Source organism: Hibiscus syriacus, unplaced genomic scaffold (assembly GCF_006381635.1).
Source record: "Hibiscus syriacus cultivar Baekdansim isolate YM2019G1 unplaced genomic scaffold, ASM638163v2 tig00116995_pilon, whole genome shotgun sequence".
Taxonomy (NCBI): Eukaryota; Viridiplantae; Streptophyta; class Magnoliopsida; order Malvales; family Malvaceae; genus Hibiscus; species Hibiscus syriacus.
Genome location: NW_024063511.1, coordinates 724,039 through 777,332, shown reverse-complemented (window position 1 = coordinate 777,332; position 53,294 = coordinate 724,039). Strand labels below are relative to the sequence as shown.

At 33.3% G+C, this 53,294-nt stretch overlaps 2 protein-coding genes, 1 long non-coding RNA gene and 4 pseudogenes across 5 annotated transcripts; 1 reads left to right on the top strand and 6 right to left on the bottom strand.

Annotated features, from left to right (window-relative positions):
* Nucleotides 1-5,642: 5,642 nt before the first annotated feature.
* LOC120193429 lies at nt 5,643-7,260 on the top strand (annotated as a pseudogene).
* Nucleotides 7,261-10,497: 3,237 nt separating this feature from the next.
* On the bottom strand, nt 10,498-16,200 carry LOC120193402 (annotated as a pseudogene).
* A 256-nt stretch (nt 16,201-16,456) lies between these two features.
* Nucleotides 16,457-20,447, bottom strand: LOC120193428 (annotated as a pseudogene).
* A 6,435-nt stretch (nt 20,448-26,882) lies between these two features.
* Nucleotides 26,883-28,020, bottom strand: LOC120193354. Its single transcript, XR_005522857.1, has 3 exons — nt 27,438-28,020; nt 27,235-27,316; nt 26,883-27,071 (listed from the first exon to the last, which is right to left on the bottom strand). It is a non-coding gene; the product is annotated as an uncharacterized LOC120193354 (long non-coding RNA).
* Nucleotides 28,021-28,289: 269 nt separating this feature from the next.
* On the bottom strand, nt 28,290-31,086 carry LOC120193351 (annotated as a pseudogene).
* A 6,731-nt stretch (nt 31,087-37,817) lies between these two features.
* Nucleotides 37,818-38,891, bottom strand: LOC120193353 (ACD11 homolog protein-like). The gene is made up of 4 exons (XM_039195864.1): nt 38,590-38,891; nt 38,314-38,486; nt 38,091-38,236; nt 37,818-38,004 (listed from the first exon to the last, which is right to left on the bottom strand). Exons 1-4 carry the CDS (start codon nt 38,809-38,811, stop codon nt 37,898-37,900), a joined length of 648 nt encoding a protein of 215 aa, XP_039051795.1. The 5' UTR covers nt 38,812-38,891; the 3' UTR covers nt 37,818-37,897.
* Nucleotides 38,892-39,739: 848 nt separating this feature from the next.
* LOC120193352 (ubiquitin receptor RAD23c-like) lies at nt 39,740-45,015 on the bottom strand. Of its 3 annotated transcripts, XM_039195861.1 has the most exons (13): nt 44,878-45,015; nt 43,822-43,983; nt 43,368-43,421; nt 42,191-42,309; nt 42,071-42,118; nt 41,865-41,894; nt 41,523-41,700; nt 40,789-40,941; nt 40,634-40,705; nt 40,509-40,556; nt 40,298-40,407; nt 40,132-40,210; nt 39,740-40,045 (listed from the first exon to the last, which is right to left on the bottom strand). In XM_039195861.1, the coding sequence occupies exons 1-13, from the start codon at nt 44,941-44,943 to the stop codon at nt 39,929-39,931; spliced, it is 1,236 nt and encodes a 411-aa protein (XP_039051792.1). In that variant the 5' UTR covers nt 44,944-45,015; the 3' UTR covers nt 39,740-39,928. The 3 variants fall into 3 exon arrangements, with proteins under 3 accessions (XP_039051792.1, XP_039051793.1, XP_039051794.1); XM_039195862.1 differs by lacking the exon at nt 41,865-41,894; XM_039195863.1 differs by lacking the exon at nt 42,071-42,118.
* Nucleotides 45,016-53,294: the final 8,279 nt, after the last annotated feature.

Here is a 53,294-nt window from a genome sequence, read left to right as displayed (position 1 = left end):
CCCTCAACTTCGTCCAGTTTTTCGACCCGAATATCCATCCGAATAACACGACCCCTGTGGCATGGTGAAGGAGGCTGGCCGATCTGCATGCTGCTCATGCAACTTATAATAAGAGAAATCATCCTACATTAGATTTATTGCATCAACAATTACAAAACTTGATCAATAAAACAAAGAGTTTGCTTATCTATTTCTCCTCTATTGATAACCTCGGAATTTTGTCCTATGGTGATGCAAGGACATACACAGGTAAAAAAACCTTCAACAAAACACCACATCAAATCAAGAACATAAATCGAAACAATGGGTAAATAAATTTTATGGAATTTTTCTGTGATTACAATTATAAACATCTTCGTAACACTCGCAAATACCGGTTGTCCACAATCCTTCCGGCAAGGGATTCATGTATGCTCGAGATGGCGATGTTTCTGGGTCTGATCTAAAATCTGGAATTGCAGCTTCGGTTCTATGAAGAAACTTTACAGCTTCCTGCTCCAAACAACAAAATAATCGAAGCCAAAATGGGGATTCTCAAAGCATTATTGCAATGTTTTCTTCCCTTTCGGAATCTGGGTTTTTTGTTTCCGAGTTTTCAATCAAGTAATTGAATAATTGATTGTTCCATTGAAACGATGATGCAACTGCAGATATGTGCAACCAATTAATATGTAAACTGCAAACAGAAACATGATTTAACAAGAAGCTAAATTAATATGTGCAACCAATTAGCAGAAAGAGAAAAACATGGACCATGATATTCACCGTTTGAGATGCTTGACACCCTGGTTTTGTTCCTTCTCATCTGATTAAAACTGATCTAATCTGATCTTGAAGTTTCAAATTCTCAAGCGATGTACTGAATTGATTAATTAATCGTACCCTATTGTGGAAAGCTTCATTGATTACTAGATTTTTGTGATGAATTTTGAGGGACTTGGGGTTTGTGATAGATGAGCAAATATGATGGGATTTTAACTAGGCTATAAACAGAAGAATCTTTAGAGATGATGGGATTTAGGGTTTGTGATAGTATGCGAACCTTAGGACATCTATAATAATAACCTCCCTATCCATGTGAAAGATTCTACGTAATAATGATCATAATGTTAAAATTAAGTCTCAATGTTTATAAAAATAGTCATTTTATCAACAATTAGTTGGTCTAATGAGATGAGGTACTAGATCTCTTAAGCAAGCTCAGGGGTTCGAATTCTGGTGTTTGCGAATGAAGCAAACTGGGTTAGGAGGGTCGCACTTGCCTAACTCAATCCGAATTTGTCGATCAATAAATCGGATATCGGTAGTTATACAAAAAATCATTTTATCTCTTATTCTATTTTTTGAAAAAAATTGGTCTCAACGTTTTATTTTTAGGGCAAAAAGGTTATTAACATTTAATAGAATAATCATTTTGTCTCTTATTTTTTTCTCGAGTTATTTTAGTCCTCAAAGTTTTATTTTAGGTTAAACAAGACTCGTATTTTGAAGCTTTAATCGTGTGTTAACTGTTAACTAATAACTTTCATTTATAGAGGGAGTTTTTTGCTCCAAAGTGAAACGTTAGGGGCCAAAATACTCTAAAAGAAGGATAAAAGCTAAAATGACCATTTTGATAAATGTTGGAGGCTATTTTTAGTATCATGCCAATAATAATAACCATATTTGGATTGATTCATGCTCAATTTAATAAAATTACATATAATGTTTATAAGGACCCTCAAAAGTTAATTTAAATATTCATTTGATCCCTAATAATAATAATAATATTCATTTGATGGATTAATTTACGAAAATAAAAAAATAAAAAATATGAATATCATGAAATTAATTAGAAAATAGATTATTTCAAACAATAATTATCAACATTATTCTCATTTGTTGATGACTTTAACAAAATCATTCTTTGTTAGGTCATTTTTGAAACTCCAAAATTGTAAATAATACCGATAATTTCATTAAGTGTTTAGCAGTTGTTGATGACTTTAGTGCCAGAGATCAGATTGAAAAAAAATGAGGATTAATGGTATTAAGGATCAAATGAAAAAACAAAATATGGACCAACCAAAAGAATATTAGAAGAATAATGTTAAAAAAACACGTAAATTTACATGTGAAAAAACAAATACAAATCAAGCCGCCTATTATCCTTATCAACCGCCACCACAACCGCAACAAGCCGCCGTAGTTTATCCGCGGCCTCAAAATAGTGTTAATGTTGTACAGGCTCCACCATACCATACAAGCAATCCAATGGCGCCAATGCCTCAAAGCCTCGCTAATGTTGTTCCCACAAACGATTCATTACACGGCAGAGTACCCATCGGAACGCCCGTGCGACATCTGCCGATGCCTTCGCCACTAACAAAACCGGTTCACAATGTCCCTTGGACCACCGGCCTCTTTGATTGCATGGAAGATCCGACCAACGGTGAGTCACCTTTGTATTACATCGTATCGATATTCCTGTTTGATGCATATTCAAATAGGATTAATTTTTGTGATTTGGTTGCATGCAGCTCTTATCACAGCCGTATTCCCTTGTGTGACGTATTTTAGTATTTTAGTTTTAAACCTCTTGGATTGTTCTTTGACTAATAATTTGAGCTACTAATATATATATACACAGCTTGTGCCACTAGTGGGATTGTTTATGCCTTTGCACCGTGTGTGGTGTCCGGGCAGCGGTTTGGGTTGGTAGAGGCCCCGGCCTCGGATGGGGTTATCCACTCCGTGCTTGAACATTGTGCTCTCTGTCAAGAATATCGAGAACTCACAACCGAGGGATCAATCCTGCTCTTGGTATTTTCTTCTTCTTCTTTACTTACAATCAAACTCCAGCTAAAATAATCACACAATATTTATATGTATTTTATACAGTACTGTCTGCAAAAACACACATTAATCACATCTAATAGTCTGACATGACCAAACACTCGTATGTATAATGTTTTTTTTACAGGACACAATGGCAATTTGACGAAACAACAAACTGTAGCCCCAATGACGCCGCCAATGCATCAAATGATGAACTAAATGAGCTTATATATTGCTTTTTCAAATGGTTTGAATCGAGATAATTGCATTACACTGTTTGTATTCTTCTCTTTTTGTTGTTTTCTTGTTAGTGCATTATTCTCTCTCTCTCTCCCTCTCTCTCTTTAATTAATGACTTAAACAAATGAAATATGATGACTTATATAATAGATTATTGTAGTAACTATATTTATATTTGCACGAAATTTATGATTGATTTTAGTGTTAATGAATGAAGTGAAATAAATTCAGTTGAAAATGAATCCAAAAAATATATATCCTTCGCTTCTTTTGATTTTCATTATTAATTGACCAAATAAATTTAAAAAGATAAATTCATCTTAACCTATCATAGCTTCGAACTAAATCCGAATTAATCTGACTTCTCATTATAAAAGACTCAACATAAAAGCACATAATAATAAAATACTTAATATAAGATACTTGAGAATTAATGGTTCATTCATATTTATAATAATCTACGAATGTTCAAATCTTTTCTAATACAATTGGTGGATAATTATAGTATATTGTCCATGTGAACGTCATGTGGGTCTTACACCAACTTTTGTGTGCAACGTAATTGCTCTAGGGGGGGGGGGGAATAGAATGTTTATGAAGAATAAGGGTAGCTGCCCATTTGAATGTACTAAAAAAGATTCCATTCTCCTATAAGATTGCACATTCTTTTGTTTTGTGTTTTTGCTCACTTATTTATCATACATATTTTATAATTAAGGATAACGTTAATACAAACGATATTTGTCAGTGTGATTTAGATATCAAATATAATTTTAATTTGAGTTTATTCAACTCATAAATATTTCTAACCACCATTGCCTAAGTATGTGTCATTCTAATCTTATTCTTCTGCCTTAAAGCGAACACGTTAAGTTGGCATGAAAAGATGTTATTGGGAGGCAACCTACAAAAGCTTGGGGGATACCACATCACATGTCTCTCCATTCGTCAACAATAGGAGACCACATTTTCCCTCTACATCTTGCCACGCTATACCATCCATCCACATCCATCGACCCAGAAATTCAAAAATAAGGGTCCAAAATTTTAATATACATTTCTTAAAAAAAATCGATGTACAAATTTTCTTTTGTTTCTTCTCCCTTTTAACACATTAAATTAATTTTTTTTTCATAAATTTTATTAAAATAATAAGAATATATTTACTCCCTAAAAATTTAGTACATCCGCTCATGACCTCCATAATGTTTCAAAATATATCTACTCTTTCACCCATCCTCTCACCCTAACTTCCCTTCTCCCTCTTACATTGTGCCTTCATGAATCTAACTTTTTATTTGCGCAATTACCATCGACTCTTAGATCAAATTTTATCATTAGTTCTCATACTATATGTAAGTTGTAAATTCGAATTTAATATTCTAATTTAGTTAATGTTGAGTATAATATTTTTCAAATTTTGAAAATTTCAGTTTGAAATTAATTGATGAGATAAAAATGGTATGACCAAATTATAGAAAATAAAACTGATCAAATTAAACAACTTCTAAAAACTGACTATAAAATTTAATTTAATAGATTCAATAACTATTGTCAGGATCAATATCAAAATTTTAAAATTTTAAAAAGTAAAGATTAAATTCATAATTTATGCATGATGTAAGGATTAAGAGTAGAATTTCTCCACAACTCTTATCGTAGAATTCATGGATTATTTTAGAGCATCCATGCATTCCTTTTATTACAATCTCTTTTATTGGAAAAAAGTATACAATAGTCTAGTGATGGGTTGAAACACTAGATTTCTTAAATAAGATTAAGAATTTAAATTATGAGGTTTGCGTATGAAGTGAATTGGGTTGCAAAGATCATACTCATATTGAACCTCTATAATACTTAATCCAAATTAATTTATTAATAAATTAAATATGATGGTTAAAAAAATAAGTACATTAACCCTATATTATAACTAATAACGTATAATTAGAGAGAGAGAGAGAAAATCCTAAAATAAAAGGAGCTCACACTTTAAGACCCACCTCAAGTCACCGGCAATATGATTATGTATTGAGGACCTAGAATATGTGACATAAAGTTCAATGGATGTCATTCTTTTTTAGTGGGTACTTGCAATTGTAGTGGGATAAGACACTGAAAGTACTGATCGAGGGGATGGATTCCAATGTGAAATGATTAATGAATTTATAGCCATGGAATGGTGCAATTTGAGAATCCAATATATAAAGAAAGTCAGACTTAGAGGCTTCCATTTAATTAATCAGAAGCCACTCTTAAGTTTCAAACTTAACATGTTTTTAATATGTAATTAAGCATGCCAAAACATGTTAAAAATGTTACTTAAGGTTATAAATTGCATATTATAATAATATATGTGATTAATATAATAATACTTTATAATCTTAAGAAGTGTAGTGGCCCCAAATAAGCTCCAACCCACCAAGATTGGAAGTGCTTTACAACGAAGATGAGTCAAAGCATCCCACACGGTTCTCGACCCCTACACGCTTCGGTTCCACGTGAAGACACGTGGCTTGTACCCAATTCCCCACTTGGCACCAATGTATGGTACGATTTCTATATAAGCTGTCCAAAAATAACAAAGAATCCCAATATAACTTCACTTTTTCTATACATAATTTGTATGGGAAGAAGAAGGATGGCTGCCGCCATAGCTGTGGATCCAAGTTTAAGCCTACAAATCGGGGGAGCGTCCAATCAACACGGTGCTGTGATAGAAGAAATTCAAGGGTTGATTAAAGTGTACAGCGATGGACATGTGGATAGGCCACAGATTGTTCCATTTGTTAGCCCGACATTGCCACCGGAGTTCAGTATGACAACGAAAGACTTTTTCGTCGACGAGTTCAGTAATGTTTGGGCGCGTTTTTATGTCCCGGAATCGAACCGGAAGCTCCCTTTGGTGGTGTACTTCCATGGTGGAGGCTTCTGTGTTGGCTCGGCTGCTTGGAGTTGCTACCACCAGTTCCTAGCTAAACTAGCAACCAAAGCCGGTTGCATAGTCGTCTCGGTTAACTATCGGTTAGCCCCCGAACACCGGCTTCCCGCTGCTTACGAAGATGGGGTCAAGTGCGTGGCGTGGCTAAAACAGGAAGCGCTGGAAGTGTCGAGCGAAATGGTCTAACCAGTGCGATTTAAGTAGCGTTTTCTTAGCTGGTGATAGTGCCGGTGCCAACATTGCACATAATGTGGTCACCAGACTCGGCTCGGATAATCATTACCCTTTGATTCTCAAAGGCATTATACTCATACAACCGTTCTTTGGAGGCGAAACACGCACGGGTTCCGAAAAAAATACGGCTCAGTCTCCTCGTTCTGCCCTCAGCCTGCTGGCTTCGGATACGTATTGGCGGTTGGCATTGCCGTGTGGTGTCAACCGTGACCACCCATGGTGCAATCCGCTGGGGAAAGTGTCGGTGGAGACGAGGCTTTTTCCGACGTTAGTGTGCATAGCGGAGATGGATATATTGAGAGACAGGAACCTGGAGTTTTGCGTTGCTTTGGGTAAAGCAGGGAAGAAAATGGAGCATGTTTTATATAAAGGCGTTGGCCATGCATTTCAGGTTCTTAGCAACTCTCAAATCTCACAGACTCGAACCAATGAAATGATAGCCCATGTCACGGCCTTCGTCCATCACTAATCATTGTCTTCTGTAAATTCATTTTCATATATATGTGTGTGTATATATATAAATTTGTGTGTGATTGTCCCAAATCCCAAAGCTTTCAACAACTGTATACAATATATAACTTCTAAACCTATTCAACAATCTCAGCCATAAAGGAATGTTATTTTTTTAAAGTATTTAAGTATAATACATATTTGAAATAAATATTATTTTATAATAATTTCAAATTATTTAATATAGAAAAAAATTCTTTTTTCCAATTTGAGTGATGAACATACATGGTTTTCGACATATGTAATAAGAACATCAAAGATTAATTTTATGTTTTTTTTTCATATTAACTCTTGGACTTGAATTTCGTTTTATAATGATGTTAACACATTATCATGTTATCACTTACCTTTTAATAATACTTTTATATTTTTTTTGATCTTTTAGAATTATAGTTAAATTTTTAAAATATTAAATTTATATTTTAACTAAAATTTATGGATTGAATTAAAAAATTATTTTTAAATGCAATGACAGTTCACATTTAAATGATCATTTTATGATTAATCAACGATGTAAATGATTATAATAACTTACCACCAAAATAGAAGAGAACTGAAACAAAATGATATTTTTTTTTATAATTTATCCTAAATTTAACACGGTTAACTTTTATTTAAAATATTATATTTTTGACACTAAACTAATATTATTAATGGCAAGCTAAAGTAGTTCTAATTAACTCACCAAACAGAAAATGTGAACGATGATTGGGAAGTAAAGCGAGCAATATTGTCTGTTCCTTGGGAAGCCAACTACCAATGATTTATGCCATAGTACATGACACTAGGTTTTAATATATAATATATATATATATATAACACTATTTTCTAACCCAACTAATTTTATTTTTATTAGTGATTTTATTGTCAAGTACTTGATTTAATTTTTACAAAAAAGGATTTAAGGTTATTTTTTCTTAATAATTAATATTATTTAGAGTTTAATCTTCTATAATTATGTAATTACAATTTTTACAACCAAATATAAATGAATTGAGGTGTGATTATATTGTGCTTGCAAAACATGCCTAGTTGATTGAGATTTTTTGTAATTATATTTTCATTAACTAGTTTTACTATATAAAAATAGTTTTTTTTTTTTTACTTTGGCCTAATGTTTGGTTTACAAGAATCAAAATAGAGATGATTTATGGGACCAAGGATAAAAATACATTGAAGTAGTTTAGGCTAACGAAAAGTACCACCACTCTAAACCTGGTTTAGTTAAGATCTGAGGAGGAGGTTTAGGTCAACCTCGTTGTTTGGTACCATGGTCCATGCCTTGGTGTTCTTGCTCAAACGAATTTTCCACGTGCACCTAACATCTTATTTCCTGCAAAACCATACGAGAAACCTGTCTCTATAAAGATAGAAGAATTTATGTCTAGAATTATTAATCTCATCTTATCTCTTACATCGCATGCATGAAAAAGAAAACCAGGGTCTTGCGAAGTTATAACCCTAGATGATGATCAAAGCCTTCGTACTTAAATTTGATAATAGGGGTTATTAATGGTAAAATTTGGATTATGATAGTTATAGATGATTATAGACGATTTATTTTTTTCTATTTAGATGGAAAGTCGAAGATGATAATTTTATGTAGAACGGTGCTTAAGACAATGAGCAATACATGAACGAGGGGAAGAAAAGAGAGTTCATTCCTCTCTCTCTCTCCAATTTGATGACTTATATTTTGATATTTATTGTTGTGTAACATAGGATCATGATAGTTATTCGTAGGCTGTTAGGACGAATATATATTGCTATTATATAGTACGTTTTGTTATGACGGTTCATGTGGACATGTTAACAGGGACAGACACAGGATTTTATGTTAGAAGGGGCGAACTTATAAAATTTTAAGTAGGGAAGAACTTATAAAATTTTACTAAAATATATATATGAATTTGAAATTTTTAGACCTCTAGGTCCATCCCTGCCTGTTAGTAACCATGTCAAGAGAGGATAACTGGCCAAAGGATGTGAAATCCCGAAGACTCTGCTAAATGGAGGAGTTCTTTCAGAGATCTCTTACTCTGGAGACTTTAGTCAGCAAAAGAATTCCTTTAGTGACTTCAATAGACATAGAAATGATAACTAAGGTACAACTCGCAAAAAAGATCCGAAATAGGTACAACAAGAATAAAATTGTAGATATTTGGATTTAAACCCTAAATCCGACAATCATTTGACCAATTAACTAGATGTTTAAATTTTTAGATTTGACAAGGCCAAGAGTCAAACCCTGAAACATGAGAATGGATTCAAACCCTGAAACATGAGAATGGATTCAAACCCTAATCTATTGCATGGGCCAAATGAGCTAGGTTCCAAGTTCAATTGTTGCATCCTTTGAAGTTGATAACTTAGAGATAGTAGAAATACATAAAAGTTATTCAAAATTGTGTGTATATACCTGCTGAGCTTCGAAGTACTAAGTAATGTTAAGGGTTTGTGCTCCATGTCGGAGCGTTGCTTCCATACTTGTTTCACCAAGACGACGACGACAAGGTTCAATGTATGGGTACGCATGAAGTCGAAGGTTGTAATAATACATGTTGAGGCCGAATATATATATATAGGGAGGAATAAATTGGTGGTTGGACTGAATGAGGTTGAGCCACCGGTCCTTGGTGAGAATGCTTCAACCACCAAATTAAAATCTTGACATTGCAGTGCCAGTTTGTGCCTTGACTTTTACTCCGACAGTACTTGAATAGAGAACAATTTTAACATTAATGGGGATACTAATATACACCCCGACATGAAAACCATTTCATACCAAACTATGCTATGCATGCTTTTTTTTTTCTTCTCTTCAACTGTTTACCAGATAGTTCTGTTTGGTCAGTTTATAAGTTTTGGAATTTCACGTGCTGCGGTGCAGCTGTACCTCCCATCTTCATTTCCTTTTCTTTTCAACTCATAAACAACCCATCAATCCACATAATTCGTAAAATTAAGTGTTTTTCTAAGGTTTCGAGTTCGAATAGTTATATCCGTAAAGTGTGTACACATTATCAATGACAAAAAAATATTTTAAACATATACTACTTTATAATCATTCATGTTTAAATAGAAATTAAAGAAAGAAAAAAAGAAGAGAGAGAGAAATTGCATCAGAGATTATTTATATTTAAATGTTTATTATAGTCCTTCTATTATAAATAGGAAATATTTTCCTTTTTTATCTAAAAGTTTATTTTAATCTTTGTATATTTGAAAGTCCAAATGTTAAATTTATTGCTGATTGGTTTAATATTTTGATTTAAATACTCTTTAGATCTCTTAATTTTGAACTCGAGCAAATTAATCTCTCTCAAAATGTGCCATGTACTGATGAAAAATGTCAATGCCATCATAGATCATTATTATTTACTCAATTTCAAATGTAGATTGAATAAATTACTATCTTTTCCAGAGATCAATTTACTCAATTTCAAAATTGACAGGGGCTTATAGAATGTTTAAACCAAATTATTTAAGTTAACTAACTATAATTTTAAAATTGATAGAAATCAAAATATTCACTTTCTTAACATACATAAACTAAAATCTCTCTTTTAATGGTGGAGGGATTAAAATGAATATTTAGATACTAAAATAGACTTAAATTTGATTTGATAATTTACTTATTTAACACGAAAGAATTGTCATTAAAGAAATAATTTAATGGGATAAATTTCATTTATTTAAACAAGTGTAAAAGGAGTTGAATCTCTCTTGGAAACACTTAAATTTCAGGAGCAAAGCGTATAGCTTTCTACAAGCCAGCCACAGGCACAAGATAGAAAAGAAGCAAAAAGAAATCAATAAACATTGGGAAAAAGCAAATGCCAAAACCAACCTAGCTAGCAAAACATCTAAAGCGCACCCGGTAAAGTGGTCTTCGACAGTGAAATCTTAGAAATAAGTTTGGCTTGGGGGTACCTCGACATCGTTTAATGATTGATCGACTGAAGTCCTTGAGTAGCAAAATAACGAACGTCCACGTCAGGGTCCTCACTCAGCTCAACCAAGCATGGTCGAATCGTTGCCTCCACCACCTATTTGCAAGTCATTAGGCCGAAAAAGAAGGCAAATGTGATCAAGCGGGGAGAAATAGAACGAATGCAAAGAGGAGGTCAAGTTTGTTCGAAATTGGAATACTAACAGACTTATCGACGATAGAAACGAAAGACTGCAAAACCTTTGCCACATTAAACTTAATGTTGGCGACTCTGCAGAAAGGAAAGCAAAATGCACAGGCCATCAGATAAAGATCACTTGATTGGAATGCTGTATACACCTTCCATGTTGATTTTTTTTTGGGGCTTACAAACCTGTCTTTTGAAGCATTACGACAACTGGAAGCAGTTTGAACATGTTATTTCTGGCCCATAACAGGAGCGAGTAAAGAAATGGAACGGAGAATGGTCATCGATACAGATAGTGTGAAGTAGTAGCCATATCTAATACCTGCTCACACAACATTAAACTTCCATGTTAAAGAAAACTATGAACTTCCATTTTTGATGGCCAAAAGAAACTCAAAACTAATCAAAATATAAAACAAACAAAGGGACAACATATACCCAACACAAGGCCAAGATCTGTGCAGTAGGGTTATTAAGAAGCCAAAGAATGCAAAAACTACACAAAAATTCATATGGAAGCATCGCATCATTTCTCCCTACATCCAAGTGCGGTAATGCACAAGCTTAAAGAGAAGAGGGGAACAAAAGAAAAGAAAGAAACAGCAAGGGTGTAATTGACAGAATGAAAAGTGAAGGATGGACGGATGGAAGATGATGGAAGGTGAAAAGAAAATGAATTTTGGATGTGCTTGGATGTCTTCCATCTTTTTTATCATTGTTTTATATCCACTCTACCGAGCAAAGCGAATGAAATCTAGCAGGGAATTCCTGTAAAAGCATGTCATAGCACATAAAGTTTTACGTTGTAAATGGGGATTCTCATAAATACGAGAAAAAACTGAAGTATTAGAACAGGTATCTGTTTAATTTTCAGAAAATACTTCCTACTAGATTGGGTAAGGATCAATTGTCAATATTATTGCACAGACCTGTGGAATAATGTGCTCCATTGCCCAATCTCTGCCAAATTCTTCAGCAAGGCGCTTTAAATTGTTAGCAGCTGCATCCCGAATAGAGTAAACCTGTAACAATAAAAATAGTGCTTAGTTTAGAAATAATATCATTGTTTCACAATCAGTAAATCAAATATTAACAAAACAGTGGATGAAGCATTCACTTATTTTTACTTTCCCTAGAAGCCTAAAATCTGTTTTTGGTCAATATACAACAAGCCTTACAATGCCTATCGCAGACTTCTAACTAATAGCATTAATTACAAGCCAATAGTGTTGTTACTTCCTTTATATCATTAAGGTACACGTGGTACTAAGCAAAACATAAAATGTGGATGCATAACATCCATTTTACTTGAACTTGTACAATATCAAACTAGACAAATTTTGGAAAAGAAAGAATTATTGCAAACCATCAACAACCTCAAGAAATCCGTGGTTAGTTGTTTGATTTTTTTTAAATTTTTTTCCATCATGAAACCTTTGATGGTAAATACTATTTTCATCTCAGGTTCAGTCAATGCACCCTCAAGGTATTAAGCCTAGTCAGAGATTAGATATATGTGAAGGTTCTAAGACAACAATAAAAAAAAGAGAAAAAAATAATAAAACCATAGTACATAAATATGGCAAAGGAAAAAGAGAAAGAAAGAAGGCCTAATACATAAAAGTAATAACTGCTTTAATCTTATAGTTATTACAAATGCAAGATAAGAAGACAAACCTTATCCTGCAACCATTGCATGCAAAGGGCACCAAGTTTATCATCAAAAAATCCAACACCTAACTGGCTAGCCAATAATGGTATATACTCTATTATTGCAAGTCGAACCCTCCAATGTCTATCCTCAGCAAGCTCAACGATGGCTGGTAATAATGATTGGGACAATAGATCAATTCCAATAACCTGTGAGAAAGAGTTAAATAACTTGAGAAGTGCTTGAGAGAATGCTGCTAACTTCAATACAAGGTTTACAAGTAGAATGCACTAATAGCAAGTACACCAATTAACAAGTTGCAATTAAAATTCAATTTATTCAGTATTAATAGCCACTTGGAAGACCCTGGTGCCATTGTGCTAACTTCAATACAAGGTTTACAAGTAGAATGCACTAATAGCAAGTACACCAATTAACAAGTTGACCTGATTCACTTGATCAAGCTTGCTGATAACGTTAAGACGCACGTCAGGAAATTCTCCTTCAAAAGAGAAAGAAATATTGAAGAAGCTGCTCAATAGTTGCATCCTGCAAGGTCCTCAAATGAAGTTCAAAATCACGTAAAAAGCAATTCAAACCAGTATTAGGTATCCAGCATGACATCGAGAGAAAAACCACAGATCAATGAAAAGACCTTATATCAGCCCAATCCCAGTTGTTATAATAAAATTTATATTGGTAAATCAATCACCTCAAGTTTGTATTCGTTTTCCTACATTACCAGCATAAAACAAACCCTGAAATTTTCTGGGTACTTCCCAATCGAGAAATTCTATGTTCTTACCTTTCCAAGGACAGGAGCCATTCCCATGATAACTGAAGCCAAAGAAGAGCGGACATGTTGCGAAGAATCTGATGACAGTTCCTACAAAATGCATTTGCAATAAATTGGGCTGAGAAGACTACCGATATTTAACACAACATGAAACGAACAGTAGTTTGTTCTATAACAGGAAATTTCATAGAGGAACAGAAGCCTCTGATCATAAACGTAAGTACCTTAACACATGGAGAATGTGTTGGCTCACAAGTTCTGGACTCAAGATTCGAGAAAACTTAGTTACTTTCCTGCAGCAGCAATGCGAACTTCAGCCTCATTATCACGAAGCACCGCACATAGCAGGTAACAAGTCAGTCCTGAAAACATGATCAACATATAAACGTCAAAAACAAAACCATGCTAGGTTAGTGTGACAAATAATGAAGAAAAAAATTACTGGCCAAAGCACAAGAATAATCCTCCAAAATAATTGATCATGTGACCGTGTAAGATAGTGATACATACAGTTACATCCTAGTTTTGATAAAGGAGCAACATTCCATTCATATAGGTATAGCATTAGCATGTGTTATCAGCAGCTTTGCGATACATAAATACCTAGTAGGCTCTGGTCCAACAGCTTCACAAAGTTCATATAATTGATTTGCAACCATATAACGCACACGCCAAGATTTATCCTGTTAATTACATGAAATAGAACAAATATAAGTGCATGAAGAGTTTTTTCGAGAAAAAACTCTTCATGTTAAAGATGCCAGAAATCAGTATAGAATATTTTTATATGCAGCAGAATAATCAGGCACTCAACAGCACTTCCACTCCACAACTTTTAAAAAGACTTAATTGAAGTGTGAAAAAGACTAAATCAGCAGTATAACTTCATGATAAATATTGCTAAAGGAACCGAATAAAGCCTTCCTGTCATTATTTAAGGACCAACTTTTAAACTTCAACCTCCACTTTGTGACCCTAACTTTATGTGATCTGAACATGATACCCCATGCATCATGAAACATTACAAAAGTGAAAAGTTATTCAATTATTAGAAGAAAAATTACTTGGTGATACATGCCAACAATTAACATAAGGTTATGAACAGTTTAAGTTTCCCATAAGACGTGTCTTACAAGACTATAAAAAACAAAGACAAGACAATTTGTAAAACTCGCACAAAATTTTATGTAAACAGGAAAAATACACATCATCAACAAGACTATAAAAAACAAAGACAAGACAATTTGTAAAACTCGCACAAAATTTTATGTAAACAGGAAAAATACACATCATCAACAGATATACCTGGGAGAAACTGACAATTACAGGGAGAATGTGACCTATGCAATCCTGAGGTTCTAACAACTTTCCAAGAGCAGCACATCCCTCAACAGCCAATAAACGAACTGTATCTTGATCTGATATACAGATTAAAAGAATCTTGTGTTAAACACGTAACAAATGAATGTAAGATATACAAAAATAAATAATTATAAACAGTTCAGCTATGAATGCTTTTACTAAAAGTATAAAACAAATCCAGTTATGTTTCCAAGCTTCGCATAAAAAAGGCTTTGACGAAATGTCTGAACAGCCCACAAAATTCAAAACATAGAGGAGATCAGTGGGATGCCAGTAGAGTAGAAGAAGCAAGTGGGAAGTATACATGTGTTGAAAGATTAAAAAAAATTGTAACATAACAAGTATAGAAATTTTAAACAATCAAGAATGTCTCTATCCTTCAACTTACCATCTTGTGTAAGATTATCAAATATTTGCATGATCTCAGACTTCAAATGAGCATATTCAACTGTTGCAGCAAATTTCCCCAGATTTGATGCAGCAGACCTTCTTACCATCGGCATGTCGTCTTGACACAATTGACTGTATATTGAGCGTAATTCTGTTTTCAACATCTCCGGGGCACTTGGATAAGAAATATGAAATAGCCCACAGGATGAAACTCGAGCAGTAAACCATTCCCCAGCAGCCAGCCTCTGAAGATTTAAAAATAAACAAATAACATTAAAAAAAAAGGAAACAGAAAAATGGCTGCCAAGAGTAGTGTGCATAAACCATTTTATCCTTACTATTACTTAAATTCCTTTCTGTTAAGTTTACATTGTCCTTCATATTAGCAATGCTTCACAAATAGTTCAAAGTTGAAGGACTCCTAGAATTATTTGCAGTTACCATAGCTCGACTCGATTAACTAAATTCAGAACCCCAATTTCAGATCTCTAAAAAACAGAAGCTAAGTATCAGAAAATAATATGAAAAAAACAGCATTAATTTAAATAATATTAAATTAAGAAACAAAACATCTAACCTTTACTAGAGGAACAAACGAGTCAACCAAATCATTCTCCCTCATCTGAGATCCAACTCTGCATAACGAGTCAACAGCTTTGTCCCTTACACAGGTTTCCTCAACAGTGCAAAGGGTTTCCAAAGGTGACAGCAAAACACGGGCATGCTCAACACCCCCGACGTAGGGAATAAACACTCCCAGCTCCTCAGCCATTGCAAGAAGCACCTCATCATCGTCGTCATTGTTTTCACTCAGAAATGGAATCAATTCCTTCCTGGTTCGCTCCTCCCCAAGAGCACGAGCAATCGTCGAAAGCCTACGGATTGAGTTTAAACGGAGCTGGATGTCATCATTTTTTAGCTCATCTATCAGGACAGCAATTGGATACAAAGGTTCCTCAACCATAGACATCTTATTTCAATGTCTGCAGCTTCAAGTAACTAGTTATACCTGAAAAAGTAAAATAAAATAAAATACCTCATTACCCGTCATAAATTACAAATCGTTTAAAATATACAGTAAAAGTGTTCCATCTTTCGATCCTTAAATCTCGTGATTCAATAATGCTTTTAGTGATAAGATCATATTCGTAGATCTTACAAAATCTTAATGCAGAAAAAACTTGATAAGCAGATAAACAATCCCAAAGAACATGATCCAAAACAAACACTGGGAAATTCAATACCAGAAAAAGAACAAATTTAACCAAAAGAAGGCGAGGACAAATGCAGAAAAAATAATAAATCCACGGCCTTGTTTGGATGTAAAAGAAAACGAAAGGCAAAGAGAATGGAATTTGAAAATTGAAAATGCCCGGATTTTAAGATCCGGTGATAACAACATTAACTAACGGAGGTTGACAAAACTCGCCCAGCTCTCCATCATTTTGCATGGCTCCAGCAGAGAAAGTCCCTGTAGCTCGATTAAACCCTTGGTTAAGTATTGCGCCTACATTCAAGTATTGTTGAAAATACTCAAATGGTGGTACTAGGCAAGTTGGATTGGCAGAAAATGGGGCTTGCATTATGAATGTGGAATGATATACAATCATAATTGAACTTTCTGGTGACTAACAGATCATATGAAGCAGGGTTTTAAAAAACGGTCTGCGACCGCGATTTCGCCATGATAGCGGTTTCGTCGCCGTCCGAGTTACCCGCGACGGCCGCAATCAAGGTAATCCGAAATAACCGAAAATGCGACCGCGACCGTGATTTGAAATCCAGATGTGAAGTTAAGCATTCAGATTCAATGATGCAGAAAAGTGAGTGAAAATGGTTTTTAATCAACGTGAGCATTGATGGTAGATTGAAAGTAGTTGTAGATTTCGATCGAAGAGGAAAGGAGACACTTGGTTTTTGATCAACATAACAATTGACTTTAACCACTGTCCCCTGTTTCGTGTTTCTTTCATTTGTCTGCGAAAAAATGATCTTCTGCTTCATGCTTAGCATCATCGAAGAAAGTGGCCTCATTTTTCTGCTGAAAAAGTGGGGTTTTACTTCTTGTTAGAATTTAACTCCGCATAAATGAGAGACAAATTTCAGAACTCCGGACAATGACTTGTACTGCCTAGTCCACATTCACCTCCTGCCTATCTCCGCGCGTCTCATGTCCCACAAGGCCACAACCACCGTAATAACTGCTAGTTGGTGCCACGATCCATGTGATACAATAAGATCAAATTAACCATGGTTCTTGGCTTTCAAACAGACAATACATTACAATTTAGAGTTTTACAGGTCATATGGGTTAGCTAGTTTGCAGAAATTATAGAATTTGACAAACCCAGGATTATATAAACCAAACCCACATCTCTCTATTAATGTAAAAGGACGTGACAGGACAACAGACCAGGGCCGGCTCTGGGCAGGGCCCCCAGGGCCCATAATTTAATTTGTATTATTTATTATATTTTATAGATTAATTAAAAATGGCTCATAAATATTAATATATTATTTTTATTAATACAAGGGCCCATAAACTTATTTCTTATTAACTTATTGTTCTCATCATAACGTTAAAACTATATCAATATACTAAATTAAAAGCAGGGCCCATAAATATTAATAAACTAAATTAAAGCAGGGCCCATAAACTATTTCTTATTAACTTATTAAAAAATGTTGTAATAATTTTAAGATTATTTTTTCTCATAATATTTGTCGGATGTTGATGCAGATGATTTTTTTTCCTGAAAATAAAGTGTTGCAATTGACTTGCTAAATGTATAATGTCAGCGCTTGAAGTTCTTGAGTTTGTTAAAGCTAGAGATTGTTATCCTAATGTTTCAATTGCTTATCGAATTTTATTAAAAAATGCTGGTAACGGTAGCATCCGCGAAAGAAGTTTTTCAAAGCTGAAATTATTGAAGAATTACTTGAGGTCACAATGTCACAAGAAAGATTGAATGTTACCTAGTTATATATTGAGAAAAATATGTTCGAAAACATTGATGTTGACACTATCTCAATGATTTGCATCAAGAAATGCTCGAAGACAATGTTTTTTTATAAGTTATATGCTTAAATATGTTTTTGACATTTTTGATTTTGTAATGATTAATATTTATTATTTGATAAAAAATTAATTAAAATTTTATATTGCATATTTTTTAATATTTTTTAAAATGGCCCAATTTTTTAATTTTGCCCCGGGCAAAAAAAAGTCAGAACCGGCCCTGCAACACACAAGAATACTACCTAAACAACCAAGTAGCGGTTCCTTTTTACAAGGTTCAGGGGGCATGTTGATGATCGGAGGATCTTTGAAGTTAGCTTTCATACTTAGTTCTTCAAAAGAACCACGTTGCCTAATCTCGCCACGAATTCGATCAGAAGCGAAGCGAATGTCGCCAACGACAAGGCACTTGCACTTTCGTAGGTTTGAAATCATCCCCCTTGGGAAATGATCCGGCATTAGCCGAAACATTCGTTGGCCATCTTTTGAACCTGTTTTTGGCATCATCACCACACTGTGGTGGTAACGAGGTTGTCCCAACAGGGACCGACCTCAAATCTAGCACTGCATCACTCAATGACTTGGACCCCAATGTCATGTTCTTGTCTTTGACGTTGATCAGGTCTTCGAATTCCTTCGCTTCCCCCGATTTCCCAGCTCTCGAATTCACTAAAACATAGGACTTATGGTCTATCTTCTTCTGCACTCCTCGGCTGCCTCGTGAACATTTTAAGTGTGTCAACGTCACTCAGTTTCTCCATCTTCTCTAATTTGTTCCCGAGCTCGCGTACACTTTTGTGCCTTCCACCCGACCTTCTGAAGCTCGCTAGAAAAGACTTTCCTTCGCTCCAGAGGGGCCTAGATTTACGACATTACGAAACATTGAGCAAAAAGATTTACGACCTACTAGACGATACGGAGTACTAGGAATAAACCTGTATTCCGCAAGGATGCAACCGTGCAGTGCCATAACCATGAAAGCACAATGCTTCACTGCTCCATTTACTTTGAAAGTTTTCCCACGGATACTTGTACCTGTAACGTCCATGAGGTGGTTCCCATGTGCGAAACCGAGCTGCTAAAAAAAATCAGATTTGATTAAAACCAGTTCAATCCCTGGAATGATCTTGTTAAATGCAATCTGCAGATACCAATGTATCTTCTTGGCTTGTAGATTGAATCACCGATCTATAACAATTATAAAGCGGATCATCGCTGCTTGGTACGTGAGAATTTTGGACGGAATTCTCTCGTATTCTACGCATTTCAACCGTTAACGCAACCTGGAAAGCAAATCAAATCGGTAAACAAGGGATGTAAAACCTGATATTGAAGCAGCTCTATGAATGTGAATGAAAAGGCAACCTTCCAGGGAAGTGGCAAGGTCCTTCAAGTTTTTCACCACCAATTTATGCAGAGATTCACCAGCCCAAATCGGGAAAAAACATATATTTACAACCAAACAAACAGCTGCTCCAACTGCAATCAGGACCAGTCGAGTTAAGATCGCCTCCGTGTATTCCCTGGTCCGGTTACCCGATACCATAAGGATACAATACGTCAATACGAACACCCGGAATCCGTATTCGTAAGGCTTCATTGTCGGGTAAAGCTTCAAATAGGATGCACAGAATCCTATCCACAGCAAAGCAATCTGTTAGCTTTCATTAGATTCAAGAACGAACACGAATACGAACACGAACACACAATAAGACTGACCGACCTGTTATGAATATGCTTATAACAATGATAACTTCCTCGAACTTTCCGGCCACCATAGATAACTCGGCGAAGCAAAATGCAAGTATTCCGGCACAAAGTGTCCCCAGTCCGCGATTAAATCCTTTGATAAATGTTGCTCCTGTTTAAAAGAGAATCAAACAGTCAAAACATTAATGGAACTTCCATGGAATTCAGAGGAAAAAGAAAAAGAAAAATCGATGATAAAAACAACCTATGCTGAATTCAAACATAACTATAACTGAGTATCGCCCAGATTGAGTACTGAGCAATATCTTCGTGTGATCCTTTCCAGAATATGAGCAACACGTAAGTGACAATGCCAGTCCCATTTTGATTGCGAATATAACTTTCGTGGATCCGACGTCCCATTTCCACTGTTTCCCTGGCAAAATTCTTGGATTCAACCCATGATTTCTTTATTTTCTCTCACCACTTTCCATCGACTCCCTCCATCTTTCATTTCCCCTGAAGCTGACCAAAAGAGGCTGCTTTGCCCCACTGTTATCTCCCAACTACATTTCACAGACCCCATTTTCGCCACCTTCTTCACTGCACAACAAATCTGCATGATCCCAGAAGTTTAGAAGATAAACAAAACCAATAATTACAAACAAGTAAAAGCGTTATAATGCAACCAAATCAGCATTAACAAAGCATATTTAAATTATTTTAAAGAGTAGTACTTTGGAACCATAGTGATTGAGAGACTGGCATACTAACAGAGAAAGATTTCAACTACTTATATTGGTGAATGTATCAGTGATGGAAGCTTCAGTTCATGTCGTGCAGAAAAGCTTTGCTGTTTGTAAGCAAAAGTTCATGCCCAGTTTTATCACTTCACCTAGCGAAATACATCATCAGTAGCAATGGTGAAAGAAAATCTAGTGAAAGAAAAAGTACACAATAAATAACATTATAATCCCTTTCCAGTTCAATAGTGAAGAGTGTGTAATGCAGTTTCAACCAAGAATGTCAGTTTCAGGAACATATTTTCTCCAAAATGTTTAATGTCTTTAAGTATGTATTAAGAGTATATCACTCGATTTTTTTTTAATCACGTGATCAAGGAAATAATCTTTTAAAAGTTGAACAAGAACACCAATAAAATTAAGGAGAAAAATTATAATTTACTTTGATCGATATTATAATCGTTATTTTTTAATCACTCAAGTCATTTGATTAACTCATTTCATTATCCACTGCTGCTCTGTTAAATTTTTTTTTCTTCAAAATATCTTTAAAATTATGGAACTCAACTCAAAATCTAGAGAAAACAGCTTTGATCTACAATTTTTATTGTCAAATCAGTTTAGAATTAGGGTATATAATTTGTCTCTCCCTCCTCCTCTGCCTCTTCACTTTAAATTTGAAAGAAAATACATCAACATCGAATTATCAAAATGGAATCTCGAAAGTAAAATTTAGAAAAATTATAAAAGAAAAGAAAGTTTTAAATAATAATTTGTACAATATCGTTCAAACACCATAAAATAATTCATATAAATTGTTTCCAAAAGATATAATGTAAATCACTTTTCAAATAATTCAATAAATCATTTTCTAAAAAATCAATTACATTATATCAAACAGATTGTAAATGACTTACTATAATGTTATTAATTATTCATCAAGGAGGGACTAAATCAATAATACAATAAAATTAAGTGATGAAAACAGAAATAAATTAATTAATATGTTTTAGCGGGGTCACATGGTAATATATGAAAACCCGTTGCCGCGTGTTCTAGAGTAAGAGTGAACAATCGAGTAGCGATGTTACATAACCTTATCAGGATTTACAAGTGGACAGAGCGCACTGGAAACGTCGTCCTTTTAGAAGGCGATGGGATTTGGTTTTAGTGTAAAGTTTCAGCCTTTTTTTTTCTTTTGCTTTTACTTTTTTCTTTTTCGTTTTTATTAAGCAAGTAATGGACATGTGGGGCAAGGTCAGGAAGGTTCTTGCTACCTGTAAGGAAGCCTGTTGTTAGGCACGGATGTTAACTACCGCAAGGCACTGCCGACGATTAAAGGGCAAGAAAGTTGGCATCAATCGTAATGAAGGAAAGAGACGGTGAATAGAAAATAGTATCTTTTGTCCAACTCCAAAATCCAAATACAGAACAAGGAAGAAGATACTTCTGTCGATTGCAAAACGTTGGGCTTCTTTTGTTTAAATTGGGTGAGGCATTTGTTCAACACTTACCAGGCTTGTTTCACCTTTGGGCTTTGCAGCTTGAGCCTAGAGATTGCAATCATTCGGGAATTTGTTAACATACAATTAATCCATGAATACTTTGGGTAATTAATTAAAAAACATAAGTACTTAAATTATATTTTTCGTTAATTTCAAATGTTTAACTTTTTTTATCAAATTGATTGTTTAATTTTAAAGCAGACAAAGATTGTCAAATTCACGATAGAAAAATGGCCCAGAAATGATTTAAGGTTGGTCAATCGAGATTTTTACCTTTCATATTAAGAAGGGTTCTTTGTTTCCTGAAACAGCCATGGCAGTCTATGTCAACCCTCATCACCATGCAACAGAGCTGCTAACACGCAATTAAGAAGAACAAAAACTGAAGAACGTCACCGTTTAAAAGGATAAGTTCTGCCACGAGAAGATGGATTGAAAGCCCTTTCTCAGAAGAGGAGGTTTGGTTAACTATTAATTCTTCGGATGGCTCGAGAGCTCCCGGTCTGGATGGGTTTAGCCTGGATTTTTTCAATAAATTTTGAGAGGACATTAAAGTCGACGTTATGAAGTTTATGAATGATTTTTATTGGGGTAATATTGAAGATCTCTCCTTTAATAAATCGTTTATTGCTCTCATTCCGAAGAAAATACAAGCTGTCTATCCGGAAGATTTCAGACCTATTTCATTAGTGGAGAGTATTTATAAAATTGTGGCGCGTTTATTGGCGAAGAGATCGGTGTCTTGCATTAACGAAGTAGTTGGTGAGAACCAGTTTGCCTTCATGGCTGGTAAACAGATTTTATATTGTTCTTTGATTGCGAATGAGATTGTTGACGATCTAAAAAAAATAAAAGTGAAGCAATCATGGTGAAAGCAGATTTTAGCAAAGCATAAGACACAGTTGGCTGGGATTTCTTGAATATGACCTTTAAGAAAATGAGATTTAGTAAAAGATGGAGGTATTGGATTTATTTGTGCATCTCGACGCCTATGATTGTTGTTTTGGTTTACGGATGTCCGTCGAAATATTTTTCAATCAAAAGGGGACTTAGGCAAGGCTGTCTGCTATCTCCGTTTTTATTTAATGTTGTGGGCAAGGTGCTTAGCGGATTATTGAAGAAAACGGTTGATATCGATGTGTGTCAAGGGGTGCATATTGGGAGAAGAGTTAGTATCTCCCACATTCAATTCGTTGATGATTTAATTTTGTTTTCGGTAGCCAAAGAAGATAAGATACACAATTTGTTTCGTGTTCTAAGAATCTTCGAGGTCGCTGCTTTTTTGAAATTAAATATGCGGAAGACGAAATTATTTGGTATTAATGTGGATGATTGCAAAGTTAAAGGGTGGGCTGACTCGATGTTGTGTGATTGGGCAAAGTTGCCTACGATGTATTTGGGACTGCCATTAGGCTTAAAAAAAACCTTAAACTGATGTGGCAACCTATTGTGGAGAAAGTCATATCTCGTCTACAAAGGTGGAAAGGTAAGGTTCTCTCTTTTGGGGGAAGAATTACATTGATTAAATCTATGTTGGTAAATTTACCGATTTATTACATGTCGTTATTTTCTATGCCAAAATCCATAGCAGAGATGATTAATAAATGTATAGTTAGATTTCTGTGAAATGTGAAGTCTGATAGAGGTATTCATTGGATTAAGTTGGATTTGGTTAGTGGTCCGAAATCTGATGGTGGTCTTGGTTTCTTTGATGTTAAAGTTAGAAATCGAGCTTTGTTGAATAAATGGATTTGGCGTTTTAGTGACGATATCGATAGCCTTTGGAAAAAGATTATTGTTGCTAAGTATAAGTATGATCCGGTTGAGATCTTACCTAAAGGTATTAGCGGCCGTTACTCGAATGGGCTGTGGCACGAGATAGTTCGCTTGTTGTTGTCGAATGATGATGAATTCCAAGTAGATGTTTGGTGTGTTATGGGGAATGGTTCAAGAATTGATTTTTGGTCGGATCATTGGACTGAAGTATGTTCTTTGAAAGTTACTTTTCCTATAATGTATGGGGTGACCATTAAAAAGCATGGCAAGATTAGTGATTTCGGGAGATGGGTGAACGGTTCATGGATATGGAGGATTCAGTTGAGACGTGGGATGTTCTCATGGGAAATTCCGATTTGGGAGCAATTTTACCAAGTTATTAATAGCGGTATTTCAGCTTACCCTGGGTCTGATAAATTAAAGTGGTTAGATGCTTCTCTAATGGTATATATAATTCTAGTGACTTTTGCATTAAGGTGGCATCGGTCGGTAAGATTAAAGATCCTATATGGAATAAAGTATGGAATAAATTTGTTCCTCCAAAAGTGGCTGCTTTTGTTTGGAAAGCGGTTTATAATAGGTTGTCGGTTGCGACTAAATTGATCAAGAGAGGGGTTACTGGTAGCGTCCAGCCCCTATGCCTTTTTTGTAAAGATCACACGGAAGATGTTATCCATGTGTTATGTCATTGTTGTTTGGCAAGTGTGGCAAAGGTGGTGTTTTGCATGGAAAGTTTGGATAACTTTTCCCTTGGACGTTAAACAACTATTAGAGATATGGTCGTCTCAGTACATTAGAAGGAAAGTTAGGTGCCTTTGGATTCTTGGCTTCTTCGGTTTTATTTGGCATATTTGGTTGAGTAGAAACAAGTCTACGTTCAATGGAGCATCATTCTTAGTCGATCAGACCTTTAACTTGGTTTTACTGCAGGTTGGGTTCTGGGCTAATAATTTATGGCCGTCTCTAGTGCCTCATGTGATAGATTTTGTGCGATGTCCATAATCCATTATCTTTGGCTGTGTTTAATGACATTTCCTGTTGCATTTTTATCTCGCGCCAGTTCTTTGCCATCCTTTGATTTGCTGCTCAAGATTTTATTTGTTTCTATACCTGGTTTACTGATGTAGGGGAATCCGAGACAGATGATGATGAGCTGTCAGATTGCACCTTGATGGCGTTGAGATACCATGAATTGACAGATTAGCGCAAAGGCGGGAATTGATTGTGACATGTTCCTCATTGGGGTCGTTTTGAGTATGTTTCAGTCTTTTGGCCATAACTTTGGCTACAGGTGTCAGAATCGCGCATAAGACCCCAATCCGGAAAGCTCTTTTCGACGCGCACGCTCTCCACATGAGCTATGCTCCATGTGACCTTTTTTCAACCTCAAATTCTGCCGTTTTCCCTCCGAATCACTAGATTTAGATTTTTTACTATTTATGGTAATATTTCGATTGTCAATTAGAAAGTCAATTTAATCCGATTTAGGCTGGATTTTTGGAGATTGCTTATTTTATTTCGAATTTCAATTTAGAGTGATTTTCGGGATTTTGCTATTTTTGGCAAAATTCGAATAAAGACGATTTTTGGCTATAACAGTCCGGCTTGTGGACTGATTTTGAGATTGTTTTGATTTTATAATATTTTATTAAACCCTATAGACTTTTTCTCTTGTTTTTTGGACGAATTCTCTTTTGTGAATCATCTGTTGGAGTTAGCCTGCAGGATAATCACTATTCTGTCTGGCGTCATTTACCGTATTACAAATCTTGCAACGCATGTTGTCTGACGTTACTCCAGTCTAGTGTATGCCAGTTTGCCTTGTTGTACACGAGATTATTGGCAGTTTTTACATTCTGGGAGTTATATTTTCTGGAAGGCTTGCTAGCAGCTGTTTGTTCTGTCTATTTGATATAACGTTAGCACTTGAATGCTGTATGTTTCAGGCCTTTTATTCCTTACCGGTTCAGATTCAAAAGATCGATGGTCCGCTTCTTAGTGCTTGGCCCGATTAAATTTGAGTTGTGTTTGCTGGCTCGTCCAGATGTTGTCCCTTCATTCGATCAGGTGTCTGCTATTGTTCCAGTCTTAGATCTCAACCTTTCCATTGGTTTGTATTCTCGTTTGTTATAAGCTGGTTTCGATATTTTCATAGGGTTGGGATGTGGATTGTGTATAGTAAGAAGCTCATGTGTTATTCATCTCTACCACCTTAAGGTTCACTCTTTTTCCTCCAATTAGGGTTAGAGAGGATTTTTAATGAGGTCCTTGAGGTGGTGTACTTTGTAACGACTTTTAATACAAAGTACCATTTTTCAAAAAAAAATCTTTCAAATATATTGAGGTGATCATTAGTATGAGCTAAGAGTTAATAGGTTTAAATTAGACTTAAAGGCATGAAATTTATAACTTAAATCATGTATAAAGCTTTAAAATTAAGCGGGAAATGAGAAAAAAATGGGCAATATTGAAGACGCTGCCTTGAAACTTGCCCTTCCCGACATGAAGATTTGGAACAGATCAAAAGATAATTGAGATTAATGATTGGAAATTTAGGTTTTTTATCGTAGAAATTAGAGGAATTCAAGGGATATAACTTGATTCTCTCATTGGAACACCATTTGTTTGATTTTGGAATCTGATTCTCTGCATAAACCAGCAAAAGGGGTACTCCATTCGGTTAATTGAACCGTGACCTTAAATAGAATCCTTTTCATGTACGTTTACTCTGTACAGGATTCTAAACTACCCTTTTCTTGTTCAAAAAGGTATCCTTTTGCATTATATTTAAGCATCAATTAGCTTGATTTAGTTTACCCGAAAGGCAAGAAAAAATAATAGGAAATATACATTTGAAACAGGTTTACCCTGATTCGGGTTTGGCAGGGGCATTCCCTTCGTATCATATCTGAAAATGTGTCGAACAAGAATACTCGACAAAATATATAGCAAAGATCAAGAATTTGGCTGATAACTTCACACATCCAACATGCACAGTGTTTCTAGGTACAAAAACTAGGAACAAAATCATCTTACAACAAACGGTATATGAACAAGCAACCGTAATATGAAGAATTATGTTGCATTCTGATGATAGTCTATCGGTAATCATCGTCCGGAAGATCGGAAGAACTTCTTGATGACGGCCATTGTGCTGAGAGGCTTCCTGTAAACAACAGGAACTTGGGTTGAAGCCAACTTGGGGTACGTGCAAGTGAGTGTTACCTTATTCTCCAACACATTTATCAAAACAAAATCTGTTCTGCTAAGAAGAAACAAAATTAGGAACTGGTCAATGCTGCGGAATCATGTATTAACACAGCTAAATCTCATCTCATTGTTGATCTTTGAAAATTTCATTGGATGAAGCATATATAATAAAATCTTGGCCAGAGTCATAAGATAATGATGAAAAACATATACACCATTCATTCTTGAGATTATGTCTGCAATTTTCTTTTGACACACTGCACATCTAATATCTGCTGAAATAACAACTTCGTGGACCTGCGGTTCCAGCAAAAAGAAACAAAATACACCAGAAACTGTTAAAGATCACTTCACTGAAAGGCAACCGGAAATGACACGTACAGAGAGAGAGAGAGAGAGAGAGAGAGAGAGTACAAACAAGAGGCATGGATAAGGATTCTACGGAGGCAAGGCTAGTTCCTGGAAGGAAGAAGCTCTTTGGGTTGTTGAATTTAGCTCTTCTGGCCTCTTTCGTGTGCGCCTGACTAAGAAGAACCATGGCTTCTTTACCTGTTAAAGGACTTCATACAGAAGAAAAAAGGGTTCGATCTCAAGCTGAAAGCACTGCACCACTTGCCTCCTGTTGAAACTGAGCTATTCGTAGAACAATACCACTTTTGAGGATGAAGAAAGAGCATCTTAAGCTGGTAAACAGGGAATCGAGAGGAAAAGGAAAGGTCTTTTTCATTTTTAGTTGAAAGATGCCCTCAAATCACAGAGAGTGGTGTCCCCACATCTTACCTTTTTCATTTCTATTTATTCACTGAAAAATCGCCATCTGTAATAATTATGTTTTAACAAAGTTGCTTATGGGACAAACTCAAATCCATATCCAACTTTTTAGTTCATTTAATCCATCTTGTCATAGTTAAATTAGGTACGACCCTCTCTAAAGAAACCTCTAAGGAGGTAGGATTCTGAATAAGACAAGATACCAAAATTTAGGGTGATGTTCGCCCAAAATGCCCAATCTCCTTTCTCCTACTTTTGTTCATTTAAATGAATATTTTATTAAATAAATATTAGATTCAAATTTACCAACAAAAGCGTATGAAATCAGAAATTTATCGAACACCTTGATAGTGTGACAATGACAAACCAAGTCGTTTACCACTGGACCTACCATGGTTATGCCAACTATGTCGTTCCGAAGAAGAGGGAACCATGGCCAATATCCTATAATTGAACCAAACAAAAAGTGGTATGAACAGCTCACCGTTGGATAGTGGAAGGAAGAAAATAATGGAAAACTTTTATTACCAGAAACAAATAAACAGAATACAATCGAAGCAGAAATCTTCCTGCAAACATCCTAAATTAAGTGAGGCTTGCTAAGTTAAGAGACTCTAGCAGGTTATTATATTGCCATCCTACACTGGACCTGAATTTTGCAGGACTCTTTAAGCTTAGAGCCCACCCATGGGTTAAAAGTTACATACAAGAAAACCAAGGAGATGGATGCCATGGACTTCTCAAAATGAAAACTTCAAACAAAACAGAAAGCAGCAAACTCCACTACAATGACAACAGTCAATCACCTAGTCATAACCAAGTTCGTTAGAGGCGGCACTACTGAAGAACTGAATAAGGGAACACCTATGTACTTGCAGTTATCATTATCGACTTTCAAGGATGCGGGGATCAAAAAATGTTCCGAAGAAACTGACCGCACAGTTCTTTTGTGGAGATTCCGACTGCAATTCAGTTTCCGTACATGGGTCGAAGTCGCTCGTTTTCTCTTCCTAGATGACTTCCATTTCAACTGGGAAAGCCAATCATCCTTTGAAAGATCTGTAACAATACTCTCATCTTTTGCACCATCATTTCCCGGTTCACCAGGAGAGTCGTTACAATCAGTCGCATCCTTAACAATAATTCCACCATCACAACAAATGGTGTTTTTGTCAAAATTGGAATCATTGGAGTTGCTTGCATTTTGCTTTCCTGCCCGGAGCACGATACCCACAAGATCACACCTTTCCTTCATATTTATCCACCGATTTCCTGCCCATTCCTGAGATTGTCTAATATCACCAATGTCAAAGACTGATTCCCGCTTCTCTCCTGCAAATAATATACGTCAGAATTGGAAATAAAAAAAATCAAAAACCTATTTCACCATTCATGACCATGAAAAAACAAACATTTACATTTAGAATTAAAGCATTAACAAACCTGGGAAATGAACACAAAATTTATCTTCTGAATCCTTGTGAATAACAAGGCCTTCCCACCACCCATCATGCCACCAGACATCAACAACAGAACCAACAACAATACATGAAACACTGTCCTTAGTATACTGAGGAGGAGGTCGAATAGTTGTCCGACCAGAAATACGAACACCCAATTCATCAGGACTAGCAACCTTAGATGCCAAAATCCATTCCTATAACGTTAAAACATTAATGATCATTAAACAATTACAAAAGAAAAGACTATGAATATGAGTTACATTATTAGCGCACACTTTCAATTCCACAAATTAAAAATAGAGCACAAAATACCTCTAATTTGTTAGCTTCATCATCTACATCCTGAATGTCTTGGTATTGCACCTTCACCTTGTTTTTGTGCTTCTTGATTATCTGAGCTCTAAACCAACACCCTTTCAAGCCACTATCTTGAGCTAACACTTCTACCTGCGAACCTACCATTAAATGCAGGGAGGAATATTGCTTAGCCTCATCAGCCTGGACACTGAAAGACGTGTTTCCCTTTTTACTGTTCTGAACATCTTGCAGATCTGCACGGCATACTTCAATTGACTCTCTATTGCCGCTAAAATGTAAGTGCAAAACATCATCATCTTTTGATTGGCGATATCTCTTTCTGGGCCTGATCCCAACACTATCATCAACATCCCAACCTGTCTTCTGTTCATCAGCAAAGTGCTGACGAGATGCACAATCATTCAAAGGAGAAAGACTATACATATTTCTAAGTATTTCTTGTTTCCAATACCCCTTCAGTTGAGACACGTCAAAAGGCTTAAAATCATCATTTTCAAATTGCTTACAGCATACAAATGGCTCCAGCAGGGTATGCTTCGCCTCATTCAAAAATTTCTTAAAATGCACAGGACCAAGGACTGTAGCCAATCCATCAATGCATTCAATACTGAGATCTTGAAGACAAGGAGAAAAGAAAATTTCTCTGCTATTATAATTTTGACCAAAGTCAATATCAACCTCGTCAATTTTGTGAAACCATCGAACAACAACCATCTTGTGCCTCTAGAGTCTCATATAAATCTTCCAAATAGGCAACAAGTCGTTTATCCTCCTCAGCTAAGACATAAACAAAGTTGTGAACCTGAGAAGATTTGGAGGAATGGGACACAAAGGGCCAAAAATGAGCTAGATGATAAAGTTGTAAACTGCAAAAAAAACCATAAACCACAATGCACAAAAGGGAGGGCTGATAAAGACAATTACTCACCGAAATTATTACGCCGTTCTTACAGAAAGACTGATAGTGTTTCTTTTTTCTCTTGCATGTCCATGAAGAACCTAACCATAAAACTTCTTTAGAGTATTGGACGAGCTTCTTTGATTGAAGATCCTATAGGAAGAAAATTTCAGAATATTGATAAATGAAAAATTAGAAAACAAAAAGATGCCCAAGTACTCAAAATACAATCCATACCTTGGCGGCACCAAATTCCATACTTTTCTCATTTTTTCCACTCCAAATGCCATCAACCGAACAGTACGACAAACGAGAGGGGGAACCTGTAAATTTTAAACACCAATTAGGAAAAGTTACACAAATATTCCATTCCGTTAAGATGACTCAAATAAGAAAAGTGACTCAGGGGAAAAGCAATAACAGACATGATTACAATAAAACGTGTGTACTGGAGAAAGGGTAAAAAGAAAATCAGATGCACTCAACAATGAGAGCTCTTATATAATTTTTCATATCCAATATTAATTAGCAGCCGATTTCTGTGGATATGAAACTTGTTTGTAGAAATAAAAAATGTTTGGTCATGAAAGATGTTGACCTAGATATTTGAGGGCGTAAAAACCGTGATGCTCTCAATCGACTCTTAAAAATTGAATTAACAATCCTGCGGACCAGATTCTAGACAATTAATATTTACAATACTGAGAGGATCCAAAAGAAACCCACGCCAATCAAAAAAATCAAAACCTTAGCCAAAATAAGGAGCTCAAAAGAAAAGCCCACATTACTTTTTTTTTTTGCAAAAGAAAACGGGTTATGTTTAAAATCACTCTGCATAAAGGGGTAATTATAAAAGAGAAAATTACAATATATGTATATATATATATATATATATATATATATATATATATATATATATAGAGAGAGAGAGAGAGAGAGAGAGAGAGAGAATAAAACTAGTTCAAACAAATCCCAGGCCGGCAAATTCATTGCATCAGGCAAAAAAAATCCAGCCAAACTTCGGATTAAAAAATTGAACAAAAAAATATTGTTTTGGGAAAGGCCAAAAAAGGCTGGATTATCAGCCCGTACTGAAAATTAGATACAATTCAATTAATTAAGAGTATAGTGAAAAGCTGATATTTTAGGAAGGGAAAAATAACTAATAAACTCAAATCAGATCTTATCAATATTAAACCTAAACGCCAAGATCTAGCATAAGCCCAAAGAAAATTTGAGCACAATGCACTCCCCTAAAAAAACACAATCTCCAAAAACTACCAAAATCTAATATACGAACAGAGAGAATTTTCGAAGCAATAATTACCAGAACGACGGAATTAAGCCAATAGACAACCTCCCGGCGAGACTTAAGCTTGTAGAAGGAAGTCGAAGAGAAGAAAAGGGAGCGGTTCTGAATAGCGAAATGATAAGACATGTGCCTCAAGCTCTTCTCTCTCCCTATGACAGCCAGATCTGAAACGCCATCTCTTCTCTTCAAATAATAATGAACCTCCCTCCTTCCTTTATCGCTTAAAACATTCACCTCCTCCCAGCTCACATACGCCGTCGTAGTCGATGACGGAAAATACGTTGAGGCCACTGCGAATCCGTCCATCGGAAGCACCGGGAAAGAAAGAAAAAAAGGACGTTTCCAAGGGAAATATGGGAATTTTAGAAAAGGGTTTCAAAATTCGAGGGAGAGAAAATGGTGAGCGTGGGAGGGAATTTGAAGATTTATATTAGGTAGGGTTTTTTTGGAGATTGAGAATCGACGGTCAAGATTGCGTGTATGAGGATGACAACGAGGAAATCAATAAGAAATTTTCTAATTACTAAAATACCCTTGTTCAGATTTTGGATTTACGGGGATTTTTTATTTCTTTTTCACTTAATACTGGAATTCACCTAGAAACTATATCACTTTTTAATTTATTTTTTTATAAATACTTTTTTATTTTAATATTTATTATCGGATTTGATTCTTAAATTATAATTTCTTTCTAATTTAATGAAAATTAAGATAACCTTTAAAATACATAATAATGTCTATTAATAAAGTTAATTGGATTACACATTCTCAAATTATGATTCTATTTCTAAATTAATGTTTAAATCTTGAATATTTCAAATTTATTCTCAAATTATGAATCTCATTATAAAATAGTCCTTAAACTTTTGAATAATTGAATTTCATCCCCAAACTATGGTATTCATTTTAAATTGATACCCATATTGTTTAGCATTCCAATTTCTTCTTAAACTATTGATATACACTAATCACATCTCATGTTAATCAAATTGTTAGGTCAAGCTATATTGTTATATTTTTGAGAAAAAAATGTTAAACTATGGTTAAAATTAATTTTAAATTTGGATGAAATTGGTGATGAAATTAGAAGATTCAAAAGTTTAAGGATCAATTTAGAATGAGAATCGTGATTTGTGAATGAAATTGAAATATTCAAAAGTTTGAGTATTAATTTAAAATGAAAATCATAATTTAGGAATAAGATTATAACACTTAAAGATTTGATAATCAATATAAAATGAAACTCACAACTTCATGACCTGTAATGCAATTAACTCTTACTAATAAAAATGTGATATTAGAAGCAATCTAATGGGAGGTATAGGTCATGGTTCATGGACCTTGATTTAAATGGTTTAATTGTTGTTATAGTCCTTATATGCAAACAGAAATCTATTTAAACAAAAAAAAAATCATACTTTCTATCTTTCAAAAAATTTAATATTTTAAGGAAATTTTTTATTTTATTTTGATATTTGATTCTTTTAAAATAAAATTTTGAGTCACTTTATATGACATGTAATAAATGATATTATCACCTATAAATAAAAGTACATAATTGATATGCTTTTTTCAATTAAAAGTAAATAAGTGACAAAATAATACATAAATCAACTTACCTCAAAGATATTTTGTTATTATTTTTAGAGATTATAAGTTTAAACACCAATAATTATAAAAGTAATTAAATATTTATTATCAAATAATTAAAATATTTAAAATATATATTACTTTGTAATAGATTTAATTTAATTAAATATTAACCCGAGGAATATATATAATTTGTGAATTTTTTTTATTCCTTTACATGTATCCATCACATGTGGAATTAAGGGTGAAGAAGAGGACAAAAAACAAGTTGAGGGAAAGAAGAAAAGTGGAGCCCGTAACTGGCGCTCTATTAAAGGTATAATCGGACTTGCCAGTTGTCAGATTTGACTTACTTTCTATTTTCGAATTTTGTTTATTATATGAGAATAAGGAAATTATAACGTGAATCAGTCTTAATATACGGTTAAAAAATATGTTATTGATTTTGTTATTATTTTTTAATAAAATCGGTAAAAAATTATCTAAAAAATTATTATTTTTACTAATTTTATTATTATTGAGCATTTTACTGATTTTGGTAATACATCCGATAAAGCGCTATATAAAACATTATTTTTTATCAATTTTTCTACCGCATTTACTAATATCAGTAGCTAACAATAATAATAAAAACGGTAGAAATAATAATATTTTAGATAAAAAAAATTCGGTTTTATTAAAAAATAATAATAAAATTGATAAAACCTATTTTTAACTGTATATTAAGACTGTCACCGGAGAAAATATATATTTCAAAGTTTTCGGCTTTAGATTATCCTTAGATTCAAAATTCTATACCATTTTTAGTTCAAAAAATAATCACATACCATCAATAATGGATTACATACAGGTGTACATAGATTGGGTTAAATCTAATGTTTGTTTCATTATAATTCATTAAAATATTATTTTTATGTATTAATTTTAAAAATCTATTATATCTTTTATTATTAAAAAAATATTATATTTTTTATTGTCACTTAATAAAGATTTTTAAAAAATATATTCGATCTAATTTTTAAGATAAAAATATCTTATCTTATATATATGATAATATATATACATAGATTAGTAATATTACAATTATCTTTAAATGCGAATTAAATAAAAATAAGGTCAAATGTTGTAAGAGATTTTCAATCCTAAATCTAAATATGACCCGATCTTATCATCCATAAAATATGGCGTAACTTGATCTGAATCTAATTTTTTTTCCAAAAAAATAGCTCTATAAAATCAAATCTAGTAAGAATCTTTCCGATTCGAAATTCGAACTAATTACACATATTATTAATAAAACATACACACTCCATTCTAATAATAGTTACTATAACTTTGTTATCCGAAAATTACATTAAAGATTGAGTCATCAAATCTAATTTGTATAAATTTAAATTATTTAATAGCACTAAAATGAAATCAGTAATGTTCCAAAACACTTTCATCATTTTCAATCTTAATATTTAAATGGGTTGACCCGGTGTATGTACAAAATTTAAAATCAATGTCGTCCCCATACCCACTATATTAAAACTTTCACCGTCCCACTATCCACATGCTCTCAAAACCAACCTAATCTTCATTGTATCCGTGTTACAACAACCCCCAGAAATTATATTTATGAATATAAATTAAATAAATATAAACTGTTTTTTATTAAAAAATATATTAAATATTTGTGTTATAGACTATATCCACACATGTAACGTTTTTTCAACTATCATGATTAAAATAATAATAATAGATTATAATGATTTTTAACTAATAAATTAAAGGCATAATGCAAATAAATATGTCAGTATATGTAAATTTGTCCTTATTGTTTTTTAGAATATTTGAACCCACAACGTTTAATTCTGATTCAAAAGTTCCTCGTTCGATAGAAATCGTTAGTCAACTGACGGTCAACGACTCCAGCTGACTAAGTAAGCACAAGTGAACACAAATAATGACGTAGCATATCCACGTCACTAATATATAATGAAGTTGAATTGACATATCAAACTTTTTAAAAAAAAATAATTTCAATAAGAATTTTATACCAATAAAAGATCGATACGTGTCATTTTCCTATCCACTCGATAAAAAAAATTCCTCTTTCCTGAACAGACAGAAAATTGTGAGATAACATGGAAACAATTTATGCCTCTTTTCATTTCAAGAATATCTACTCAATAAAATATGCATACATCTGTTCTAAGTCGAAAAGGCTTGGGGGTCGTATTGAACACTTTTATCTATTATTTTTATGATACGTTTTCTTATATTTTTAGCATATTAGTAATCTTTTGGTTGTTATTATCGTTTATCTTTTTTCAGGGTTGAAATTGACAATGTCACGACTGATCAAAATGACAATTATTTATTATCTGGTTGTTCTTTCCTGCTTTGGACTCTCTTATTGAATTTTGATATGTGGTTTACGTTTGTGGATAGTTTTCTCACGTCGCTTCATTTTGATTTGCGGTTTGTCAGTCATCTTTCAATAGTTTGATCTTATTTTAGGGTTCGTTTGCTAATATAGTCAGATTTATTCGTATATATCTTTTGTCTGAGTTTTTAACATTTTATTTGTATGATCCTTTATGATCTCAAGTAATTAGTTTATTTTATTAATGGGTTTAGGAAAATGTCCAATTATATGTTGTACAAATTCAATGGGTGAATAATGAGGAACATAACTACGAAAAAAGCATTATCTTTGTAATAAGATTTTATTTATTTTTATGACACGTTTTTTTATATTTTTAGCACATTAGCAATCTTTTGGTTGTTATTATCGTTTATCTTTTTTCAGGGTTGAAATTGACATTGTCACGACTGATCAAAATGACACTTATTTATTATCTGGTTGATCTTTCCTTCTTTGGACTCTCTTATTGAATTTTGATATGTGGTTTACGTTTGTGGATAGTTTTCTCACGTCGCTTCATTTTGATTTGCGGTTTGTCAGTCGTCTTTCAATAGTTTGATCTTATTTTAGGGTTCGTTTGCTAATATAGTCAGATCTATTCGTATATATCTTTTGTCTGAATTTTTAACATTTTCTTTGTATGGTCCTTTATGATCTCAAGTGATTAGTTTATTTTATTAATGGGTTCAGGAAAATGTCCAATTATATGTTTAGTTTATGATTATTATTGCAAACCTTCGTTGTAATTCTAAATATTTTTTATTTCAATAAAACTAACAACTTTCTATATATATATATAACTTCAACAAAAATATAAAAAATTTAAAAAAGTATTATTTTATATAATATTTAAATAACAAATAAAACAATATCTCAATACATCATATATATATATATATATATATATATTATTGAAAGACTTTCAACTAGGAATGCTTAATGAATTGAGCAACTCATGAGTTGTTTGAACTCGACTTGATAAATGATCGACTTGTGTTGACTTGACTCGAATTCGAACTTAACTCAAGACCTTAATGAATTGAGTCGAATAAGGTCCAACTCGACTCAATAAGTTCACGAGCAATTCGTTAATATATTTATAATTTTTTTACTAATTACCTTAAATACTATTAAAAATCTAAATAATAAAATTTAATTTACTAATAGATAATAAAAAATATATTAAATTATTAATTAATAAATCTTACTAATCTATTAATTTCCTAATAAATAAAAAAATATTAAATTATTAATTATTAATTTACTACATCCAAAAAAAAAGTTTTAATTATCTTACTAAAAAATATTATATGCTTAATGAGTAACGAGACAAGTAAAATTTAACGAGTTTTAATGGATAATGAATTGAGTCAAACAATATTTTTTTCTAACGAACACGAGTTAAACACTGTTTAACTAACGATCAACTCATTTAATAAGTACAATTATTTTCAATCTTTTGAAAATAAAAATTAATCTTTCCATAAATAAAATATTTTAATTTGATAATAAAAATTCATCTCTCTATAAATGAAATATTTTTAATTCAAAAAATAAAGAGAAATAAGATAGGTTGTGCAACTGTTATTAATAATATAACAAGTCCGGCTTTTACATTGAATGAGAAAACGGTACCAGCGGCAGCATCCACTATTGATATGGGAAAGTCCGTAACGTTTATCGTATCCTTTTTGACAATAGTGAGAGAATAAAAAAAAGGTTAAATTAGGGGACAAGTCCCATCACGGCCGCCCCTCCTCAAGCAAAAGAAAGAAAAGCAAATACAATACAAGTAGACACAAACCCCTACGGTGGAACTCTTGTGACGAGGCAAACCAGTAGGTCGCCACGTTGCTACGACAACGTCATGATTCGCCGCCTCAATAACAAACTAATATAATGCTGTGAATTAATTATATATAATTAGCGCAAAGGAGATGAATCCAAGTCATCGACAGATTGGCCGGTCCGATTCAAAATTATTTTATTTAAATCATTTATTAATACTAAACTTTATCAAGCCTGCAATTTAATTAAACAAAAAGATTAGTATTATTTTTATCTGAAATTATTTTTTCCCGCACCTACATATTAAATTTCCCAGTTAAAGAATTCACCAGTCCAAGCTGATCTTTCTGGAAATATAAAGCTTATCGATGTAATCTATGACTTGGCCTGAAGCTCTGATATACCTTTTCATCTTATTCTTCGCTGAATGATCTGCCAATCACAACGTCGTACGGTGCAATAAGTATGTCTGAGATTTCACATTAAGAAAAAACCATGGATTCAGATTTCATCAGTACCTGTTTCGTTGAGTTTCTGCAAAAGTTGTTCCCTTGTGGGAAGGGTATGCATTCCGGCAGAAACAGCCGTCCTTACAGCCCACGTGTGATACGGTGCACATACTTGAGCATAAGCCGTTGAAGCTGCATTTCTCAATGAATAATCCCTGGAATCATAGACACAAAATGTAAATACAAGAAGAAAGTGCAATTAAAAGGCAGGGGTAGGGGGGATATAGCATACTTGGATGACAGGAATTCTTCAAACAAGGCTCGGATGAGGTCAAGACCCTGTCTAACTCGACGCAGATCACGCGAATGGCTTCTTTGTTTCTTCACCGTCCCATTAGCAACGTCTACATCGAGTATATTTTCTATAGTGCCGAATCTCCTCGATGCTTCAGCAAGATTACCTACCTGGATCACAAGCATTAATCAATGGATGTCGAAGTGCATAAATCAACTGAATTAAACCTGGGTTTATCGGTAAATATCAATGGGATCTAAAAGGGAAGTGAACCTTGGCCACATACTCCATCTCGGCGAATCTGAAGGCGAGGCCGAGAGAATTAAAAAGAACAGAAACTAGAGAACACGCATGACACAACTCGTCCAACCGGAACCCTTCCTCCTTGGCTCGACACTCCAACGACTGCGATAAATCATCAAACGCAAGTGCTATCGTAGACAATGGAGTTCTCGTCGCCATTATGGGTTTATTATGTGAGTTTGGTAAAATCATCAATATCACTTGTCTGCTATATAGAATCTTTTTATGGGGTGGTGGTGGTTGTGATAGAAATGCCGTGTTTATCTGGAAATCGACAAAGACTTTGAATTTTCATCGAGACGAAAAGGCAGGGAAGAACGATGAAAGTGGTTAATCGGATAAATGTTTACGTGTTTGAGTAGGTTCGTATTGTTTCTGTTGTGAAACGAGGTGTTTGGAAAACGTCAAAACCGACGCACTACCGACACGATTGAAGATCTCTTTGGAAGGAATAATCAGACACCTTTTTTATTTTTTATTACCAGCATATATGAAGTGTCTAAATATAGTTTTGAGTCGGATTTAATTTTCAATCTGAGTTGAACTTCACCTACCATGTAAAAAAAAAAAAATTAATAAAATATATTTTTTTAATTTAGTTTGATTTTGAATTACAACTAAATCGATATTTGATTAGCTCATTTCGGAAGGTATTCGAAGGATTGTCACATGCATGGCATTTAAGGGCAAGTAAAGTTATTATTGAGATCAACAGCAGCGATACATTTCATTTGATGTCTCGGATTACACGGGGTGACAATGCCTTCTATCCTTCAGTATATACGTGAATTGCTGAATAAAAACTGGTTAATATCATTCTCACAGGTTCAGCCACGATCTTCCATGAAGATAGTTTTGGCCAAGTCCCTGATTTTCTTCTTTTAGTTTAAGCTCTTTGTTCAACAAAAATAAAAAGAAAAACACTTGGGAGTGTGTTTCAATGAGAAATTTTGAAAGGCATTTTTATCAAAAATTTCAAAAACAAAATAAATTTCATTCAACAAAATGATAAATTATTATAAAAAAAACTCATGGAATTCAAATAACCTAAATCTAAACAAACAATAAACAAAAGTCTACATGCAAATCGGTTCTCAAATATACACGAATAGAGAGGCACTTTATAATAATGGTCCTTAAAGAAAAGAACATCTTAAGACATATATATCCCTTGTGTCTGCACCAAACACTTCACATCACTTGATTAAGAAACTTAAAACAAAGTCGGAAGGGTCGGGAGGGACATGAATACCAAAAGCAAAGACAAAGAAAATGGTACTTCCCCTAGCCATTATCTTTTTTCCCCCAATTAATCCTCAAAATCGTTCATATGATCTAAAAGGTAGTTGGCTGCTAGTTCCTCGTTCTTGTTGCAGGCAAAGAAGACTTGTAGCACAGTTGCTCGATCAAACCCCATTGCTTCCAGCTGTAAAAAACCACATCATTCATCATTGCCAACAAAACAAGTGGCTAATTACGATCCAACTCGGCTTTTTACACAAAACACCTTACCCGTTCTATGGCTTCACGTTCCTCCGGAGTGACTTGTACAGCTTGTGGCATTGCGTCAGCCAATTGCCCCAATATGTTCCTATAATATGGAAGACGGCAAATAAGTATTCAATATATAAATGCACAACTAGGTTCAAGAATAGGGAAACAAAGTGATACGACTCACCCCTCTCCACCTTCTGCAGGTTCATTGATCAAGCGAAGAAAATCAGCCTGATGCTCTTGAATAAGTCTCATTAGATGAGGGTTTTGCTTTCCCAACTCTTGAAGCATAGGCTGCCAAAAACCCAATAATCAAAACCATTCAGAAAAGGTTATGGAGACAAAGGAAAATGAAAGTATATACGACCATCATAAAAAACAAATGAGAGAATAACCTGCAATATCTGGGGGTTGGCCTGCACCATTGCTCGTAAAGCTTGGAACTGCAAGAGAGAAAGGCCAAATGAGTACATCCGAGGTAGGAGTCTACATGAGGAGAGAAAGAGAAAGAGAGAGAGACCTGTTGACTGTTGCGTAAGAAATCAAGAGTGCCTGCCTCTGCACCACCACCTGTGCCCATGTTGGGAAGGCCCTGTATCAAGAAAGGACCACCAATCAAGTTCATGGTTTTCTCGTCATCTAAATTAACAAATATTTATTGAATTTCAACTATACTTGTGGAAAGAGGTCTAAAGGATTTGCATTGGGTCCGCTCGTGGGAACAGCTGCTGCTTGAGCAGGCTGTTGAGGTTCTGCTTGAGGATTATTTGTTTGCCCAACTACAGGGCCACGGGCCACGGGTGGAGCTTCAGCTTGCTCTGGGATACCCTATAATTAGCAATGATTGTAGAATTAAATGAGCAGCAGCAGCAGCTAAAATGTAGGAAATAAAATGATTCTCTCCAACAAAAAAGAGATGGTTTCTAGGTCATGCAAATAAATAAAAATTAAATTTACAAGTTCACAAACGAAAATAACACCGACACACCGTAGGAGAGGACAAGAAATGCTAAATAGCCCGGGATGAAATGGCATTAAATGGGATATCATAATTCCAACACAGCATATCTTTTGCTCCAAAAACGCACACTTATCCCCTAGTAAAAAATGACTACAAAATGGAAGTGCATTTCAGGCATATTTTTACCTAAATCATATACCAATTAAAGAAAACAAAGTTGCGCATACAATTACATCAAACTATAAATGATAAAACGGTGTGATCATCATTCCCAAAAAACCTATTGATATGACCTCAGTCTATCAGGAATTACCACATTTAAACTAAGAAGAAAAATAAAACAATCGCAGTATCAACAAGTCAATAACCATATGTAAAGTTGACAACGGGATGCACTCAAGAGAGCACTCACTTCACCATCTTCAAGTAAGATACAAGGAATACTTACAGAATATAAATATTCAACAGCTCTCTCTGGGTTATTATAAGCTGCTCGAAGAGCACGAACAACAGTATCCCTATCCCAGGTTCCCCCACCAATGTCAAGAATTTGTTGGATTGCTCCTTCCAAGTTGTTTCCTGCTACAAGATTAGATGCTGCTTGACCATAAACATCAGATTCTGACCTGTTCCCAAAGATACAGAAGATATCACAAAAATGCAAGGCAAAAAAGAGGAAAACCAGGAGCTTCCCTATTGGAAAGAACTTCAAGACGAATTAAAGAAAAAGCATGCCTTACACCCTTTAAAAAAGGATAAATGGAATTAGAATCTGATAAAGGTTACTCACGCAGTGGTATTTGATGCAACAGGTGCAGCCCTGAAAAACACATAAGCATATTAATCAGTTATAGAGCAGTTCATCTCAACAAAAGGAGTAGGACTTACCAGGAGCTTCCCTATTGGAAAGAACTTCAAGACGAATTAAAGAAAAAGCATGCCTTACACCCTTTAAAACAGGATAAATGGAATTACAATCTGAGAAAGGTTACTCACGCAGTGGTATTTGATGCAACAGCTGCAGATTCAGAGACAGGTGCAGCCCTGAAAAACACATAAGCGTATTAATCAGTTACAGAGCAGTTCATCTCAACAAGAGTAAGGAGTAGGACTTACACAGCTGAAGTTGCAACAGGTGTAGAAGTAACTGATGCTGGTGCTGGTACCGGTGCTGGAACCGGTGCTGGAACCGGCGCTGGAGCCGGCGCTGGTGCCAGTGCACTTGCCTGGGGAGCCTGCAAAGATGAAATTTAGCCTACGACGAGAAAACAACAATAATTCTTTTATCGGATACCACTACTCAATAACATTTGTATAATGTGCACAGTTTCGAAAAGTAATTAACCTAAATATTATATAGTGCATTGCGGGAAGAAAACTAATATTTACAATCATACTCAAAAGGAAATTGAAGGCCAAAATCCATATAATAATTTTGTGAGTTGAAAGCTAACGTTGTGCACGTTCATACATAATTATTATTGTTCTTGTCGTCGTTGGCAAGCACATTGAAAACATTCTTGATGGATTAAATAAATCAAAAAGAAAATTTGCTTCTGTTCTTGATAGATTAAAGAGATAATAGGATAGTGGCCATTAGCTTTCAGGTTGACTTGAATAAGAGGTTGTTTAACTAATAAATGTTTAAAGGAAAGATCAAGTTGGCAATTAAACCAACTCAGATTCCAAAATTCATATAATGATTTTGCGTGAGTTAATAGCCAAGTTTGTCCACATTCCAACATCATCATCATATTTAATATAAGATTATTATTTGGTAAGTAAATTCACATAATTTCGAGGATCTAAATAAAAAAAATGCTACTATTCTTGATAGGTTCAATGATGAGAGGATTGGATAGTGGTCACTAGCTTTCTTGCTGACTTGCCATTGGAAGGGAACGAAAGAGAACAATTGAAATAACTGAGAAAATTGAGTATGAGATTGTGTGACCAATAAATGTTTAAAAGAAAAAGACCAAGTCAGTAAACAAACCAACTCAGTCACCAACATTATATACATATCACTCAACAGTTAAACTAAGATAGCAGTTGGGCACAAAACAACACAAATTTTTTGCTCATCAGTCATCATAGCATTTAAGGGAAAATAGTTTTTCCACTAGGAGAAAACAGAATCCTGATTCATGTTATACCAAATTCAAATGTCTTCTCAGAAATATAGTTGAAAAGGCACATTGACAATAATTGCTCGCAATCAATTATGCATGCAAGTAATATTCAGAAAAGGAGTGGAAAACACAGAAAAAGACACGACAAAACTAAAGCTTACTTTAGTGGTAGAAGCTGTTGAAGCAGTTGCACCCCCACCAGATGAACTCTTACTCTAGCATTGGTTTAAGCCAAAAATAGTCATGATTAGTACCAAATGAAACATAGTGAAAAATAAATAAGAATACAAGTAGATTAAACGACGAGATAACACCAAGAATTCATACTGTGGGTTCAGCAAAAAAAAACATTGTAAGAAGCAACTAAAGCAAGGCAACAACCAGTTCTCAATGAACATGATGATAACACAATCTGTCATAAGATACCTTCTGAATTCAAAAGCCTCAATAAAAAAATCAAGACAGATTATGCATTTAACAGGACAAAGGAAGCATACTTTGGTCAGCAAGGTTTAAAGGGTTGCTTAAAATTTACAAACACAAGAAAGAGAGAGAGGGAGGGAGTGGGCGAGAGAACTTAAGGATTCATATATTGTAATTTGTAATCAATCTCACCTTAGTCAACATGATAACAATAAAGCTATTTTCGGCAACGCTGTTCTCAGCCAATGTTGTGTCATCTTTAAGAACCTTCCCCTTGTGGATAAGCATTTGTTGTGAAGCAGGATAAATATCTGATCCTTGAACTGTTTCTATGTTCTTCTTTACATCAGCTACCTGGAAGAAAATTTACAAGTAATAACAGAATCATAATACACCACAATGAGGAATTAAAAGCAGCTGCAACATACAGTTTATCCAGAAGGCATCAATCCCCCTGATATATATTAAAATAAGAGATATAGTGGAAGGGGGAAGCATAAGGAAAAGGAGGAAATTAATTAAAATAAAATTATTATATTAAATAAGTATAATATCCACATCCTTCAAACAACACAACCCTTGATCAGCAGTAACCACAGAATGAAGAATTTCATTCTCACTGTGTCTCACAATGGTAATCTATTTATAGAATATTTTTCAAAAACAAACTCTATACCTTCAATCTGGTGCTATACTCACATTGATTGAAGAAAGTTCAGTCCCAAATGAGAGAATATTTTTTTGATAAAATAATATATTAGTATATTTTAATGTTCAAAGCTTGTATGTTCTCTGGTCAAACCTTAGGTCTGGTACAGAGAAAATAACATTCACATAGCAATATAGACAGTCAATATATTTGTATAAAAGGGCACAGCTTAATCAAATAGAGCAATTCCTTTTTCTCACTAAACATATTAACTCCCATCCTGCTTGCGACCCAGAACTTAATAAGTTATAGGCAATTGTTAATCTCCCCGAGAAGAGTTGACACCGCAATTAACTATACGAGTTATCAGCCACTTAACCCTAATTAAAGTAACAATCCCACTCAACACGGTCGACGTAATCAATACTAAAAAATTGAACAAATCATTCAAGAATGAAGATCCCAAAATTCAATTTCATGGACGCTAAAACAAACAATTACACAAAAATAAAAATAAATATAAGCGGATTCTAATCGTACAACCCTAATTGATTCAAAAAAGGGGGAAGCGTAAGTTAGAAAAGGAAGAAGAAACAAACCGAATCTTCTGGTTTGACTTCAATATCGAAATGAGTGCCTTTGAGAGTCTTGACGAAAATCTTCATCTTCTTCGAATTGGATCTCTCTCGCACACTGTTTCTTTTCCCCCTTTTTCTTAATAAAAAATCCGCCGATCTTATTTATATATGTAGATAGAATTAGAACCGTTGGCAAGTAAGGAATATCTAGTAGAGCACTCCAAATATGAAATCAGTATGAGCAAATGGATAATCATCTGACACGTGGGTAAAAGTGAATCGACGGTGAATAGTAATTTAACCCACTATTTATTCTATTAGTTATATATTTATTTAGAGACTGTTTGTTTACTTCAGAATGATTAAGCGCGGAATGATTCAGAGATTCTGTATGAATTAGCTCTAAACGTGACATATTATTTGATAATGGCTCTGAATTATTCAGAATGTATTTCTGTATTGAATCATTCAGCATTATTTTGCTAAATCAGTCAGCACTGAATCATTCAGAGGTGCGGAACAAACCCGCTGAATGTTGAACGGTTCAGCATTCAACGCTGAATAGTTTCATTAAGAGGCAAACAAACAGTTCCTTAGTCTTACATTATAAATAATTATCAAAAGTACATCATTTTTTATCTACATATCTAAAGTATTTTTTGATTAAAATAAGAAATTAAATATTCAATTTTTTCATCTAAGTTTTAAAAAAATTGACACATAATATTAATTAAAGAATACAAGTATTTAGATAAAAAGAATAAATACTTTAAGTATCTATTTCAATAAAAATAATTTATATATTTATTTTGACTAAAGATGGTATATTTTATATATTTATTTATGACATAAGTCTTATTTTTACGAATATAATGATATACAGATTATGTATTCTTCTTATTTTAGTGTACTTATGTCGTACCATCCCTTTGCTAGTTTAAAAGAAATTTCCAAGGAGTTTGGTACTACGAAGGAGTAGTTTGGTGTTAGCCCTAACCAAAGTCACAAACCGAGTAAATGTTCGGTACCGGGTAGATGGTTGAGTTGTATATGTTTATACCATTGAGACATTGCGTCTTCATCGTAAAAAATAATACAATATATGAAAATAAAGTATAATTCATGATAAAAAAATATAAAGAACAGTTAAAATAAACTAAAATAGGAGGTCTAGTTAAGTATTTATTCATATATATATATTTAATAAGAAAAATGATAGAGTATTTAAACGAATAAAATTTGAAAATCTAATGATGAAAACAAAAGTTGGCGAGTAAATATGTAGATACTAAAACTTGAGTCTTAAATTTTTTTGAAATCCTGTATTCTAGATAATATTTTATGTATAATATGTAGAATTCTTTTATAAATTTTAAATCTAATTCTAGTTTTAGAGGGGAGCGGACGAAGAGATTATAAAGGAAGAAAGGAGAATGTTCTTAGTGAATATAAAACTCATTATTTAAAGAAATATAAGAATAAAAATGAATAATTTAACCGACCGACTAAATATATTTGCTCATATAAAATTTATTTTTTAAAATCCATCGTGATTTAGATATATCATATCTGGGGTCTGTCTGTGTTAATGTTGATTTATATTCATATATAAATATATTATGAAGGGATATGGGATATGAACCATGAAAAATAATCTTATATTGGGTAGCAAGATTTGGACTCTATATGAGTCACGGGCCAATCTATTTCAGCCCAAGTGAAACTCAGCACTTTAAAAGCGATGTAGAGGAAAATCATTCATATTTACCCTAAAAAGCTCATTTTAGAACCCCCAAACACAAAAATCCCCACCCCATTCATTCCTAAGGGTCGTTTCGTTCACGGCATAAGATATTACCGAAGGAATGAAATTCTCATTCTTTCATTTGGTTGGTCAGTAATTCTATTGTCGATAATCTTTTATTACCAATAGTAGATTTTTTTGGTATATTTCTGGGAATGTGATTACCCTATTCCCTTAGGTATTGTTGGATTACCGACGTTTTGGACTAAAATGTCTTTAAAAAAAATTTTAATATCATTATTCTATCGTTGAATAATAAAAATTCTACGAATGTTATCCAACAAATTTATCTTTAAACTATTTTAGATTTATAAAAAAAATCTATAATTAAAATTTTATATGAAGTTCCGGGATTAAAATAAAATTTTACCCTTTCATTAAATCTATTTATCTTTTCAATTTTGTGTCTTTAAAAATTTTAAATTCATAAAATTTATATAATTTTTTTATTACCAATAATTTTTTATTACCAATAGTAGATTTTTTGGTATATTTTCGGGAATGTGATTACCCACTTCCCTTAGGTATTGTTGGATTACCGACGTTTTGGACTAAAATGTCTTTAAAAACTTTTTTAATATCATTCTTCTATCATTGAATAATAAAAATTCTACGAATGTTATCCAACAAATTTATCTTTAAACTATTTTAGATTTATAAAAAAATATATAATTAAAATTTTATATGAAGTTCTGAGATTAAAATAAAATTTTACCATTTCATTAAATCTATTTATCTTTTCAATTTTGTAAAAAAAATTATATAAATTTTATGAATTTAAAATTTTTAAAGAAACATATAAATTAATTACAGTAATATTATATTAGAATTCAACTTGTTAAATATATATATAATAAGAACAATTTGGTAAAATACACATTCCAATAATATTTTATTTATTTAACTAAATACTGTAATATTACATTCTTGCTAAACCAACCAAACACAAAATACAACATTTTCAGTAATCTTATTCTCCGATAATCTTTTATTCTCACTGATAATCTTACATTCCGTGAGCCAAACACATCTTAAGTATCTAGAAAAAAATGGAGTTTAATGAGAAACTCAAAACAATGATGATTATAATTAAATTATTTAATCTTTTAAAAAAAATTGATATAATTTTTCTAGGATAGCTAGCCTCTCATTTTAACTCTAATCATCGAGACAAGGGACAGATGCGTTAATTTCTCTAGTAGAATAAATGCATACTTATTATTTCAAAAAATATTAAATTAAATTAAATATTTTAAGGAGAAGAAAAAAAATTAAAGAAATTTGCATATCTATTTTTCTTAAAAAAATTTAAAATTTTAAAAATGTTCTTTTAAAAGACCGATTGAACAAAAGAAACATTTTAAAAAAATATAATAATATTTATCTAGAAAACTTGGATCTAAATTCACACACACAAACACACACACATATATATATATATACACACACACATAAACACACAAACACGCATATATATATATATATATTACACTGCTCGAACAGCTAAAAAAATAAAATTTTCTTAATCAATCATAACATCACTCTAACGATACTACTATATATTTTAAAATTGTGGAACATTTATAAGAAAATTTGAACTGATAAATCAAGAAAAGTCCTTAAGATAATTATATGATTTATTACCTAAGGGATTTAAATTAAATGTCATATATAAATTTATTATAGGTACGATTCTTTTGACCTAAATAAAATAAATAATATTTTATTATACTAAAATAATTTTAATTATTTTATTCGATAATCGTTCTAAAAATAAGATAAATAATATTATAATAATACTATTATCATTTAATAAATAATACTAAAATCACTGAATAAAAAAGTTCAAAATCATGAATCACGTCTCAGAGTACAAATATATTAAAATAAGGGTAAATTATACAAATGGTCATTGAAAATTTCAAATGTTTGCATTTAGGTCCCTAAACTTTTAAAACTTACAATACAGTCACTAAACATTTAATTTATTTGCAATATGGTCCCCGACGTAACTTACGTTTCACTGCCGTTATGGTGAATTATATAAATGTCACTGAACTTTTCAGGCACTTGCATTTAGGTTCCCCCAACTTTTAAAACTTACAACACGATCACCAATTACCTTTTAAACCCCAAACTTCAAAATACTTCAATTACACTCTAAACCACAAATTTCAAAATATTTCAATTACATGCCCAACCCCAAATTCATAATACATTCTCAAAATATGCCATAACAAACTGAACTTGAAGCATCAACCCTAAACCCTCAAAATATAACCCTAAACCCTCAAAATATAACCCTAAATGCTAAATTTCCCCACCAATTAACCCAACATAATCAACAACATTTAGTTATTTTGGGTCCATATCAATAAGTGATTATGTTGGGTTTAGGATTTAAAAGATAGATTTAACCAACTATAAGTGAACAATACTCAATTTGATTTGAAAAAATTATTTTTAGACTTGAATTGATTCAAAAAAACTTGATACAAATTGACTTTGAGTTGTAATTTCATAAACTCAACTTAAAAAAAATTCAAGTTAAAATCGAGTTGAAAAATAAAGCTTGAATATCTCAAAAATTTTAGTAATTAGTGGATTAATTTTTAAGTTTGAGTCAAGTCCCTTGACTCTGTATCATATATGTATACCACATATGGAAAAATATGAAGAAATATATGTAATGTATATGGTTAAAAAACTATTTAAATTAGAATCAAATAATATTATAGCATTATAAATATTTATAATTAAATTTAAACAGAAACTCAAAAATTCAATTCAATTCGACTTGATTTAAATTTTATAAACTCAAATCGAAAAAATTTCGAGTCAACTATTTTATAAACTAAACTGAATTAGAATAAAATAATATTATAATATGATAAATATTTATAATTAAATTTGAACAAAAACTCGAAAATTCAATTCAATTTGATTTAAATTTTATAAACTCAATTCGAAAAAATTTCGAGTCAATTGTTTTTATAAACTGAATTGAGTATTTAGCTCCAATATAACCATAAATCCAACATAATCACTTATTGTTCACTTATAGTTGGTTAAATTTTTTTAAAAATGGATATATTTTGAGGGTTTAGGGTTATTGCTTCAAGTTCAGTTTGTTACGGTAGATTTTGAGAATGGATTATGAATTTGGGGTTGGGCATGTAATTAAAGTACTTTGGAATTTGATTTTTAGAATGTAATTAAAGTATTTTAAAATTTGGGGTTTAAAATGTAATTGGTGATTGTGTTGCAAGTTTTAAAAGTTGAACTGACCTAAATGCAACGTCTTAAAAGTTCAGTGATCATTTATAGAATTTACCCTAACGGAAGTGAAAGAGACTGTTGAGTTAATCGATTGATGGAATCGGCCAAGAGGGGGGTGAATTGGCAATTAAATTTTTGTGGAAGCTTTTGCAAAAAATTGAAAGTATTTGCACAGCGATTTAGAGTGGTTCGATTTTCTCAATCAAAGTCTACGTCCACTACCTTAGCTATCCACACTAAGGATTTTCTAACAAATTCACTAATTTGTTCTTTCTTTTGAGGCCAAATAGATAACCTTACAACACCCTCAATAATATACCCCAATTCTTGAGAACACTCTTTCCCAAAGAGAATATTACAAATTTGCAAACTTACAAAGAAATCCTCACAAGGTAGATTGTTTGCACAATTCTAGAACAAAGAAAAGAACACTCAATAATGAATACAATTGAGTACAAATAGTGTTCTTGAAAGCAAAATGAATATTGAATGAAAAATAGGCTTGAAATGCACAAACTTGAGGTTTGATGCTTTCTCTTTGATTCTCTCTTGATTCTAGTTGCTTGTTGTTTCTTGTTCTTGATCAATGGCTTATAAGCTTGTTTAAATACACCTTGAATCACTTCTGAACGTTGGGGATGATTAGTGGAGTCAATAGAGTCGTTTAAGTGTGAAAATAATTAATTAAAGCAGTTGGGAGCGTCAGTGCATCGATGCATACCCATGGTGCATCGGTGCATCAGTGTAAAATTCAAATATTTTGACCGTTGGACCCTTAGTGCATCGGTGCACTAAGAGTGCATCGATGCATCAAGTGCATTCGATATTTCAAAATAGCCAAAGTGCATCGATGCATGACTGGTGAAACGATGCATCAAATGCATTCGATGTTTTCATAAAATCCTCAGTGCATCGGTGCATGGTAAGTGCATCGATGCATGAAATGCATTCGATGTTCAATTTAATTCATGGTGCATCGATACATGGATTGGTGCATCACTCTAAAAAATTGATTTTAGGCTTGATTTTGATTCAAAATACTTTGTGAAAATTGTTTCAAAAATATATTAAGTATAAAACACAATTTTACACATTTAGTAAGGTTTGAAATTGATTTTAAAAGACTTGGAGTAATAATTGGATATTCGATTAATTGAATCGAATATACTTAGAAAATCATTTGTAAAATCTTAAAATTCATTTAAACTAATTTGTTATATCGAAACACAAAAATGTTTTCAACAATCTCCCCCTTTTTGATATAACAAAACATTTGTGTTAATTTAAGATTTTCTAAAAAATTGAAATCAATTTTGAAAAATTACTCCCCCTTACTATAACACTTCTCCCTTTTTAAAAAACATTTTTAACATTTATCCCCCTTTCTGTTAAATAAAAAAGACTTAAAAACCAATTTAAACAAGGTTTTGAAATAACATAGCCAATTGATTATATATATATATATATATATATATAGTTTTAGCTGCTAAGATCACAATCAAAAGAGAGATTAGCCACTAGTTTCATAATAAATATTCATAATAAAATGTGAAATGGTAAATTGGTCATATTTCAACTAAAAAATAAATAATGCATATATTGAAACAAACCAAAATATATATGAAATAAAAGTTCAAATATCCATCAAATAAACATCCAACAATCAAAGAAAGACAATCCAAAATGTTTTCAACAATTGAAATTCAAGTTCAAACCCAAAAACAATCAAAGCAAGATAAGTCTATTCATCCATCGAATGATCGAGAGGAGGAGGAGGATAACGAGCTCTCATCTCAAGTGTAAGTTCATCCAAACGATCATTCATATCTTGTTGTCGAGCTCCCAAGGTAGAGAGATGTGACTCAATGAATGTGAAGCGCAAATCCATGGACGCATACCGTAAATCAAATGTCTCAAAAAACGAAGGAAAATATGGAGGCATTTGATCTTCTTGTGGAGCTGTTTTCGGTGCAGGCTCATCATCAAGTACGTGATCATCGACGTCTTGCATAAGTTGTTGAAATTCAGGATCATCGTCAGAAGCTGGAGCCGGAGGAGGAGGAGCACAAGAGGAGCTATGACCAACTCACGAGAAATTAGCTCCCGGAGTTTGCTTTCCAGGTCTAAAAACCCATTGACCAGTTACCTCGTCTTGTTTCCAATCCGCTTTCTTCAAGGATGTGAGATTGATTTGATTTTGGAGTAGGATAGGATTGTCGAGAGAGACGTCTAGACCAAGTTTGATAAAGAGGTTACTAGGAAGACATCCATAAATCAATGTTTCAACATGTTTTGAAGGAACAATGTTTATGATGTCCACTAGTTGACTAAATATAATGTGGGGCATATTTATTTTGATTTTATTTTTAATACAATACATCCACCATAAATCCCTAGCACGAAGTGTGGAGTACCTACCTCCGGATGGTCTAAACCACCAAGAGATCATCAAATGGAGAAAACGATCGTGATGAGATCGTAGAGTACTAACACTTGAGTTTGGAACATAGGGATATTCCATATTTTCACTCTCATTATATACACCACTATCATCTAAACCAAATCGGAAAGCTATAGTCTCGGGGTCAATATTAATATATTGGACTAAAAGATAGGATCTAATGGCTATAGTTCCACATTGAGTTTCATTTTGAATACACACCGCATTGGAATAGAAAATGCGGACCAATTGTTGATAGACGATAGGTTTAAGCTTAAACACTTTATTAAACTTCCAAGCTTTAAGAATCGGAAGGTATTCGAAATCAATGTCAACCATGACTTGAAGCGAATGAATACGCTCTTCACAGATTCTATAAGTTTGGAAAGAATTTCTGTACCTAGAGTACAATTCGTCTCTACGACGCTGAGGCATGTTAAAACAAGATCCTAATAGAGATGCCAGTGGAGGAGGAACGAGATTAGGAGGTTGGTTTGAACGAGAACGACTCGACGAAGTCCTAGGGCATTTGGGATTAGACATGGTTTAAGAATCAAAAAAAGAAATATAACCTGTAAATTGAAACACATGTATGCACAATAATCAATCCTAAAAATCAATTGAGCCCTCAATAATTCAAGGTTCTCTAAATTGAATCCTAATGGGCAATGTTTTGAAAAACTATTTGAAAATAATATTTGTAAATAATATGTATAGTTTTTTTATGAAAACAACATAATTAAATCAAAAACATAAAATTTAGAAATTAAATATAGATTTTTGATTTTTTTTTCGAAAATTCACAAATTCTTTGAAAATTTGTGAGTTTTTTATGAAATTAGTTGTAAAAAACTAGTTTGTAAATCATCAAACTATCAATGCCCGATATAATGTTCATCCTAGAACTAATTAAAA

What these genes read in the sequence shown, in the direction of transcription:
- LOC120193353 (XM_039195864.1), bottom strand. Translation starts at nt 38,811, where the DNA reads ATGATTTTACCAAACTCACATAATAAACCCATAATGGCGACGAGAACT. An exon ending in GAAGAATTCCTGTCATCCAA is followed by an intron (nt 38,237 to 38,313) that starts GTATGCTATATC and finishes CTATGATTCCAG; the next exon opens with GGATTATTCATTGAGAAATG. An exon ending in GCAGAAACTCAACGAAACAG is followed by an intron (nt 38,005 to 38,090) that starts GTACTGATGAAA and finishes TGTGATTGGCAG; the next exon opens with ATCATTCAGCGAAGAATAAG.
- LOC120193352 (XM_039195861.1), bottom strand. Translation starts at nt 44,943, where the DNA reads ATGAAGATTTTCGTCAAGACTCTCAAAGGCACTCATTTCGATATTGAA. An exon ending in AAGTCAAACCAGAAGATTCG is followed by an intron (nt 43,984 to 44,877) that starts GTTTGTTTCTTC and finishes ATTTTCTTCCAG; the next exon opens with GTAGCTGATGTAAAGAAGAA. An exon ending in CTGTTGAATATTTATATTCT is followed by an intron (nt 40,942 to 41,522) that starts GTAAGTATTCCT and finishes TGCTAATTATAG; the next exon opens with GGTATCCCAGAGCAAGCTGA.